Genomic DNA, 72089 nt, shown 5'->3' on the forward strand with positions numbered 1-72089 from the left:
AACATCTATGTTTGTGAAGAGAGGAAGTGTGTTAGAATGACTTGTCCGTAAGACCCATAGTCGGTTTTCTGATTTTGTTGTTGTTGAAATAACCACATTTCATTGAACAACAAGGTACAACAATTACAAACGTGGAAACCATACGAGACATAGGAGTCACGAAGAATTGCGAAAAAATCCTGATAAAGGTAAAAATACTCGCGCCTGTACGTACCTCTTCGCTCGTGACCTCAGGCGATTAGGGTGATCTGCCTCCCGTCGGCGGCCGCCTCCGATCTGGCCGCCTCTATGGCCTTCGGGCCATGGAGGTGGGGCAGATCGCGGCCCTCGTCGGCGGGAGGGCTCCGTTTCCCAGTTTTGGGAGCTTCGTTTCCAGTCTTTAGGGCTTCTGTTTGTAGGGGCGGCGCTCAGGTGGTGGTAGCGGCACCTCGTGCAATAATATTTCCCCGGCTTCAACCCCATCTCGACGGCTACGTCGAGAAGCTTGTGGGTATGGTGTGGTCTTCGAGGATTTCATCTGGCTGTGGGGATCTTCGGATCGTCAAGGAGCTTCATCGGCAGTTCATCCTACTTCTTCGTCTCCGGGACGGATGTGGTCTTTTCGACCCGTTCGGCGACTTCCCGTCTGCAATCAACAACGTCAGGCTAGCTCAGGGAGGAGCGCCAACGGCGGCGCGCCGTCGACACGGTCTGGAGGTTGAAGATGAAGGGCTTCTCAAGGATCTCGTTGTAATTTTCGTTTTTCTTGAACTGCTTTGTACTGTTCGGTGTTTCTTTTAATATCAGTGTCCTATTCGCAAAAAAAAAAAAAGGTAAAAATACTCTATGATCCTTGGAGTTCTTGACGTCTCGCCTAACCATCATCCACCTTCGGTTGCCGCTGCCACCAAAGCGCCACCGAAAATAGAGGGGAGCAGCCACAAGGTCTAGATGTGGAGAAACACCTTCACAGTCGACGCTGCTTATCGAGCTGTTGTACGCAACATGACCAAAGCTTTGTGGCATGTCGGTCGGTTTTTTGATTTGTGTTGCTGCTTCAAAGAAAAACCGATATAGGAAACCGCCTCGAAATTCTGCCTAAACCGAACCGCCCACCCGGCTACTCTACCCCCCTCCCCTCTGTCCCAAATCCGGCCCTCCCATGGCGGCTCTGAACTGAAGTATCTCCATGCCCTAGAGCTGCCGCCGTGCCCTAGCCTACCGTTGCCACCGCCACCGCCACCGCCTCCGACTCCGCCTCACCCCCCACCTCTCACGCGCGTCGCCGCCATCGCCGTTCCCCTTCGCGTCCCGGCTGTGTCCACCCCTTCCGCGGTTTTCGTTCCGATCCGCCCGCGATGGCGAGCGACAAGCAGCTCAGGGACTGGGTCTCCGACAAGCTCATGTCCGTCCAAGGATACTCGACGAGCGTCCTCGTCAAGTACGTCATCGGGCTAGGTACGACCAATTTAACTCTGCCCTGTTCTGCTCCCGCCGGGTTCATTTTTTTTCCTTCTAATCTAATTCTAATTTGGGGTTGCGCGCGCGCGTGCGCTCAGCTAAGGAATGCTCTTCTACTGGCGACCTCGTGGGGAAGCTGGTCGAGTACGGGTTCTCCTCGACCGCGGAGACCCGCAGCTTCGCCGCCGACATCTACGCCAAGGTTCCCCGCAAGGGCAGGGGTATCAGTGTAAGTGTTGATTCACCTCACCTCCGTCGTTGACAAATCCTAGCGTGCTAAGAACGGTCAGTGTGAATGTGTCTATGATGATTAAATCCTATGCTTTCCCTTGATGCTCACAGGATTACCAGAAACAGGAAAGGGAGGCAGCCAAGCTTGTGCAGAAACAGAGCACTTACAAGCTGCTGGCCGATGAGGAGGAGGATGATGTTGACAACCACACTTCGACCACGGCGACTGCGTCCTCCAAGAGTAGGAAGCATTTTAGGAGGAAGGCCGAAGACCAAGACGATGGGAAGGATGATGATGTGAGAGACGGCGTGGTACCCACCCTTTAGTCGTGTTGCTTTCGCATGCGTTGACTCAGTTGATAATGTTGTGTTGCAGGAAACAGTAGCCCACAATTCTGAGAGGAGTGTCCGAAGACGAACAGAAGAGGTGGATGATGAGGACGGCAATGACGCCCTTGACGTATGTTCTTCGTCTAGGAATCTTATTACATTGCACAAAAAAAAAGCGCAAGCATGGATGATCAATTAAAATGTGCTTTTGAATCCATTATAGTGTTTGATGCCTTGTAGGAAGAGCAAGAAATTATCCGAGACCAACAGGAAAGAGCTCAGCTAGAGAAGAACATGAAAGAAAGAGATGCGGCGCACACTCGAAAGGTGATTGTCTTGCAAGCTGATATTCTTTGCCTTTCTATATCCGTTATCACTTACTTTTTTTTTCTGAAATGGCGAAGCCTCTTTTTTTTTTTTCCCTTTTGCGAAATGGACTTAGGGTACCCAAGTTCTTTTAGCCCAATGTGCCCTCTAAAGGTTGGGAAAGTAATTAGTGGGAAGTACCAACCTTAAAGGGCTTACTTAACCAAAAACAAGTTGAACTCCATGCCAATATACATGTATTAACATCTCTTTAGTAGTATTTCCTTGCATCACCTACCTTAATAAATCTAGCACTGAGCATATTCCTGAACTGCCACAAATCTTGTCTTCCAGTTATGTTTTTTTTGAATCTTGTAAGTTCTTTGAGCTGATCTTATTGCATGGTTTCTCATGTATAGTTGATGGAGCGACAGTTATCTAAGGAAGAACAAGGTATACTTACCTGAACATGTGTACTAGTCTGCTTTATCATTACCATTGCAATTTATTAATTTAATATTGTTAACAGAGGAGCTTATCAGAAGAGCAGAAGCAATGGACAAGAATGACACTTCAGATTTAAGGTTATTGCTGTTGCAATTTTTGTTTTTCTATTTTGTCACTGTTGTTTTCTTTTAAATTTCTGTTGACACGGTATATGTAATAAATTAGTTTATTTGCTCATTGTACTGATGAAAAACTTATTCAGTTCACATCGTGTACCATAATCAGTCATTGTTTCAAGAGGAAATTAGAGAAAAAACAAAGCAGAAAGAAAGTAACCATGGTGTATATTTTGCCTTGGTGAAAGAGTTATTAAATATTTGCCCATCTGTCTGCAAGGGGCTAATGGCTTCAGCATTCAGTGAACTTGTTGGATGGCTCATCAAACTGAGCACAATGGACAGTTGGTATTCCATTGTTGTACTATAGCTTTGTGCTATTATTATGTACGCACATCTAAATATTTGGAGAAGTTGTGGATGGAAATAATTATTTTTCTTGACTATAGTAGGGTTTCACCTATGACTGGAGTATCAGAGTAGAAACTAAATACCCTTGTTTGTACTATGTTCGTAGATGTACTGGTGAAGTTTATAGAAAGTTTGGCTTGTTTCTTCTGTTACCGTAATTTTTATTGAATGAATTGATGGTGCACACAGAAGGTGAATTGTTCCTTTCCTTGAAAATTTAATCACATTTATGTGTAGCTGTGTGGTGCTTATGCATGCAAATGACTGCTGTGCTGCTTTGCTTGTCCTTGATGATTATACACTGTTGGGAAAAAGGCTGTTTGTAACTGCTCACCATTTTCTCTTACATAGTTTTAAAGGTTTATCTTGTATTCAAGCAGATGACATCATAGAAAAGACACATAATATAAGGGTAAAATTAATTGTATTTTGCTTGGATTTAGAAGTTTGATGCTTTGAGTTATCTTATTGAATATACGAAAAATCAAGCAATAACATTGAGAAGATCTTTCAGGAGTTATGGATTATTAACATTCCTCTAAAACTAATGTGCAGAAATTATTCGAGGCAGGCGTACTTGCAAAAGCGAAGGGACAAAAAAATTGATGAGATCCGGTAAGTACAAGAGAACTTCTAATGCAAGTATATTGGTGTTCATGATGTTTTCTATAGGGCAAATTGGTACATGCATTAACTTGTCATTGTTTTTGTGCAAAATGCAGGGACGAAATTATTGATCATGAATACATTTTTCAGGACGTGAAACTGACCGAAGCAGAAGAAAATGACTTCAGGTGCTGATTCTAACTGAGTCCAATAAAATCACTCTCTACTGCTAACTTTGTGATGATTAATATAGGCGATGTTTTTTCTCCTTTAGTTAGAAGCACACATGTGTAGAATTTTGCGCACCACATTTGCAAGTAAACCTTGACATTTAATAACTACCATGTGCAGATACAAAAAGAAGATATATGATCTCGTCAAGGAGCATGTTGACAATACAGATGATGTTCCTGAGGTACCCCCCTCCCTCCCCCCCCAAAAAAAAATCACAGAGTAATGGTGATACTGTATTCTTTTGATGTGAATGTCATCAATTCGTCAATTCATGTGAATTTCAGTATAGAATGCCTGAAGCTTATGACATGGGTGAAGGTGTCAATCAAGAAAAGCGGTTCTCTGTAGCAATGCAGCGATACAAGTATGTATTCTGCGATTCCTTCTGTATCATGCTCCTTGTGTAACTTACTCCCGAATTTCTTTAAATATATTGATTTCTGAATTTGCCGGACAAGCAGAGATCCAGAGGGCAAAGATAAAATGAATCCTTTTGCTGAACAGGAAGCATGGGAAGAACATCAAATAGGTAATATCATTTACTTGGATTTCATATCAGTTGTGCTGCATTATCCACAGGCTATCATTATTGGCGTCTTGATGTCTTCCTGACATTATATCTATTTGCTTTGTTTTATACTCCATCCGTTCACAATTACCAAAGTTTGACTAAAAATATAGAAAAAATTATAAATACCTAAAATTTAAAATGGGTACCATTAGGATCATCTTAAAATGTATTTTTATATTATATAAATTTGCAATTATGGGTGTTGATATTTGTTGTTACATCTTTGGTTAAACTTTAGAAAATTTGACTTTGACTAAAGCCAAAACGCAGGGTAAATAAAAACGGAGGGAGTATTTAACAAGAAATTGACTTGTTTCAGGAAAGTCGAAACTGCAGTTTGGATCAAAAGATAAAAAGCAGTCTGGTGATGAATATCAGTAAGTTCTTCTTCCTCTTTTGAATTGTTTATCAGCAGGGTCTTTTCTGTTTCGTTTCTAACATTCCATCTTTCTAGTTAGAGTTGTGTATGTAAGGTAGTTGGTTGAGGTACTTGTTTTTAGCTAAAATTTTGTTTGAACTAGGAGATGGAGAATGCACAAGCCAATATTGTGAAGATTTTTGGTTAACTTTCTTTAACCTCAGTCAGCAGTCAATTCCACGTCATATCCTGAGGTTTTTCTGCTCAGGAACTTTGTTTTAAATAAAAAGATCACCGTAAGGTGGCACTTGGACTGGAGGTTTTTCTGTACTGAGTTGGTAGTCAGTTCAAGCTTGAACTGAATGCTGAAGCTCACACAAAAGTACCCCTCATCCAGACAGGCCCTAGTAATACTTAATATAACCTGAACTAAATGTTCTGATTGTGTTCCACTAATGTGTTCTCTATAGCCTTTGCCTGCACCTTGTTGAACAGTTGAATTATGTATAACCTTGACCACACCTTTGTTCAACAGTTGTTTGTGCTCACATTTCGTTTTCAACTTCTTAGGTATATATTCGATGATGATCAAATTGATTTTGTTAAATCATCGGTCATAGAAGGAACTCAGGTAGTCAGTTAAATATGCACCCTTTCTCTCCTAATTTGATTGTTTAAGATTTTGTTTTACTGAACTTTCGTATTTATAGTTTGAAGACGATTCAGACCAAGAGACCATCGATGCAAAAGATATTTTAAAAAGGGAGCTCCAGGTGTGTGATCAAATTTTGAACTTATCTGTTATTTTGAACATATGCCGCATGCTCTTAATAATAGCTGAATGATAATTATAGTCCCTAACAGTTGTTTTTGTCTTTCATATGGCCTCCTTTTTAAATTAGGATGAGCGGAAAACCCTTCCAATCTATAAATTCAGAGATGAACTGCTCAAGGCTGTTGATGAATATCAGGTTGGCAAACCTTCTGTGATGGTAGTGTCCATTGTGAAATACTTGCGTCAAAATTCAGCAAGCAACTTATCAAGTTTTCCAAGTCCCCTTCCCTTCTTCCCTAAATTTGAACAATATTGATAAAAGAAGTATCTCTTCTCTGTATAAGTATCTGTGTCTGGTCTAATTATGTATATTTGTTGTCTTGTTGAGTTTTTATGGATGTGCTTCTTGTAGGTTATTGTCATAGTGGGAGAAACCGGCTCTGGTAAAACGACGCAAATACCTCAATATCTTCATGAAGCTGGATATACAGCAAGAGGAAAGGTATGACACACGTCCACATTGATATTTCTAATGAATTTGTGTTATTATGACCTACTCCCTCTGTTCGATATTATTCCGCATATTAGGTTTGGTAAAAAAGTTTGACCAATTATATAGCAAAGAATTAATATATACAATATCAAATCCTTATTATTAGAACCATAATAAAGTATACTTTCATCTTATACACATTTGGTATTGCAGGTGTTTATATTTTATCTTATACTTGCTCAAACATTACAAAACTTGACTTTGACCAAACCTAATATGCGGAGTTATATGGAACGGAGGGAGTAGGAAGTTAGTATGCCATAGAGATGTAGTACTTTATGTTAATACAAATGCCGCTTATAGGAATAGTTGGATTTTTGTTTAATGCTTCACAAAAATCTGCAATAGTTTTTCTTCTGTAACATTCTATTGCTATTGTTCTATGAAATGCGACTAGGTTTAGCCTTAATGATGTGGTTGAAGTGAATTTATGGGCTCTTAACTGTAAACTCAAGGTAATTTTTGAAATTGCAGGTTGCTTGTACGCAACCTCGTCGAGTGGCAGCCATGAGTGTTGCAGCAAGGGTGTCTCAAGAGATGGGTGTTAAATTGGGACACGAGGTTAGTTATTTTTGTATAATAGTGTCAAGTTCTGGAATGTTTTTATGCGATGGATCTGCCATCACATTTTACGGAATTCTATGATTATAACCATGTTTAGTACCACCCTACAGGTTGGTTACTCCATAAGGTTCGAGGATTGCACCTCCGAGAAAACAATGATTAAATACATGACCGATGGAATGCTTTTGAGGGAGTTTCTTGGAGAACCAGATTTGGCTGGCTATAGGTAATCGTCGGTTGGTCATGTCCTTTATTTGATTTGTACTATTGAACATACCATTTATATCGATTTATCTGTGGTGTAGTGTTGTCATGGTTGATGAAGCTCATGAGCGTACACTGTCTACTGATATCTTGTTTGGTTTGGTGAAGGTTAGCTGGGTTGTCTTACACTTTTCATATGCTTGTCACCAGACTTGTAGACACCCACTCAGTTGCTCATACACGTAATGCTCTGCGTGCAGGACATTGCAAGGTTTCGTCCAGATCTAAAGTTGCTCATTTCAAGTGCAACCCTGGACGCGGAAAAATTTAGCGACTACTTTGATTCAGCTCCGATTTTCAAGATTCCTGGGAGGCGATACCCTGTTGAAGTTCATTATACAAAAGCTCCAGAAGCAGATTACATTGATGCTGCCATTGTCACAATCTTACAGATACATGTGACACAACCCCCTGGTGATATCCTAGTGTTCCTTACAGGGCAGGAAGAAATTGAAACAGTTGATGAAATCCTTAAACACAAAACTAGGGGCTTAGGCACAAAGATTCCTGAACTAAATATATGCCCTATTTATGCAAATCTGCCTACTGAACTACAAGCGAAGATCTTTGAGACAACCCCTGAGGGTTCTCGGAAAGTGGTCCTGGCCACTAATATAGCAGAAACTTCATTAACCATTGATGGTATAAAATATGTTATTGACCCAGGTTTTTGTAAGATCAAGTCATACAACCCCCGTACAGGCATGGAATCCCTGCTTATCAATCCTATCTCAAAGGCGTCAGCAAACCAGAGGGCAGGAAGGTCTGGACGGACAGGGCCAGGAAAATGTTTCCGTCTGTACACAAGTTATAACTACATGCATGATCTTGAGGATAATACTGTTCCTGAGATTCAAAGAACCAACCTTGCGAATGTGGTACTTACACTTAAGAGTCTTGGTATTCATGACTTGGTTAATTTCGATTTTATGGACCCACCCCCTTCAGAGGCCTTGTTGAAGGCCTTGGAACAACTTTTTGCTCTCAGCGCACTCAACAGTCGTGGGGAGTTGACCAAGACTGGAAGACGAATGGCAGAGTTTCCATTAGATCCTATGCTGTCAAAGTCGATAGTAGCTGCCGAGAAATATAAGTGTTCTGATGAGGTCATCTCCATTGCATCTATGTTGTCGATTGGCAATTCTATATTCTATCGTCCGAAGGACAAACAAGTTCATGCAGATAATGCAAGGTTGAACTTCCACACTGGCAATGTTGGGGACCATATAGCTTTACTCAATGTATTATTCGCTGCCCTTGTAATTGATCAGAATTCATTTTGTTTATTGGATTTAAGCTGTAAAGGGCTAATTTGTTGAGGAACATTTCAGGTCTATAACTCGTGGAAAGAAACAGACTTCTCAACTCAATGGTGTTATGAAAATTATATCCAGGTACGTTCTTGTTCTGTAATTTATAACATGCATTCATGTGATCAAGTTTTAAGTTATTTTATTCTATAGACATCATCATATTAGCATCATTTTTATTTCAAGATATTGCCTTCCTCTAGGTTTTGTTAGGTTTTGGTGACTTCTGTTGCTACTAATTGTGTGTGTAGCACTTGCTCTATCCAATAGAACTTTAGTATCTACTATTGTATGGGTAATGATTGAAAGAGAATACGCATGCTCATAGGGTCGAAGGAGAAATGCTCCGTACATTTTGTACTGCAAAATCATGTTTCGCTTCTACCATGCCCAGTGTTACATACTCTTGAAAGGGTAAACTTCAAGTATTGATGGGGAATCTCATATGTACTGCAAATTGTAGAGCGACGGTATTACAATGATATATAGAGGATTGATGCGCATGAGCATCAGGACGAATGACATTGACTGCAACATACTAACATATGCCTTTGTGTGGTTCTTAACATATGCTATGTTGTTTTAGTAGTGTAGGGCATAAGGCATAGGGTAATGGAGGTGGCATTCTTTATTAATAATTACATCTAATACTTGCCTGGTGTACCTTCAAATTTGACAACACTATAGACAGCTTCTTTATGCACTTTATGCAGTAATCAGAATGACTGTTTCCGCAAAGTTTATGTGAAAAACATGCCCTTTCATAAATCAGGTCCGTAGCATGAAGAGGGCAAGAGATATTCGAGATCAACTGGAGGGACTTCTGGAGAGAGTTGAGATTGAGGTTTGTTCAAACGCCAGTGATTTGGATGCTATTAAAAAGGCTATAACATCAGGTATGACACTTGTGTTGACGATGCAGTTGCTTTAGTGTGGAAGTTGCCTGAGATCTATAATCTGATGAATGAGTACTTGCGTGTTGCAGGTTTCTTCCACCATTCTGCACGTTTGCAGAAGAATGGTTCATATAGAACTGTTAAGAACCCTCAGACTGTCTTTGTCCACCCTAGTTCAGGATTAGCACAGGCAAGCTCACTTGGATTTATACCACTTTCTTTTGCTTACATTCTTGACATTCTATCCATAGTACTCCCTCCGTTTCACGAAACTTGTCTGAGATTTGTCCAAAGTTGGATGTACCTAGATGCTATTTAGTGTCTAGATACATCTGAATTCAGACAAATCTCATACAACCTTCATGGGACCGAGGGAGTAGTACTCATTCAAGTTTTAGTTCTAATGTTGTATATGCTTATTTGCCTAATGCAGCTACTTCCTCGATGGGTAATATATCACGAATTAGTTCTCACGACAAAAGAGTACATGCGCCAGGTATGCACAGTTCATCCAGTTTTAAGGAAGTCCGGAAAGAATTGGTTCTCATGACTGATTCTGAAATGCTGTAAACAATGTAGGTGACGGAACTGAAGCCTGAATGGCTGGTGGAAATTGCTCCGCATTACTACCAATTAAAAGATGTGGATGACGGTAAGTGTGGAACATGATGCTATTTTTGGTTCAAGCTTAGTATGGGAAAGAGATGTATTTTAAACAACATTTCCCTTTTCTCTGCACAGCTGGTTCCAAGAAGCTACCCAAGGGGCAAGGACGAGCTGCGTTGTAGCTAGGACTCACAAAGCATCTGGGTAAATGTTCTCTAATTGGATTCAAAGACTAGCGCATGAGGTTGCTTCTCTCCTCTTCCTGTTAGTGGATTCCGTTTTGTCACTCGCCATATTCCTGATTAAGCGTCAAGATAGCTCGCTCTTGTGTGAAATTTTCTATGTGAAAAATGTGCACACAGTTTTGGTAGCTATACCAGTTAAGTCTGGCTGTAGAGATGTAGTAATAGACAGTTGGACATGACACAGCGTTGATACCGAGTGTCATAAATCTCGCAGAAAAGGTAGGCTGTAGCTGTTTTGGGTTTCTACCCACAGTCCTTGTATCATGCATTGCAGCATTGGTCTACCAGTTACCACTGTAAACATCTGTCTGTGCATCTCAGAATTAAGAGATTCCCAGATATGGAGTTCTTTTCAAGGTTGTTTCCTGCTTCCGATAATTTGGGAGTATAGCTGATGGTAGCAGGGTAGACCATATTTGGAGTTCTTTTCAAGGTTGTTTCCTGCTTCCGATAATTTGGGAGTATAGCTGATGGTAGCAGGGTAGACCATATTCCGGTATTGCCTATACATGTGATCATGTCTGCTACTTGGCTTTGGTGGACTGTTACTTAGATCTGTTATCTTTATTATGGCTGCGATAAATTATGATCTTCAAAAGGTAAATGAAAAGTACAGTTTGTCTTTTCTAAGATTTTTGTTATGCAGTCGTAAGGTTCACGCGGAAGCCAATCTCCCCTCGAGTCTCTGGACTCTGGAGACGACATTATCCAGTCGAGCATGGAGGCTCCAGATTTACGTTACGAGTTACAAGAAAGCCCTCCAATAAAAATGAAGTATTACAAAAAGGTCCTTACGGACGTTTAGAAACACGAATAACACATCTCTGGCCACCGTAGCTCTAAAAAAACACGCCGTCTCTTCTGGGCTCATGACGAAGCCTCATCGTCAACCAACGAGCCCTCATGATAGCTTCAGCGCTTGAAACAGCAAAATAAAAGTAAGATACGACATCCTGTAATCTTAAAGTTTTGTTTTTGCCACACTAGAATTTGCCATTTAACTTTTGCAACTGTAAATTTTGACATGACAAATGCAAAACTAAAACAACAACAAAATGGGCAAAACAAAATAAGTGCCACACTAGAATTTGCCCTTTTTACTTTTGCAACCATAAATTTTGACATGACAAATGCAAAACTAAAACAACAACAAAACGGGCAAAACAAAATAAGTGCCACACTAGAATTTGCCCTTTTTTACTTTTGCAACCATAAATTTTGACATGACAAATGCAAAACTAAAACAACAACAAAACGGGCAAAACAAAATAAGAACTCATCATTTTCATTTAGATTTCGTTCCACATAGGCAAAACTGATACATTATCAGAACTGGCAGGGTAGAAGTAAAATGTCAAAATTTAGAGTGATAAAAGCAAAATAGGTAAAAACTAGTGTGGCTAAAACAAAAAATTTCCCAATTATTTCGGTATTGACCTAGACGCCAGAGAAGGCGCGACCTAGTTAATCAGACCCATGATTTTTTTTGATATATGATCATTTTTCAAACCTTTGACCGGTCAACATTTTAAAAAATACGTGAAGATTTTATTTATTGCATGAACTTTTTTTTTGTAACAAGGAACCCCGACAGCAGCGACGACGAGGACGACGCGCCGGCGCTTCCCCTCACCAGCGGGGACTATGCGGAGGAGGCGACTGTGATTGAGCTCGTCGCCCTCATCATCGCCTAGGAGTGCTCTAGCGCGCGTAGCCGTCCTTCGCTGCGCGTAGAGGCCCCAATGACTATCCCAGGGCCAAATTTTGGTCAAATTAGGCGCACGGCGGAGGATTAGTAGTTAATTTATGGGTTATATCATATATGTAAATTATGTTTGAATGTAGCTCGATCGGAGCATCAAACTCGTTGCATTTCGCATGTTCATCGCCAAAAATTTCCTGCGGCGTTTGATTTCTTTATTTCAGTTCGTATTTTTGGTTTCCATTCTTCGCCTTGACAAAAATCAACGAAAACGTAAAATTCGGGAGACTGAACTCGCCGTTTTTAGCTTCGACAAGTTCAGTCACGGCTAGAGATGCTCTAAGCTTCTCAAAGAAACCGAGTCTATGAAACTCATTCGTTGGGTCGTAAGATTGACGAAGACATCACCATCGAGCAATCCGAATTTTATGAGACATCAAAGTGTTTATGAGAGACATCAAAATATTTAACCTCTGGTTTAAATTCTGCTTGTCATTGCTCTCATAAGCATCCAGCTACAACTACAGCTTGGTCCAATGAAACACCGCTGCGCGAGGCGGCGACCCATCACGATCCACACCAGCTGACGGACGCTCCTTAATTATTTTCTAAATGGGCCACAGTCGACCTGGGCCTTCGGCTGGGAGCTATCGAAAACCCTGGGCCGTCCGTAGCCGAGATCGTGAGCGTCCGATCCACCGAGAGAGCGAGCAAGATGAGCGCGGCGGCGGGCGGCCTGCGGCAGCTGCTGACGGCGGCGGTGACGGCGGGGGCAGCGGAGGCGCGCGCCGCGGTGTTCGGCCACGCGGTCAACCCTTCCGGAAAGCGCGCGGCGACAAAGCTGCTGCGGAAGAAGTTCATCGGCGAGCAGCTCGCGCAGTGGTACCCCTACGACATCAAGCGGGACGACCCCATCGTCATGGCGCGCGAGGAGAAAGAGTAAGCCCCCGCGCACGCCCTGCGCTTCATTCCCCTCTAGTAAATTGGCTGCACCGTATTGGGGTCGCGCTCGCCCACCACGTGTTCGTCGTTATGCTTCATTCCTCGGGGAGGTGACGCTGACGCCTGTTATGTGTTTGCTGATATGCCTCACCGCCTGGTGTGCCGTCAGGTGGTGGCACGGCATTCTTTCCTTGTTTACTAATGTCCATGCATGTGGTTGCCTGAATGCCCTCGCAAATTACTAGCTCGGCGATCCCAGGTAGCAGATGTGTGGTCATTTTTATTGGTGCATACATCATTCTGTCGATGCAGGCTTTGAGCGGATTAACAGCATGTCCATACATCATTTTGTTATTTGTGCGCTGCTTTGATTCTTGACTGTAGTCCATAATCGTGCTTATTGTCATTTGTAGTATTGAGGAAGCCATTTTCAGCAGTAGATTTTTGGATTACTGCTGTGAAGATCATGAATACAAATCTGAATTTTCTGCTCTACGCCTCATTTGTTCAGATCTAAGATGATTAAATCAAGATAGGGATTGTGTTTGGTTACTGTTTTGCATATATCCAGTGTGTACTTGCTATGCATCTCGCCTGAGGGATGTACAGTTTTTACGAGTATTGGTTATTATGAATAGGTAATGTTATCTTTCTGGCTGTCTGGATATGCATATGCTAGAGGATGTTAGGTAATTCTGTTACCTAGCGCCCACGAGTACTTTATGCATCTGCTTCACAAGAGCAGTTCTTGTTAGTCAGAGGTAACTGGAGTGCTGATTATAAGCATGAAAAGGCAAGCCTTACCAGACTCATAGATTTTGTTTGCTAGGTTGTTTGTATTCTTTCCATTTGGCATTTGAGTAACCGCCTTTATTTAGCTAATTATTTCATTGCTCGTTATGTGTATGCTACTTACGCTATTGTTTCTCTGCTGTTACAAGTTATGGTTTTAAGGTGTGTAAAATCTTTCAGATCCTTACCTAATGCTGACTTGGCCACTGAAAGGCCAAGCATTATTTTCTGGCTTTACCAAAACACTGTAGGCATACTGATTATTTACTTACTTTCTATTGCTATCTTTAAAATTATTTCATTGATAACCAACTGTAAGAACTTGAGTTATACTCCCTCCGGTCCTAAATATAAGCCATATAATTTCTGGCACGAAAATTAAGAAATACATATTTAGAAAAAATTACACCATGTTTGGCTAGGGTTAACCGTAAGTAATTGCCGTGAGCTAATAGAGGACTTTGCATAAGATAAGTAAACCTAATCAAATCTCCAAAAATATTGTCCATACAAGTAGGACAACGCAATAAACCTTATATTCTGGATTTTTTCTTAAAAAAATATATGGCTTATATATAGGAACGGAGGGAGTAATAAACATGATATTTTATGAGCAATATATGAGCTAACCAAATTTCATGTCAAATTCCCTGTTTTATTGTGTTTTTGTAAGTTGGTTTTATTGACCATCTTGGCATGTTTCTAACCAGTAGATACATGCTATTCATGTTGCTGGAATTTGCATAACCACGATGGGACCAACAGCATGGGCAAAAACTATATTCCTTGTTAGATATATCACTAAACTTTAGCTAATTACTGTTGTCCATTTTTCGCCACCCCATTTGGTTATTTTGGTTGCCGTGATATCATTCATGCCAACCATAAATGAAAGAAATTCTTACCTTAGGAGTGTGGTGTGAGTTTTAAGTTCTTAACAACGCCATATATTTCTCTGTGCAGGCGTCTTACCAAGCTTGAAATGCTGAAGCGTCGTGGGAAGGGTCCGCCGAAGAAGGGCCAGGGAAGGCGTGCGGTCAAGAGAACCAAGTAGTTGCCTTGCTTCAGTTTCATTTTACTACTTAATGCTGAAATATTCTGCTTGCTACCAAGTGACATTCTGTATTAGGTCAATCGTTTTGCTACTGATTTGGCAATGAGTTTGTTTCCTCTCGCCTGTAAACTGGTTTATTTATGCTGGTACTTGGAATGCACACATCAACTTCTATGATGATAAAATACAGGTTTAGTTTCCCCCCTGGTGTTCAACTGACCAAACAGTAAACTGAGCCCTGGTAAAATCATGGCCGTTGTCGCAAAGATTATGCCGTAACCTGAAAGCCTGGGAATTGGACTGATTTCGCTCAAAATTGTGTGCGGCATGTTTTAACCACTCCATCAATTAATCTCCAATATAAATCACTTTACATGAGCGTAAGGCAAGTTAAAAAAATGAACAACTGAACCTGAAACAATCCTTCATTCCGAGACAGTATCTGCCAGTTTTTTTCCTGTTCTAAATGCAAGAAAGGAGTGTAAGATATATACGTGCAACCAAAGGAATCCCAACAATTTAGCTAGATTTAGTTTTGAGGCTAACAGAGTTATAGCTTGGGTCGATGATCCTCCGGATCATGTGATTTCTGATCTAATCGCTGATGTAACTCTGTTTTGAACTCGGGCAACAAGTTTCAGACGCACTATTTTCCTTACCAGGGTACCGAAGGGGACTGGAAGATTTTTAATGAGGCGGCTTGCTAGCTTAATATATTGTGTTTTACCCTAAAAAAAAGGAATCCCAACAATTACAGTGTAGCCGTGACAAGCATGCCGTCCGGTCCTCTGCTCCATCCCGTCCCGGCGGTAGGCCTGCCTGACCCTCTCGCGGGTCCGCGAACATCGTCCTTGTTCCCAAAAAGGATGGGGTGGAAGACGTCTCCGATTTCCGCCCTATTAACCTCATTCATGGATTCGCCAAGATTGTAGCCAAAAATCTGGCCTCCCGACTCGCCCCTCGCATGAAGGAGATTGTCTCCATTGCCCAAAGTGCCTTCATCAAGTCTAGGAGCATCCACGATAATTTTATGTTCGTCCGGAACTATGCTAGATGGCTTCACAGAAGGAAGAATCCTACTCTTCTCTTCAAACTTTATATCAAGAAGGCCTTCGACTCGGTCCGATTGGGTTACCTCCTTGAGCTTCCCCAACGGCTTGGCTTTCCCCCTCGTTTCCGCAACTGGATCTCCGCCCTCCTTTGCTCTTCTTCACGAGTCCTCCTAAATGGAATCCCCGGAGAGCCTATCTCTCATGGCCACGGGCTTCGCCAAGGAGACCCCCTCTCCCCGCTTTTATTCGACATCGCCATCGATCCGCTACAGCGCATCATTGAGATCGCCACCACCCAAGGGAGGTTGCGCCGCCTTGCCGGCAAAGGAGCTCACTTTCGCAAGTCGCTTTATGCGGACGATGCCGCCATTTTTGTGCCCCCACCTTCAAGAATGATGTTACCAACCTCGCAAACATCCTTACCAATTTTGGCAACGTCACCGGTCTCCACACTAACTTCCATAAGATCTTGGTTGCTCCCATACGTTGCAACGACATAGACCTCAACGATATTACTTCCGACCTTCCAGCCACCATTGCCTCCTTTCCGCTGAAATATCTTGGCATCCCCCTTGCCATAAAGAGAATCAAACGCATTCACCTACAATATATTGAAGACAAGACCGCCGGCCATCTTGCCCCTTGGCAAGGAAAATCTTTCAACATTGCAGGCCGGACCGCGTTGGCCAAATCGGTGCTCACTTCCCAAGCCATCTACCTCCTCACAACTCTCAACGTCCCGACGGAGTTCTTCAAGCTCTCCAAAGGATTATCCGGGCTTGGATTTGGGCGGGTACCGACACGGTGTCTGGCGGCAAATGCAAAGTTAATTGGACTGTTGTTTGCCGCCCCACCAAGCTTGGTGGGCTTGGTGTCCTCAACTCGGAGGTTTTCTCTAGAGCATTGCGCCTTCGTTGGCCATGGTTGGAATGGACTGAGCCGGATAGACCATGGGCTGGGACCGAGATCCCTTGTAATGACGATGACATGGGTTTCTTCTACGCTCTTACGAAGGTCACAATCGGAGATGGGAGGAAGGCTTGTTTTTGGAACTGTCCTTGGGCGGATGGCCTTGCCCCTAAATTTCTTGCGCCCTCCATCTACGCTATCTCTAAGAGGAAGAAATGGCCAGTTCGGAATGCCCTTCTTGGAAATGCTTGGGTTGCCCAAATTGACCTCTCCAACGGCCTCAACACCACCCACATAGAGGAGTTCGTGCGGCTTTGGCGCTTCACTTCTACTTTGCGGCTCAATGATGAGGTCCGCGAATCCATTATATGGAAGGTATCTACTTCGGATTCCTACTTGTAACACCCCAACTTTTGCAACCATGTATAGTTGTCCATAGTGCAAAAAATGAGGGGGGAGCAAAAACTTTTTCTAAGGGCTAATTAAGATGAATTGTCTTGTTCTGCTTGTAATTGAATTGTCTTGATCCGCTTGAAGATGATTTTCCTTGATCTGTTGGTAGATAAATTGTCTTGTTATGCTTGTTGAAAATTGTCTTGAGCTACCTCCAAGAACAAGATCTCTAGTAATAAAACAACTTAGCAACTCACTAAATAAAACACTTGTGTGGCCCTGGATTTTTTTCCTTTCCCTACCAATACATTAAACCCTATGTTTGGTGTTTTCCCATAAGTACCTCAACACACAATTTCTATCCTCCAGAAAAATAGTGAAGCTATGGTCACTCTTGTATTACCTTAACCTCCTCTCTTTAAAAATAATTGAACTTTTTGACCTAAACCAGAAAACCTCTTTTTGTTTTTCCCTATGACTCAAAATCTTAAATCAAAGGACCTTGTCAAAAACCTTTCCTTTTTAAATCTGACTACGATCACCTTTGATCATGGTATCACAAAAGGGTTTCTAAAAGACATTGTTTTATTTTGGCACAAAGTATTTACAAAAAATCTTGTGAAAGCCTTTGAATGTAGTTTTGGTTTCTTAAAATTATAAAGTGGAATGATCCATATTTTCTATTTCCTCTATGGATCATTCTACTCTTCCAAAACCCTCCCTTTTCTTCAAATACTTCAAGTAAGATTTCTTATTTTGGTTTAGCTCAAATAAAGACCATATTCACCACAACAAAATCCTACGACTATTTGACCGGTGATCAAATAATCCATGGCATTGTCTTTGCCTTTAATGCATCTCAGTGATCCATATTTTAAACATCACTACTGCATCTATGCTTGATCTGGGTAATTGATCATTGGCCCAACTTTCCAAAATACATGTAACACTTCACATGCCATCTCTTGCCCTTCTCTTTTCCAAGTAGTTTAACTATGGGACATTGATATGCAAGTACCCCCATGTTAGCTAGATAATATCAAAGGCCCTAATACCTACGTTCTTGATAACATGATCTATGTCCTATTTATTTTCTTTTCCCATCTCTCATCTTTTGTCAATTCCATTTGAGAAGATATTTTTCCTCCTCTACTTGGAAGGTGGTGATTATACCCTTACATGCTTCTATCAAGAATCTCCATGTAGTGATCATAGACCTCACCAAGCCAAAATATCTTGATCAAATTCAACCACCCTCATTTGTATCACCACTACTACTTCTCTCCTTAACATTGCTTTCAAAATCCAACTTGAATGCAATTATCTCCAATTTGGCTCAAGCACTTGAAAATATTTGCTCAACCCCACACAATCACCACCACCACCAACCCAACCCTCTTTTCCTCGCCTCTTATTTTTCTTCAGCCTCTTTTCAACACTTGACATGGGAGCAATTCTTGCGATTTGCATGGAACTATCCCACCTCTCCTCACCATCCCCATCTCTCTCTCTTGCCAAACCCTAGTGATGCGCGTGGTTGACGTGTTGTCTTTCCGTTCGACACGCGTCCGTTGGGAACCCCAAGAGGAAGGTGTGATGCGCACAGCGGCAAGTTTCCCTCAGTAAGAAACCAAGGTTTATCGAACCAGTAGGAGTCAAGAAGCACGTGAAGGTTGATGGCGGCGAGATGTAGTGCGGCGCAACACCAGGGATTCCGGCGCCAACGTGGAACCTGCACAACACAAACCAAGTACTTTGCCCCAACGAAACAGCGAGGTTGTCAATCTCACCGGCTTGCTGTAACAAAGGATTAGATGTATAGTGTGGAAGATGATTGTTTGCAGAAAACAGAGAACGATTGCAAGAGATTGTATTTCAGTATAGAGAATTGGACCGGGGTCCACAGTTCACTAGAGGTGTCTCTCCCATAAGATAAACAACATGTTGGGTGAACAAATTACAGTTGGGCAATTGACAAATAAAGAGGGCATGACCATGCACATACATATTATGATGAGTATTGTGAGATTTAATTGGGCATTACGACAAAGTACATAGACCGCTATCCAGCATGCATCTATGCCTAAAAAGTCCACCTTTAGGTTATCATCCGAACCCCCTCCAGTATTAAGTTGCTAGCAACAGACAATTGCATTAAGTATTGCGCGTAATGTAATCAATAACTACATCCTCGGACATAGCATCAATGTTTTATCCCTAGTGGCAACAGCACATCCATAATCTTAGAGATTTCTGTCACTTCCCCAGATTCACGGAGACATGAACCCACTATCGAGCATAAATACCCCCTCTTGGAGTTAAGAGTAAAAACTTGGCCAGAGCCTCTACTAATAACGGAGAGCATGCAAGATCATAAACAACACATAGATATAAATTGATAATCAACATAACATGGTATTCTCTATTCATCGGATCCCAACAAACACAACATATATAATTACAGATAGATGATCTTGATCATGTTCGGCAGCTCACAAGACCCGACAATTAAGCACAATGAGGAGAAGACAACCATCTAGCTACTGCTATGGACCCATAGTCCAGGGGTAGACTACTCACACATCACTCCGGAGGCGACCATGGCGGCGTAGAGTCCTCCGGGAGATGGATCCCCTCTCCGGCAGGGTGCCGGAGGCGATCTCCTGAATCCCCCGAGATGGGATTGGTGGCGGCGGCGTCTCTGGAAGGTTTTCCGTATCGTGGCTCTCGGTACTGGGGGTTTCGCGACGAAGGCTATTTGTAGGCGGAAGGGTAGGTCAGGGGGCGTCGCTTGGGGCCCTGGATACAGGTCGGCGGGGCAAAGGGTGGGGCCGCGCCTCCTGCCCTCTGGCCACCTCGTGGCCCCACTTCGTTGACTCTTCGGTCTTCTGGAAGCTTCGTGGCAAAATAGGACCCTGGGCGTTGATTTCGTCCAATTCCGAGAATATTTCCTTACTAGGATTTCTGAAACCAAAAACAGCAGAAAACAGCAACTCGCACTTCGGCATCTTGTTAATAGGTTAGTCCCAGAAAATGCACGAATATGACATAAAGTGTGCATAAAACATGTAGATATCATCAATAATGTAGCATGGAACATAAGAAATTATCGATACGTCGGAGACGTATCAGCATCCCCAAGCTTAGTTTCTGCTCGTCCCGAGCAGGTGAACGATAAACAAAGATAATTTCTGGAGTGACATGCCATCATAACCTTGATCATACTATTGTAAGCATATGTAGTGAATGCAGCGATCAAAACAATGTAAATGACATGAGTAAACAAGTGAATCATATAGCAAAGACTTTTCATGAATAGTACTTCAAGACAAGCATCAATAAGTCTTGCATAAGAGTTAACTCATAAAGCAATAATTCATAGTAGAGGTATTGAAGCAACAAAAAGGAAGATGAAGTTTCAGCGGTTGCTTTTAACTTGTATCATGTATATCTCATGGATATTGTCAACATAGAGTAATATAACAAGTGCAATATGCAAATATGTAGGAATCAATGCACAGTTCACACAAGTGTTTGCTTCTTGAGGTGGAGAGAGATAGGTGAACTGACTCAACATAAAAGTAAAAGAAGGGTCCTTCAAAGAGGAAAGCATCGATTGCTATATTTGTGCTAGAGCTTTGATTTTGAAAACAAGAAACAATTTTGTCAACGGTAGTAATAAAGCATATGTGTTATGTAAATTATATCTTACAAGTTGCAAGCCTCATGCATAGTATACTAATAGTGCCTGCACCTTGTCCTAATTAGCTTGGATTACCGGGATTATCACAATGCACATGTTTTAACCAAGTGTCACAAAGGGGTACCTCTATGCCGCCTGTACAAAGGTGTAAGGAGAAAGCTCGCATTGGATTTCTCGCTATTGATTATTCTCAACTTAGACATCCATACCGGGATAACATAGACAACAGATAATGGACTCCTCTTTTATGCATAAGCATGTAGCAACAATTAATTTTCTCATATGAGATTGAGGATATTGTCCAAAACTGAAACTTCCACCATGGATCATGGCTTTAGTTAGCGGCCCAATGTTCTTCTCTAACAACATGCACGCTCTAACCATAAAGGTGGTAAATCTCCCTTACTTCAGACAAGATGAACATGCATAGCAACTCACATGATATTCAACAAAGAGTAGTTGATGGCGTCCCCAGGAACATGGTTATCGCACAACAAGCAACTTAATAAGAGATAAAGTGCATAAGTACATATTCAACACCACAATAGTTTTTAGGCTATTTGTCCCATGAGCTATATATTGTAAGGGTAGAGAAATAGAAATTTTAAAGGTAGCACTCAAGCAATTTACTTTGGAATGGCGGAGAAATACCATGTAGTAGGTAGGTATGGTGGACACAAATGGCATAGTGGTTGGCTCAAGTGTTTTGGATGCATGAGAAGAACTCCCTCTCGATACAAGGTTTAGGCCAGCAAGACTATTTGAAACAAACACAAGGATGAAGCGGTGCAGCAAAACTCACATAAAAGACATATTGTAAACATTATAAGACTCTACACCGTCTTCCTTGTTGTTCAAACTCAATACTAGAAATTATCTAGACTTTAGAGAGACCAATTATGCAAACCAAATTTTAGCATGCTCTATATATTTCTTCATTAACAGGTGCAAAGTATATGATGCAAGAGCTTAAACATGAGCACAAAAATTGCCAAGTATCACATTATCCAAGACATTTTAGCAAATTACTACATGTATCATTTTCCAATTCCAACCATACAATAATTTAACGAAGAAAAAACTTCGCCATGAATACTATGAGTAAAGCCTAAGGACATACTTGTCCATATGCAACAGCGGAGCGTGTCTCTCTGCCACACAAAGAATGCTAGGATCCATTTTATTCAAACAAAACAAAAACAAAAACAAACCGACGCTCCAAGCAAAGCACATAAGATGTGATGGAATAAAAATATAGTTTCAGGGGAGGAACCTGATAATGTTGTCGATGAAGAAGGGGATGCCTTGGGAATCCCCAAGCTTAGACGCTTGAGTCTTCTTGATATATGCAGGGGTGAACCACCGGGGCATCCCCAAGCTTAGAGCTTTCACTCTCCTTGATCATGTTGTATCATCTCCCTCTCTTGATCCTTGAAAACTTCCTCCACACCAAACTCAAAACAACTCATTAGAGAGTTAGTGCACAATCAAAATATACATGTTCAGAGGTGACATAATCATTCTTAACACTTCTGGACATTGCACAAAGCTACTGAAAGTCAATGGAATCGAAATATCCATCGAACATAATAAAACAGGCAATGCGAAATAAAAGGCAGAATCTGTCAAAACAGAACAGTTCGTATTGACGAACTTTATTGAGGCACCAGACTTGCTCAAATGAAAATGCTCAAATTGAATGAAAGTTGCGTACATATCTGAGGATCACTCACGTAAATTGGCATAATTTTCTGAGTTACCTACAGAGAATTTTGCCCAGATTCGTGACAGCAAAGAAATCTGTTTCTGCGCAGTAATCCAAATCTAGTATGAACCTTACTATCAACGACTTTACTTGGCACAACAAAACACTAAACTAAGATAAGGAGAGGTTGCTACAGTAGTAAACAACTTCCAAGACTCAAATATAAAACAAAATACTGTATTAAAAACATGGGTTGTCTCCCATAAGCGCTTTTCTTTAACGCCTTTCAGCTAGGCGCAGAAAGTGTGTATCAAGTGTTATCAAGAGACGAAGTGTCAACATCATAATTTGTTCTAATAATAGAATCATAAGGTAACTTCATTCTCTTTCTAGGGAAGTGTTCCATACCTTTCTTGAGAGGAAATTGATATTTAATATTACCTTCCTTCATATCAATGATAGCACCAACAGTTCGAAGAAAAGGTCTTCCCAATATAATGGGACAAGATGCATTGCATTCAATATCCAAGACAACAAAATCAACGGGGACAAGGTTATTGTTAATGGTAATGCGAACATTATCAACTCTCCCCAAAGGTTTCTTTGTAGAATGATCAGCAAGATTAACATCCAAATAACAATTTTTCAATGGTGGCAAGTCAAGCACATTATAGATTTTCTTAGGCATAACAGAAATACTTGCACCAAGATCACATAAAGCATTACAATCAAAATCATTGACCTTCATCTTAATGATGGGCTCCCAACCATCCTCTAGCTTTCTAGGAATAGAAGCTTCGCGTTCTAATTTCTCTTCTCTAGCTTTTATGAGAGCATTTGTAATATGTTTCGTGAAAGCCAAATTTATAGCACTAGCATTAGGACTCTTAGCAAGTTTTTGTAAGAACTTTATAACTTCAGAGATGTGACAATCATCAAAATTCAAACCATTATAATCTAAAGCAATGGGATCATCATCCCCAATGTTGGAAAAAATTTCAGCAGTTTTATCACAGGCAGTTTCAGCAGTTTTAGCAGTTTCGGGCAGTTTCTCGCGCTTTGCATTAAAAGTGGAAACATTGCTAACACCAATTCTTTTATTATTAGTAGGAGGTGCAGCAACTTGTGTAGCATTAGCATTACTAGTGCTGGTAATAGTCCAAACTTTAGCTATATTATCTTCTTTTTCATTTTCTTCTTTTTCCCACCTAGCACGCAATTCGGCCATCAATCTTATATTCTCATTAATTCTAACTTGGATGGCATTTGCTGTAGTAACAATTTTATTATGATGATTTTCATTAGGCATAACTTTCGATTTCAAAAGATCAACATCAGCAGCAAGACTATCGACTTTAGAAGCAAGTATATCAATTTTCCCAAGCTTTTCTTCAACAGATTTGTTAAAAGCAGTTTGTGTACTAATAAATTCTTTAAGCATGGCTTCAAGTCCAGGGGGTGAATTCCTATTATTGTTGTAAGAATTCCCATAAGAATTACCATAGCCGTTGCCATTATTATAAGGTTATGGCCTATAGTTGTTACTAGAATTGTTCAGGTAAGCATTGTTGTTGAAATTATTATTTTTAATGAAGTTCACATCAACATGTTCTTCTTGAGCAACTAATGAAGCTAACGGAACATTATTAGGATCAACATTAGTCCTATCATTCACAAGCATAGACATAATAGCATCAATCTTATCACTCAAGGAAGAGGTTTCTTCGACAGAATTTACCTTCTTACCTTGTGGAGATCTTTTCGTGTGCCATTCAGAGTAATTAATCATCATATTATCAAGAAGCTTTGTTGCTTCACCAAGAGTGATGGACATAAAGGTACCTCCAGCAGCTGAATCCAATAGGTTCCGCGAAGAAAAATTCAGTCCTGCATAAAAGGTTTGGATGATCATCCAAGTAGTCAGTCCATGGGTTGGGCAATTTTTAACCAAAGATTTCATTCTTTCCCATGCTTGTGCAACATGCTCAGTATCCAATTGTTTAAAATTCATTATGCTACTCCTCAAAGATATAATTTTAGCAGGGGGATAATATCTACCAATAAAAACATCCTTGCATTTAGTCCATGAATCAATACTATTCTTAGGCAGAGATAGCAACCAATCTTTAGCTCTTCCTCTTAATGAGAAAGGGAACAATTTTAATTTTATAATGTCACCATCTACATCTTTATACTTTTGCATTTCACATAGTTCAACAAAATTATTGAGATGGGCAGCATCATCATCAGAACTAACACCAGAAAATTGCTCTCGCATAACAAGATTCAGTAAAGCAGGTTTAATTTCAAAGAATTCTGCTGTAGTAGCAGGTGGAGCAATAGGTGTGCATAAGAAATCATTATTATTTGTGGTTGTGAAGTCACACAACTTAGTATTTTCAGGAGTACCCATTTTAGCAACAGTAAATAAAGCAAACTAGATAAAGTAAATGCGAGTAACTAATTTTTTTGTGTTTTTGATATAGAGTGCAAGACAGTAAATAAAGTAAAACTAGCAACTAATTTTTTTGTATTTTGATTTAGTGCAGCAAACAAAGTAGTAAATAAAACTAAGCAAGACAAAAACAAAGTAAAGAGATTGGGATGTGGAGACTCCCCTTTCAGCGTGTCTTGATCTCCCCGGCAACGGCGCCAGAAATTTGCTTGATGCGTGTGGTTGACGTGTTGTCTTTCCGTTCGACACGCGTCCGTTGGGAACCCCAAGAGGAAGGTGTGATGCGCACAGCGGCAAGTTTCCCTCAGTAAGAAACCAAGGTTTATCGAACCAGTAGGAGTCAAGAAGCACGTGAAGGTTGATGGCGGCGAGATGTAGTGCGGCGCAACACCAGGGATTCCGGCGCCAACGTGGAACCTGCACAACACAAACCAAGTACTTTGCCCCAACGAAACAGCGAGGTTGTCAATCTCACCGGCTTGCTGTAACAAAGGATTAGATGTATAGTGTGGAAGATGATTGTTTGCAGAAAATAGTAGAACAGTATTGCAGTAGATTGTATTTCAGTATAGAGAATTGGACCGGGGTCCACAGTTCACTAGAGCTGTCTCTCCCATAAGATAAACAGCATGTTGGGTGAACAAATTACAGTTGGGCAATTAACAAATAAAGAGGGCATGACCATGCACATACATATTATGATGAGTATTGTGAGATTTAATTTGGCATTACGACAAAGTACATAGACCGCTATCCAACATGCATCTATGCCTAAAAAGTCCACCTTCAGGTTATCATCCGAACCCCCTCCAGTATTAAGTTGCTAGCAACAGACAATTGCATTAAGTATTGCGCGTAATGTAATCAATAACTACATCCTCGGACATAGCATCAATGTTTTATCCCTAGTGGCAACAGCACATCCATAATCTTAGAGATTTCTGTCACTTCCCCAGATTCACGGAGACATGAACCCACTATCGAGCATAAATACCCCCTCTTGGAGTTAAGAGTAAAAACTTGGCCAGAGCCTCTACTAATAACGGAGAGCATGCAAGATCATAAACAACACATAGATATAAATTGATAATCAACATAACATGGTATTCTCTATTCATCGGATCCCAACAAACACAACATATAGAATTACAGATAGATGATCTTGATCATGTTCGGCAGCTCACAAGACCCGACAATTAAGCACAATGAGGAGAAGACAACCATCTAGCTACTGCTATGGACCCATAGTCCAGGGGTAGACTACTCACACATCACTCCGGAGGCGACCATGGCGGCGTAGAGTCCTCCGGGAGATGGATCCCCTCTCCGGCAGGGTGCCGGAGGCGATCTCCTGAATCCCCCGAGATGGGATTAGCGGCGGCGGCGTCTCTGGAAGGTTTTCCGTATCGTGGCTCTCGGTACTGAGGGTTTCGCGACGAAGGCTATTTGTAGGCGGAAGGGTAGGTCAAGGGGCGTCGCGAGGGGCCCAGGAGACAGGTCGGCGCGGCCAAGGGTGGGGCCGCGCCGCCTGCCCTCCTGGCCACCTCGTGGCCCCACTTCGTTGACTCTTCGGTCTTCTGGAAGCTTCGTGGCAAAATAGGACCCTGGGCGTTGATTTCGTCCAATTCCGAGAATATTTCCTTACTAGGATTTCTGAAACCAAAAACAGCAGAAAACAGCAACTGGCACTTCGGCATCTTGTTAATAGGTTAGTTCCAGAAAATGCACGAATATGACATAAAGTGTGCATAAAACATGTAGATATCATCAATAATGTAGCATGGAACATAAGAAACTATCGATACATCGGAGACGTATCACCTAGCTAGGGAACACCTCTCTTTTTATTTCTTCTTCATGGCCGAGCCATGGTGCTCAACCACCACCCAAAGGCCCAGACAACCCTGGCTCGAAACATACCCCTCTACCCCTCCCTGGACCCCTCTCTCTCCCTTTCCCAAGCCCACATCAGCAGCCCAAGCCCCCTACCACCAAAACCCTAGCAAACAGAGACGAGGCGCACGAATTCCTCCCGCTCGATCTCCCCTTTCCCGGCCCTCCCCTCCCTGCTGACGTCCGCCCTAGGACGCCATACCGTCCCCACCCTTCCTATGTCACCGCGGCCCCACCCCACCTACGTCAGCCCTCGCAAGTCCATTGGGCAACGCCACCGTCGGCACCCGCCCGTTGCCCCGCCTCTGCCTATAAAAGGACCTCTCCACGCACTCCTCTCCACTCACACCCCTCCTCTCCACCTCCCAGAGCCTTCCCAGAGCATGCCTAGGCGCTTCCCTAGCCGCTGCTCACCGGAGAATGACACGCCGGCATGGTCACCGTGAGGGTGGCGAGCCGGTGGAGCTCGCCCCGACGCCCTTCTCCCAGCCTCTCTGCCTTACCCTGCTAATCATCATCCGCCCGCCCTAACGCGCCCTTTTCGCTTCCCAGGTCCGCCGGAAGCGGCCGCCGTTGTCGCCGGCCCGAGGGAGACGCCGGAGAGGAAGCCGCCAGAACTCTGCGTCGGAGGAGCTACCACGGGAGGAGAAGGAGCCTCCGAATGATCCCCTACATTGCCTCGACCCGCCACCGCCCCGTCGGATCCCCACTGTCGAGCCGCCTGCCGTCGGTGAGCACTAGCCCCACCTCCTCCTTTTTCTCTGTTGCCTCCGACCCTCTACACGTGTGACTGCATGGGATGAGGGAAACGAAGGCCCTGGGCCGTCCGATCTGGTATCCCACGGTTGCATGGCCCAAGTGGCCACGTCGGCCATGCAGGCCTAGCCCGCCACGGGCCCCTCCATTTTCCTTTTCTTTTTTTCTCTCTCGCCACCTGGAAAATGCCCCTGGGCCGGCCCAAATTCCGTTCCCGCACGGCCCAGAACTTCCCGCCCATTTTCAAATTTTGAAAATTATGTTGTTAGTTCAAAAACCAGTGACACTCTTTCATAAATAACTGCAGATCTACGAACCCAAATCAAATGAAACAAATTGCATTGGATCACAAATTTCACTACCTTTCGAATGCCACTGGTCCATATTTTTAGTATTTTTCTATGAATTATGCCATGTGAATTATGCTCTATGTGTAGTTTAGATTCAAATCTTGTTTTAAAAGTCTAGGTTTAATATTTTTCAATGAAACCAATTTTGTTAGTCCTGTTCTAATTGTATATTTCAACTAAAATTGTTTTAATTCTATTTTTAAGTAATTCTTGTGTTCGTTAATGGAATTGTGTGGTACATAGAATATCAACCCTAAGTTTTTATTTAGTGAAATCATTTTTGTTCCACGAATTTTTGATTTGCCAACTAAAATGTTTGGTTTTACAAAACAAGCCCTCTGCAACTTAAACTTGGTTTATTGTTTTTCTTGAGTATTCAAATGGTGTGGTATATTGTTTGCTTCCTATTTTGTGTAGTATTCTACAACCAAAATAAACTAGGAAAGTGATTTCTGCTTTCCAAAAATATTTAAAAATAAAATATAAATATTTTGTTACAAAACCAATGAAGATGTCTTCTTTGTGATGTTATCTACCAGGGAAAATAAGGTTTAAGCTCTGGTGATAAACAAAGGAACATTTGCTAATTTATGAGGTTCTCATTCTTTTTTAAGTTAAAATATTTTGGCTTTCTTAAAATAAATTTTTTAAAGTTGTTTTTGTAAGGACTATAAGTCCCTAATAACCTCTATATACGCCTATGATTGAGTGGTTAGCTAATCCTTGTTGCATGCTTGATTTGTCTGTGCAATGTGTTGAATGTGTTCTCTTTTTATTCCGCGACGATAGATTCAAACATTGTCGGGTTTGAAGGAGAGGAAGGGTTTGAAGATCTTTGAAGAATACCAGGGACAATTAGCCGTTCAAGGCAAGCCATCTTTTGATATCATGACTCTATCCTATTTGCATTATGCACCATTACACTTATCTTGCCACTTGCATTACTTTGAGTTGATTCTATTCATCTATTTGTTAAACTTGGACTTCCCAAGTTTGATTGGCTCTATTGATACCTAGTTATCACCTCACTAGTTGTAGGATACCCTATGGATACCTAAATACCCCCTTACTTGTTGTATGATGATCAGCATCATACCCCTTGTTGTAGCCTTGTTCATGAGACTTAAACTATAGGTTGAGAACCCCTCGGAAATGCTTATGAAAATGTTTTGAAAACCTTGGGAAGAATTGATCTTGCCCAAGAGTAAGTTTTAAGTGGAAATGTTTTGTTGTACCTTCGAAAATTGATATAAGGACGGTCTGTTGGTGAAAATAAAATGGAGAAAAATGTTTTTAAGAGCACTGCGTATAAGTGTTCGCCAAACCAACTTTTACCCACGCAACCACATTAACCTAAAGTGGCCACGGGCTTAGTCCGTAGTTTGCTTAAGCTGGCGTGAAACACCTCACAACTCTCTAGGAGGGTCACTATGTCCCTTGACGCCGGGTTTCGCCCTGGAGGAGGCAATACACTGTAGTTGCCTACAACCGGATGATTACTGGGGGTCTTCTGCCGTGGCGCCGGAGAGATGCTCAAATAGGAAGGTGTGCTGCTGGGGTGCCGGGAAGGTTAAGCCCACAGGGAAAGACCCATGCCAGGGGAGATAAGCGAAAGACTTTGATTGATTATCCGAGACTCGCATACCCTTGTATGACGAACCGGGATGATCCCAGCGGATTTACCAGTTCTTGTGGGGAAAGTGCGCAACGTATGCAGAGTGTAAATCTATTCGAATAGCAACGTCCGTGGTCATGGATGGTTGGAATGGACATACTTAACATGGGCTAGTTTTGCTTTAGAAATGATTTACAAAGGAAAATAGGAAGTTATTTTCGGTATACCGGAAGGGTACGGAGGAAAGTGGAAAGGTTTTGGGTCATATATATGGCGATGACCAGGGAAAGGAAAACAGGGTTACCCCATCCTAGTGGTTTTAGGTCTTATCTTCTTTTAAAGTATCTTCTTCAATAAAGATATAGAGATGCTATATCCACAAGAGAAATTGTTTCCTCCACACATGCCATATCTATGAGAGAAACTATCTATCACCTTGTGGCCTTATAATAGTGCCATATTACCTTGCTAATGCCAAATATGCATCCCCTTAATCTCTCGTGAGTACAATTCCAAATGTACTCACGGCTTTGTCCCTGGCTATTTACTTGGAGAGACTTGAAAAAATTCGACAAATGAAGAAGGATTGGACGACGTCTATGCGAGCTAGGAACGTTCTCCCAGTCAGTTGCCTGTAGGGTTATGGCAGATGACTTGAACTCTGCGTTGTTGAAGTGTTCTCTGCTACTCTGATGTTAAGTTTGGCCTTTCAAGGCTATTATGTAAATTGGTCATGTGACTTATTTGTAATATACATTCTTATTCCGTTTTGTAATGGATGATGTAACTTTGATATCAGTTCGGTTATGTATCCACGGCGCACTGATCATGGGATCGTGAATTGTATACATAACAGGTATTTCAGACAGCTAGTCCCGGGTCCCCACACTACTCCTCGGCCTCCGCTTACAAGGAACACTTCGTCGGGTCGATGGTCTCTACTATGAATGGAACCATTTGGAAAGTTTGGGCCCCTCCAAAGTGCAAATTCTTCTCTTGGCTCATTCTGCAAAACCGGGTGTGGACGGCGGACCGCTTGCAGAGAGGTGGCTGGCCTAATTGCGGTAATTGCTTGCTTTGCAATAGCGCCCCCGAAACGGCTGCCCATCTTTTGTTCAAATGTAGGTACTCCAGGAGGGTTTGGTCCATGGTCAAGGATTTGCTTGGGCTTCACGATTTCGAGTCTTTGGAATGGGACAACTTCGAGGACGTTAAGACTTGGTGGCTGCATATTGTCCATGCGCACCCCGGTAGAAGGAAAGCTGTTGCCACTCCCGTCATGTTTGTTTCTTGGGAACTTTGGAACGAGCGGAATTCTAGAGTATTCAAGCACACGAGCTCCATGGCTACGGCAACTCTGGACCACATCAGTTTGAAGCTAGATCTTGGTCCTTTGCGGGGGTTAAATTGTTGGGCCATCTTCTGCCAGGAGATTAGTGTTCTTTTGGTTGTTATCCCCTACTAGGGGTTGTTGCCTACGGGCTGTAAAACTGAAACCTTGCTTGTTCTTTGCTATTCTTAATCAATGAATTAAGGAAAATCTTTTTTCCTTTCTTTCAATAAAAGGACGGTCATGCCGTTGAGGAGGCGGACCATGTAGGTGTGGTCATCGTCACCGTGCCACCGCCCTCACACTGCCTGCTCCGGAGCACCTCATGGCTGTCCCTGGCGGAAGCAATGTGATCCTAGGCTAAAACAGTTAGGGCATCTCCAGCGGGGCTGACCCAACCTGGTCTGGGTGTCTGTTCGGTCCGCGCGAACTTGCGGACAGACCGTGCACGCTCCAACGAGGCGACACAATCCGTCTGCCCGCTGCATCCGTTCATCAAATTTGGGGAATGGATGCGTTGGCCCGGACGCTGCATGGACATCGCGCGTGTCCGGCCATCGGCCATTGGGCCTGGTATGTAAGTATCACATAACGCTAGTTAATTGCTCATTAGCAACTGATAGCCATTTTTACAAAAAGGCTCGCATAAACTGAAAATAAACGGCCGCTACACTACGCCGGCCGTACACGTCTACACCTCTCCGCCGGTGACATTGTCCTCGTCCAGCGGCGCTCACGCAGCCCATATGGCTGCTTCTTGGCGGCGTACCCGGCGGTGGTTCTCCCTGCGCTGGGTCTCCCGACGCTGTTCGTCCTCACGGTGGGCCAAGATGGCGTTGAGCTTCGTGGCCCAGTGTCCCCTCCTCTCCTCCTTCTCCGCTGCCCGCGCCGCCTCCTCCGCTGCTGCCTCCGCCGCCTGTCGTGCCCCATCGCGCAACATCGTAGTCGTCGCCTCTGGCTTTGCCTGCATCACTGCAGACGATACCTCGTCGTGCTCCCGGCGGTTGAGGTCTCTTGTGGCGTACCTTCGGTGCGTCTTGCGCACCTGCCAGTCCTCCTCCTCCTCCTCCTCCTCCTTGCCGAGGAGAGACCAAGCCATGTCTAAGGCCGCCGCCTCCGCCACGTGGTCTTCCTTCTCTGCATTGGCGGCTGCGTCGACCGCGGCCGCCTCCGTCGCTGCCGCTGCCGCCTCTTTAGACGTCATCGCGGCACGACGTTGCTCTTGGACGATGATGGTGGCGGCATTGCGTGCCGCACACCCCAAGAGCGTCATGGCCGCCTCATGGCGTTCGGCACGCACGACCGTTGTGGCGGCCTCATTGTCCACCGCTTGCTCTGCCTGCTGCAGCGCCTGCTGCGTCGTAGCCTCGACCACCTCCACCAACGCTTGCTGTGCCACATTGCCTTCGTGCTTGAAGGCGGCCACCAGGTACCTCGCCTGTACGCAGGCCATCTCCGTGGCCATGATCTCGACGTCCTCATCGGACCGACGAGGCCAACTGGAGTGACACATCTCCGTGATGTGGTCCTAGGCGTCGATTGGTGTGCTGGCCAATGCCGCGCTGGTGGCCGACATTTATAGCTTCGTTCTTGGGCGGGAAATGGCCACCGGGCGCGCGAGCTATTTCGACCGCGGCGGGAAACAGGAAAACACGCGCGGGCGGGAACCAAATGGATGCGCGGGAACCATCTACGGCTCTCGCGCGAAGCCGGCGAGGCCATTAGCGTCCCATCGGCATTAGAGGTAGAGCGTCATCGTTGAAAGTGGTCAGGGGAGGGCGATTTGGGTCGGGCCGCTGGATGAACCGCCATCCAAGCAGGGCCGCACGACGGATCGTGTCCACGGGCCGACCCAAATGGACAAAACGGACGGTTTGGGTCGCCAATTTGAGTCGGCCCGCTGAAGATGCCCTTATAGCCTTGCTGGGCTAGGTTACGCATTAGGTAATGCAAAAATTATCGAGTGTGAATTTTTGTAGCCCGAGCTACATGTAGCTTTTTTTGCAAAATTTGAAAATGGGATTATAAAGTTTTAAAACAATCTGAATCTAGATGTAGACAATGATGGGATCGACCAATGTGTAAAATTTGAACTCGAGATACATCACATTCTGGGCTGCACAAAAATGACAAAATCGGACAGATTTTGAGATTTTGAAATTTGACACTGTTTATTAATATTGATATCAGAATTTGTCATTTTCGCACAGCTCCTAATATAAGGTATTTCCAGTAAGAGTTTTCCATGATTGTAGATCATAGTATTATCTACATGTACATTAAATTTCAGAATTTTTTGAAGCTTTAAAATGTTGTTTTCATTTTTTTTCAAAATATGAGCTACACTTGTGGTTTCTGATAAATTATCTTGCTTTTGTGGAATAGGGTATCTCATGAGCTTCCTTGAGTATTATAGCTCTTATCGATCATCAGGTACACATCCTCTTTTAAAAGTATAATGAATCAAAATCTTCCAACTGGAATTCAGATGGTTTCCTCTCTGATATCCGCTTAATTTCTTCCTGGATGAATGAGTCATTCACTTGTTTCCGAATGATCTCATACTTCAAATAAGAATACATCTCATCCATGATTCTCATGGTTGCAATACTTCCTACAACTTCTCTCTGGATTAGCAAGATTTGAGCTTGTTCTAACCCTTTTCTGAGCTCTTTTGGAATCTCCCATTCCGTAGGTTGATTTTCCGTACTCTTTCTACTCAAGGCATCTGCTACCACATCGGCCTTGCCTGGTGTGTAGTTGATTGTCAATTCATAATATTTGATCAATTCCAACCATCTCTTCTGCCACATGTTCAGTTCTTTCTGGGTAAAGAAATATTTAAGACTTTTGTGATCGGTGTGTAGCTCACACTTGGATCCATAGAGAAATTGTATCCAACTCTTCAGAGCATAAACTACTGCCGCCAATTCCAAGTCATGTACTGGATATTTGTGTTCATGTGGCTTCAATTTTCTGGATCCATAAGCTATGACCTTACGGTCCTGCATCAGAACACATCCAAGTCCAATTTTGGAAACTTCGCAGTAAACCATGTATTCTTTGCCTGGTTCTAGAACTGCTAGCACTGGTGTTGTGGTTAACTTCTGCTTGAGCTTCTGAAAACTAGCTTCACGCTCATCAGACCATACAAATGAAGTGTTTTTCTTCAATAACTTGGTCATTGGTCCTGCAATCTTAGAGAATTCTTCAATTAATCTTCGATTGTATCCTGTCATACAAGGAATCCTCTGATCTCCTTAGCATTCTTTGGTGTTTTCCATTCCAAGACTGACTGAACTTTGCTGGGGTTAACTACTAATCCATCCTTACTTATGACATGTCCAAGCAATTCTACATTGTCCAACCAAAATTTGCACTTGCTGAACTTAGCATAAAGCTAATGTTCTCTTAATATCCGCAAAACTATCTTCAAATGCTTGGCATGCTCCTCCTTGTTCTTGAAATATATCAGAATATCATCAATGAAGACTATCACAAATTTGTCCAAGTACTTCATGAAGATCTTGTTCATCAAATTCATGAATTTTTTTGGTGCATTGGTTAATCCAAATGGTACAACCAAGTACTCATGGTGTCCATATCTAGAAACAAAGGTTGTTTTAGGAACATCTTCCTTCTTGATCTTGATTTTATGTACCTTGACCTAAGATCTATCTTTGAAAAGACTCCGGCTCCTTGAACTTGGTCAAACAAATCTTGAATTCTGGGTAATGGATACTTGTTCTTGATGGTCACATTGTTGAGATTTCTGTAATCTCCGCACATCATCTTGCCTCCATCTCTTTTATCCACAAATATGACTGGTGTCCCCCATGGTGATACACTTTCTTGGATGAATCCTTTCTGTTTCAGCTTATATATATGTGCTTTTAGTTACACCAATTCCTTCAGACCCATCTTATATGGTGGTTGAGCAATTGGTGATGTGCCTGGAATCAGATTTATTGTGAATTCTATCTCTCTATCTGACGATATTCCCGGTAATTCCTTAGGAAACACATACTGAAACTCATTTACCATGGAAATCTCTTCTATCTTAACTTCTTTCAAACTGTTCAACTCCAAACCTGTCTCCAACTGAGTGTATTTATCTCCTTGAAATACAATCTGACCTCCGACTGAGTTACGGAGTAATACTGTTTTCTCTCCACTGTTGATCATTGTTCCATTCTCGCTTAACCAATACATCCCTAGGATGACTGATATATCCTTCATGGGAATGATAAAGAGATCTGCAAAATACACGCCATCATAGATTGTAATAACCTATGCCTCTTTAACATGGGTTACTAAGATCATTCCCCCCACATATAAAACAGTTATCGCGTATTCTAGTTTTGAGCATCTAATCCCGTATTGATCAACAAACTGTTGTGTGCAAGGAATGAAGTAGTTGCTCCAATATCAAATAAGACTTTGCCGAGATGAGTAAGGATGCTGAGCGTACCTAGGACTGCTTGATCTAACTCTCCGGCTTGCTCCAAGGTAGTGCAGTTCAACTTTTCATAAAGCCTTCCCAACGCGTCCTCCTCCAGAGTTCTGGCCACTCCAAGCGGCCTTATTTGGACATTCAGGCTTCATATGACCTTCCTCTCCACAACCATAACAGTTGATCTTTGGCTTCTTACACTCGGACTAAATAATGTCCGCGTACACCACAGTTGTGGTAGATGATGTCTCTGCAAGGAGTATTGTTTCCTCGATTAGGGTTGTTTCCTGCTGGTCGGAACCTTGGTTTGAAGCTTCTATCTAGAGTTGGTTTAGCAGTTGGATACTTCCTTGGATCGATGTGAGCCCTCTTCTTCCTCTCTTCTTGGACTTGCCTATATTCGTCCTCGAAGGTGATCGTTGCGTCAATCAGTTCCTGAAACTATGTATTCCTTGCTAACCGTAGTTGCATCTTCATATAAGGATTCATACCCTTCATGAACCTTTTCTCCCTCTTCTCGTCCGAGTTCACCTCCTCTGGTGCATACCTAGACAGGTTGTTAAACTCACGTACATATTTCATAATCGGCGAGTTGTTCTGCTGAAGCTCTTCAAAATCTCGTTTCTTTAACTCCACAACACTCTACGGAACATGAGCATCCCGAAACTTCTTCTTGAATTCCTCCCAGGTGAATACTTTCTCCGGTGGATGTACTGCTATCATATTCTCCCACCAAGATGCAGCTGGTTCTGATAATAGATAGGTAGCATACCTTATATTTTCTTCGTTGTTGCATCCGACGGTCCTCAACTTCCTCTCTGTATCAGTTAACCAATCCTCTGCATCCATGGGTTCTGGGGCTGAAGCAAAAGGTAAAGGTCTTGCATTCTGGAAATCCGATAAAGTCACTCCTCTACCTTCATTGCCCTTATCATTGAGAACCTGAGCAAAAAGTCTTGCATGTTCTTGTTCTGGCCATCCTGGTACCTCCTTTGGTCTTCTTCCATAGCCCTCATGTACTGCTGGAAGTCTGGGTGCATCATAGGATGTGGTGGTGGTGGTGGTGGCATATCTCCAACTCTGGCTGTTGCGTCAGCTTCCTCTTTCTCTTTGGCCTCCCGCTCCCTTCGAGCTTCCTCACTTTTGACTAACGCCATGTTCCCCTAGTCCCGTAACAAAGAGAGATACTCATAATTACACCATGCGAATGTTTTCTGAGCTCAACTCAATGCCCAGAACTAGTCACGCAAAGAAATCAAGAAGCAATCCAAAACAAACATATATCATGTATCTACACTGTATATAACATAACATTAAAACAAATATATTACATGTGGTATGTATAACCACTTATTACGGCTTTAAGCCCAAGCCAACGGAAGCTCACAATACGACCTAGTACAATACCGACTATATTACATTATTCCAATCGAAGATACTACTCATCATCTTCATCGTTGTTCTCCACGTACATACCGGGAATCCACCCGTTGCAACGGCTAGTCTTCCGAACGCAGTCCGGGTAGGTCCTTCCAGTAGGAACATAGTATGAATCGGACGAAGTGCCGAGACTGAGGTCTGTCATCCCAAAGTAGATGGAAAGTGATGCATACTAGTCCTTAGTACGATACACACCTTCTTCCTCTGCTGCCTCATCTGCGACCCACGAAGGATTCCTCTCAACTTGCCCCCTCATCATTATCTTCTTCTTAACTCTAGAACTCTCCCTACCTCAAAGTGAGACTTGATTGGACCCTCCATCTCCGAGTCAATGGCAATTGGGTTCGTCTCCCTTTCACCAAGTCCATAGTGATGTGGAAGATACTGGTTCACAGAGCCTCCTTCTTCCACCGTGTCACACGGAATAGGTTCACTCTCATCTCCGAAGGGTTCTCCGAAACGCCAACCAGTCGAATTCTCGATTGGGGATTCCGGATTGGATGGGTTCCATGAATCATCTCCAATATACCCTGTGTCAAATGAATTCAACACATAGGGATAATGCGGAACACAGTTTGGTGTAGGAGGAACTGGGTTAGATACCTAGTCACTTAGGTCTATGAAACTCCCGATGGTGAAATAAGGTGTGGAGTGATGGCTTTGGTCTCTGAGTTTCCGCATTCGAGTCTAGACTTTTTCAGGGTCCGTGAACTCTTCAAGCATGTGTGTCACCTCTCCAACCATTTTCTTGTGAAGTAGGTACATCATGGTCAACAAGGACTTGCAGCTGTCCATGTGATGTGCTGCTACTTCTGGGTGTTTCTGGGCCATCAACAAGTGGTTTAGAGAAGGATCCTCATCTTCCTCGGCATGTGAATGATGGGAATATTCGGAACACAGAAAATATGTGGTTTGTGCTCTCTAAGCTCCGTGATAGCCTGAAAGATTGCCATGTGATACGCCGTTGTGTGAGGGTTTTTGCTACTCCTTAAGGCATAACTAGGCTCATTCCTAGTTCTTTAGGTAGTTGCACTCCCACTTTGCATTTTCTACGTCTCCATCGTAGTATATGTATTTCATGATAGACAGGGATCCGGGTTTCACACATGAGATCAGACAACATCCCACAGAGGAGATCTGTCAGACTCCCCTCATAGTCACCAAGCCAAGTTGAACTCTTCCTGACCATCCTATTTGGATAAGTATTCGCCATTCCAGTTGTGTACATGAGTAAAATATTATTAGTAATGATGCATCATAATAGTTATAATAAAGAATTATCGCACTAAAAGATATGACCATGTTATCCTCAAGTGAATAAACATCATATTTCTAGAGAATTCTATACTATCCCTACGTGACTCCTACAGGTTAGTTCCCTTCACTAGGTTTTTCCAACCTAAGGTCGCAATATTTGCTCTGATACCAGCTGCGGTGACCCAACATACCACTGCATTTTGTAGTATACAAGTCGTTGATATGATACTTATGAAGGGGCTTCTTCACAAAATATCACATCCCCCAGAGTGGTACAATAGAAACATTGCAACTCAAAAGAACTTCACATTATTATTATTACAAACCATAAGTTCACAACCACTCGGTATTCTCACATGTCTACTGAGAACACCATAAAGACTTAAATTTTTCAAGGTACTCTTACAACTAAAACTACTAAGGTAGACATGATGAGAGCTCATCAACTTATTTAGGTAAGCCACTACGCTGCTCGGCTCTACTATGCCTACGGCATAACTCTACTCCTCCGCCTCCACTTCTTCGGTGTCGTAGATTATCCCATAGTCCACTCCTTCGACACCTCCAGACAGGTCTGGCTCCTCGTAGACCACCTCGTATTCGCCTTTAAGTGCTCCGGTGCGGGTCTCTTCTTCATTTTCATAGTCTAGCAAGGGTTTAGAAAGAAAGTGAGTACAGGGGTACTCAACAAGCTCAAAAGAAAAGGTGTTTGATGCACTAGCTACGACCATTGATCAGAAGATCTCATGTCAATGCATGTTTCACAAATATTTCTTCAAAATGTTTATTTTATTCTGAAAACTATTCCCTCCAATCTTCACAGGTTGACCGGAACTTCACGGAGTTCCTTTTCTGCCGCGTTCGTAGTTCCCTTCCCGGAACAGGGAGTGACAAGCCACAATTTGATACACTATGCAAAGGTGTGTTACTTTTCCTATAAGAGAACTTACACTTATTGCCAACCGGGCGTAGTTTCCCGTCCACACTTCCTTGGTGTGAGGCCCAGTATAAGAACCAAGCCAATCATTGCCTTCTCCGCGACCCCGCATATCCACCCTTTTGTATTCAGAGGGCCCTCAATCGCTTACTAATATAGAGCGTTTGATCCTTGGCCATGATACAATCTATCTTAGATCCTATTGCACAAGACGTCCACCTGGGGCCGGAGAGATTAAAGGTCTCTCAACCTTACCATGGGACCAACAACACCCACACGGCTACGGCAAATAGGCATCCATTGATATGCGAAAGGAAGAAGATACATCTAACTTCTCCAGAGCCATTGTAGATCTTATGGTTAACGTGATATGTACGGCACTAGAATCACTAGACGACATTGGTGATTAGTCCTAGATGAGTAGAACCCTTGCAATGGAACCTCCACCATCAACACATACCATGGTTCCATTGCCCACCACATAGTCATATTCATAATTGGAAAAGTAACATTTCATTTTCAATGAAGGAGTGATAAGTACATTGCTTTGCGAGTAAATTGATAGAAAATAATCAACATGGCATGAGCAAGGGTGAACTTGCGTGGAGACTGCGAGATAGTGCAGTTCGAGGGTTTGGATGGAACCTGCACCTCGGGTTCTGAAAAGAAGCATCATTGTCCGGTAAGGACAATGTTATAAGATTCAAATGATGCATGCTTGGTGGATTTGTTTTGGTTGAATCCCTTTCCCCGAAGTGTTAGTTTTAAATCTAAGATTTATTAAATATTTAAGTTTTATTGGAATATTAAATTCCTTAATAATAATTTATGATAATTGAGTAATTTATCCAATAAGGAATTTCTTTATAAAAAGAAAGACTTGGGATAAAAGAATTGAGCTTTCTAGAAAATATTTGAGTTATTTATAAAAATATTTGAAATTTCCTTGATTTTATTTCCAAGGAAATTATTTTTAATTCATTTCACTTTGAATTTGAAGTTTATTTAAAATCTATTTAACCAAAATTTTATTGTTTATTTTATTTTAGATTTTATTGTGGTTAAGGAATATTTTTAATTTATTATTCATATTTTTCTTGAATTTTTGGAGTTCATTTAGGGTTTATTTGCAATTTTCAAAGTGAAAAGGGTTAAAACTAAATGTGAAAAGACCAAACTACCCCCTCGTCCCACTGGTCAGCCGAACGAGTGGTTGAACCAAACCGGCACGGCCCAATCTGACCGAGTCGATCCACTTTCCCCGTACTCTCTCACGCGAAACCTAACCCTATCTTTCTCGCGACGCTCTGGTGACCCGCATCGCCGCCGCAGTCGTCATCTTGCTCCGACCAACTTCGACCGTCTTTGGCCGCGCTGTTGGTCGTAATCGACACGGCAACGCCGCCGCACACTTCTATCCGTGTCGATCTGAAGCTCACGTCCGCCTCTGCTCGTCATCGACCCTAGCATCGATTTGGGTTTTGTGTCTAAAGGGATTGGCGTCGATTCGCCGTTCCTAGACACGATGGTGAGAATCCACACCTGTTGGTGATAGCGGTGGTGCTCGGTTGGCGCTGGTTTGGCTGCTGTTGGCTCCGCCATGGTTGGCCAGTGCCCCCGTGCCGCCGTTTCGACTCCGATGTTGTTGCTGCTCCAGGTACCCCATCACCTCCTCTTCTACCCCCCTCTGTACTCCTTCTCATCTAGCTCTAGCTACTGGGCATGCTCATGCGATTGCTTGAGCTACGCCTCAGGTGGTGTTGTGCCCTGTACAGTTATGCCTACTGCTGTTGTTCTTGCTGCTATGCCTGCTGTTGCTATTCTTGGTTACTATACCTACTGATGATGTTCTTGCGATGGATAGCTCTAGGACTTGCAGTTACTTCTATCATGTGTATAATCTTGTGGCTTGATCTGATATTCATATGAGCATCAGCTGCTAGAAGTAGCTTGCAAAATTTGTGTCTATGGCTGTTGTTACTCTGTTGTGACTACACCTGCTCCAATTGCTTCCGATGATGCCACTCTTTCTAGTGGTTAACTCACTGGCCTCGTGCCAAAGTATTAGTGTTACTTGATTTAGTTGTTGCAGCTATACCTTCCCATCTATTACTGCTACCATGTACTGGTGATTCCATTGATGCTTCTGGAAGCTTTGTATTACTGATGGAAATGAATATATGAATTCCTGCCTGTTTATGGAATGCCTGATCATTTGATTATTATCATATGTTGTACTGGAGGATTTAATTAGCTTAAGTAAATTGATTTACTTGATGAATTGCTTAAGCAATTATGGTTCACATTGCTGAGATAAATGCATGAATACCAAGATAACATCCATTAAAGTCTGAACCATTTGCGGGTAAGGATGACTAATCCTGTTTGTGCGGCTTAATGGGGATTGATGTGACCTCAGTAGCTTCAGCTACTGCTACTGGTTGCTCACCTTGTTGGATATATCTGCTGGTTCTGGTCAAATAGAGATCCTCAAAGTAGGGTATCATACATATGAATTCCATTGTGATAGTTTTCTGAAGAAAAATGGAAACTTTTGCTGGTTTAATAGCTAGGTGAAGCTATGTGGTGTATGTGGCTGTCAAGGCTTTGTGTTTATCTGGTTCATACTTGGATATGCTTGTATTTCATCCTATTTTGCATATCTGCATCTACTGGGTACTCCATGTTCTTGTTTTCCTCAAATATTGACAGCATCACTTGGTCTATACCAAGTGATGACTAATCCCATTTGAGCATATGCTCATTGCTGTGACTTGAGCATGCATATGATGGATTGGATCCTCTGGATCCTTTCGACGTATCAAGTATACCTTGCTCCATCTGCTAGACAAAGTGTTTATGCTACAGTGATGGTTTGATTGATCTTGTGGTGAAAGCTTATCCTTCTCCTCCTAGCTCCTGATGATCTTCTTCTTTTAATCCAACATTTCTGGTTCTTTGGTTGGTTTGATTTGAATGGGTTGGAAAGGAACATCGTGAGTTGTGATGAACAACTGCTATTGCTGGTTTCTGCTAGCTTGTGTCGATGGATGTGAGTGATTGTTGTATATATTTGCATGTTTGTGATTCACCTTGGCTTGGCACCTCAAGCAGTGAGTCACTTGTGAGCAGTGGAGCATGCACAATTCCAGGGACTTGTCCCTTTGGTGGGCAGGCTTAGCATATCCTATGCTTGGCCTGTTTGTGCTGCTTGGGGCTTGATCCCTTACCTGTTTGTATTGCTGGCTCAATTTGTTTCCTGGTTGTTGTGGATCAGCTCAACCTGGTGACATTTATCCTGGCTATGGTCATTTATTTGATTCCTCAAGTGGCATTGCCACTTGGTATCATTTTCTCTTCTTTTGTTTGTTATTTGTGCAGGAATTCAACATTGAGCAAGGATTCGAGAAGAACATGAAATGATCCGTGAGACTTTAGTCTAGGATAAATTATATACTTGAAATGTTCAGTTGAGAAAAATTTCATTGTAAAATTCTGGAATATTGTAAAGACATTGTAAATGTGTGTAAATATCAATAAAGCTCAAAGTTTCCCTATGAGCTTTATGTAGATGCGATTATCAAATTTTGAATTTGTGTTGTATGTTTCTTTTATGAATTTGAGTTATGAAATATCATTTCAATTGCATTATGGTTTATTGAATTCAATTATGATTCATATATCAAATTTGAAATTCAAATTCAAATTCCTTCCTAAAACCCTAGATTCAAAAGAGATCATGTTGAAATTCATCGCACTCTCGTTACACTAAACTCTAGTTGCAACGAGAGAGAAACCTCGACCCCTTTTAGGTTTTATGCAGTTAAACGCGAAAATTTCTCCCGTTTTGCGATGCAATGCACAACCCTTTGCTAAATCTTCCCCGCGTTTGTCCTAAGTTCTAGGATGTTACACTGCTCCACCACCACATCCTCTTGGATTTGCTCCTCCATCAACTCCAAATCATCTGCAGCATCCCCACACTCCTCTTTCGAGGAGGACCAGCTAGTGTTTGAGGGGTAGGAGCCGCCATCGTGGTCAAGCGGTGGTAGGGACAACTCGGCCTCCGCAACCAGAGATGTCTGCTCAACATTGCGGCGTCGGGGACTGCCACACGAAAGAGAGGCAATGGTCTTCTTACTGGTAGACATATCAAAGCTAGTGTGTTTGCGGGAGTGGTTATGGGTGCCAAGAGGCACGCAGTGGCGTGGAGCTTTATATGGAGGTAGGATACACGGGATATTCATTTTGGCTCACGGGTTCATATGAACCTACTACGTAAAAACACATTTTAAAATATAAAAAAATTAAAACAAAATTGCGGATGTACATCTAGACATTCTATATTCACACACAACTTTTCGAGAAAAAAGAATATTTTTTGTGTCCCGTGCAAAAAAAGACAATTTTTGATGTTCGAAACATGACTATTTACAGGACATTTTTTTGTCTTTTTTATATAGATCACATAAAATGTTCGTTTCCCCCCAAAACTTGTGTGCGAATATAGAATGTCCATATGTACATGCGAAATTTTATCTCAATTTTTTTAACAATTTTAAATTATATTTATTCTATATTTTATATAATAAGTTCATATGCAACTATGTGTCAAAACACAACCTCCTTGGATACACGTCCTATGAAGCCGCCTCGCCACCAACACTTGGCATACTGGAGGAGGCAAAGAGGCTACACACGTTAAAAGGGAGCCCATAAGGCAAATAATTTTAATTTATTGATGTTTAGGATGGGGAGAGAAAATAAAATGTGCGAAATAAAAGGAGCGTCGCAATAATTTACACATGATTTCTATTCACGAAAACATGTGTGATGTTGTGTGTACATGCGGACGGTTACTTCACACAAGAGCGTGTGCAAATTTTCTGTTATGGTCTCAAAAACATTGTTGTGTGCCTTGTACCCGCTCTAGGGCTGTCTGGACCGTGCTCACATGGTCAAAATGATAGGACATCACCGTTGTTCCGCATCACACACCGACACACGGAAAAAAAACTTTTCAATGCGCCACATGTGGGCTTTAAAAGGCCCGATTTGCCCTATTATGTTCGTGTGCGGTGGTTTAGTGATGATATTTTTATACTCTTTCGTGTGCCGCATAGGAACCGTCTAAACATTAGTAGGAAAAGCCTTATAGATGAGATTTTATTTCTGTGGCGCACCGGAGGCGGTGCGCCATAAAAATAGATTATTTTTGTGGCGCACCTTGTGTCCATGCACCACAGAAAATATGTGGATCCCCATCCTGTCAGCCCCAATTTTTCTTTAGCTATTTCTGTGGCGCACTGTTCCTGGTGCGCCACAGAAATAAGACATTTTGTGGCGCACCGCGACCAGTTCGCCACAGAAATTGAACCCTAAACCTGTATATCATCCTCCCCTCCCTCGCCCGTCTCCCCTCCTCCTCCCCTCGGCCGTATCCTCCCTCCTCCCCTCCCCAAATCGACGCCACCCCCTGATACGTCTCCAACGTATCTATAATTTTTTATGTTCCATGCTAGTTTTATGACAATACCTATATATTTTATTCACATTTTATAATGTTTTTATGCATTTTCTGGAACTAACCTATTAACAAGATGCCACAGTGCCAGTTCCTGTTTTCTGCTGTTTTTGATTTCAGAAAAGTGGTTGTACAAATATTCTCGGAATTGGACGAAACAAAAGCCCACGGTCTTATTTTCCATGGAGTGTTCCAGAAGTCCGAAGAGGAGTCGAGGAAGGCCAGCAGGGGGCCCACCCCATAGGGCGGCGCGGCAGTGGGCCCCCCGCGCCAAGATGTGGGGAGGGAGCCCCTGGCTCCCCCGACGCTGTCCCTTTGCCTATTTATTCCTTCATCTCCGAAAACCCTACTACCGAGAGCTAAAATACCATAACATTTCCAGAGACGCCGCTGCCGTCAACCCTTACTCGGGGGTTCAGAAGATCTCCTCCGGCACCCTGCTGGAGAGGGGAATCATTACCGGAGGGCTCTACATCACCATGCCCGCCTCCAGACTGATGCGTGAGTAGTTCATCCTTGGACTACGGGTCCATAGCAGTAGCTAGATGGTTGTCTTCTCCTATTGTGCCATCATGTTTAGATCTTGTGAGCTGCCTATCATGATCAAGATCATCTATTTGTAATGCTACATGTTGTGTTTGTTGGGATCCGATGAATATGGAACACTATGTCAAGTTGATTATTGATCTATCATATATATTGTTTATGATCTTGCATGCTCTCCGTTGCTAGTAGAGGCCCTGTCAAAGTTGATACTTGTAACTCCAAGAGGGGGTATTTATGCTAGATAGTGGGTTCATGCCTCCATTGAATCTGGGACAGTGACAGAAAGTTCTAAGGTGGTGGATGTGCTGTTGCCACTAGGGATAAAATATCAATGCTTTGTCTAAAGATATTTGTATTGTTTACATTACGCACAGTACTTAATGCAATTGTCGGTTGCTTGCAACTTAATACTGGAAGGGGTGCGGATGCTAACCCGAAGGTGGACTTTTTACGCATAGATGCATGCTGGATGGCGGTATATGTTCTTTGTCGTAATGCCGTAAGTAAATCTCATAGTAGTCATCATGATATGTATGTGCATTGTTATGCCCTCTCTATTTGTCAATTGCCCAACTGTAATTTGTTTACCCAACATGTTATTTATCTTATTGGAGAGACACCACTAGTGAACTGTGGACCCCGGTCCATTCTTTTACATCTGAAATACAACCTACTGCAATCATTGTTTTCTTTTGTTTTCTGCAAGCAAACATCATTTTCCACACCATACGTTTAATCTTTTGTTTTCTGCAAGCAAACATCATTTTCCACACCATACGCCGCCCCTTTCGACCGCGCCGGCGGCCTCCACGGATCGTGCCGCCGCCGCCTGCCCCCGCGACGGTCGGCCTCAACTACCGCCGCCTGCCCCCGTGACGGCCTGCCTAGGTGGAGCGCGATGCCGCCTCCTTCCTCCGTGACGGCCGCATGCCTCCACGCTCCACGCATCCCCGCCACCACCTGCAGAACCCGCTTCGGCAAGGGCTAGCGACTTCGCCCTTGGAGCCACCACCTGGACTGGCGCCTTCTCCCTCGGCGCTGCCGCCTGCGTCCACCATCACGCATCCTCCCTCGCCTCCAACCTCAAGTCCCTTCCCCACAGGTGCGTATGGAGCAAATGAACCCAACCTCTCTACTTTGGTCAATACAAACCGATATGTACACGACATGGATTCATCAACACAAAAATGTTGATTGGAAATTGGACATGAGCAAGTTCATCAAACTACAGAAAAAATCATGATGTGTGTAGATGCTCATATGTCACATACATTCTTACATCAGATCGCTCCATGTGCGTAAATGTGCAATCCTACATTTGTTATGCTTCAATGTTGTTGACGTACATTGTATTTGTACTGGCAAAGCATGATAAGATGTGAGCCTCCTTCCAACATGGTGGATTGTTGTCAATGTAGATGGACCATTCGATGGAGAAGTGTAAGGGCATCTCCAGCGGCGCGACGCAAACGGACGCTGAGCGACCGTTTTCGTCCGCCGTGACCGGAAATGCGTCTCGGGCCTGTTCCAGCGGGGCGATGCAAAGTGACCGGGTCGTCCGCGGAGACGCAAACCTGGCCCAAATATGCGCCAGGTTTGCGTCTCCGCGGACGCTCGGCGGTCGCTCCGAGCGTCCGCTCGCGTCCCCACGGGCCCTCATGGCAGCGACCTAGGTTCGATCGGCCTCCAATTCACAACCGCCGGCGACAAACCGCCGCAATGGAGCGCCGAACCTCCGCGGAAGAGCAACCGCCGGCCTCTTTGTTTTACGCGCCGCCGTTAATCCGCGCACATTATAACCCCCGCGTCTACGCTAATTCAAGTTCAACCGCCTCCTTCTTCATCCTCTTTTCTTCTTCAACACCGGCACGTCATGAGCGACTACATGCTGCCGTCCGACTCGGAGAGCGAGAGCAAGTCGCCCGGATTCCTGCATTGGTGGGAATCGCCGGCGACGTCAAGCGATCCGGGCTCCACGTCCAGCTACCCTACTTCCACACCGAGTGAGGACGATGAGGAGAGAGGCGGCAATGGCAGCGAAGGCCAGGAGGAGGACGGAGGCGGCGCTGCCAGCGACGCGGACGACGAGGAGGAGGGCCAGGAGGAGGAGGAGGACTCCGACAGCAAGGCGGACGACAAGGCGGCGGCAAGGAAGAAGTCCAGGGCGCTGGCGCGGGCGGCGCGTTGTCCTCCGTTCACTGACGACGATGACGAAGACGCCATTTCTTCCAGTTTCAAGTCCTCGACGGGTGCGTCGTCCTCCAGTTCCGATGACGAGGTGACAAGCAAGAGGCGGAGGAGTTTCCACGACGACGACGACGCAGGGCCTTCGAACAAGAAGGCCAAAAAATAGTTTTAGTTTATATGTTTTTAAATTTCTTCTTATTTGTATGTTAAATATGTTTGAATCTAGTCGATTGACGTATCCGGTTAATTGTTTAGGCTATAATCTATTCGATTGGACCAACATGACATCATGAGTACATCTTTTTCGCGTTTAAAACTTGATCATTCAACTATAAACTGTAAAGAAGTAGCACAAAAAAAAAGTTGCATGTCCAAAATGCGTCGGACCGCTGGAGGTAGCCCCCGACGCAAACGGACATTTCGCCCCTTGCGGTCAATTTGCCGTCCACGGGGCGATGCAAACGGACGCTCGCGACCACTTTTGAGCGTCCGAAATACGTCGCGCTGCTGGAGATGCCCTAAGTCTATAGTGGAGTGCCCTAGTTTCAATGCGCCCTAGTTTCGACCCCACAGGTACACATGCGATGCGGCGTTCCGTCGAGATGCCAACGGTGGCGAGAGGCTGCTGTGCGTGTCCTGGGCTAGCTAGCTGCATGTGTGCATGTGTAGCTGGCCGAGTATGGCCGTGTTGTTTCTCCTAGAGTGTGTTAGCTAGTGCATGGCCGGGTCAAGTGTTAGTGGCCGATAGTAGTGGCTTTAGTTCGTGCGTGCATAGGTTAGTGGCAGAAGTGGTGCCCCAGCTGTGCGTGCCGTGTACTTAAGCCCATGTACCCATCAAGCACTACAGGAATGGCTCGCTGCGCCCACGGCCGTGGCGTACGCCGACGGCCAAATGTCGGGGCCGTCGGTGTACGTCCGGTCCATGGCAGCGGCGTATGAATACCCTCGGTGTATGAATACTCTCGGCGTAGAGATGGCTACGCCGACGGCCACCCTCGGCGTACGCAAGGCCGTCGGCGTAGCACAAGCATGTGCTCCGGTCCCGCTCTGGCCGTGACGGCTCGGTTACCGCGTCAGCGAGGCGCCGAGGGCCACCCTCGGCATAGGGCATCACCCACCTATGCCGACGGCCACCCTCGGCATACATATTTTTTTTCTTTTTTTCTTCTCTCTCATTTACTTTATATTATGATTGTTTTATTTATGTACTAGTATGAATTATGTAAAAATAGTTACTTTTTTAAAGGCAAAAATGGTAGATGGCATATGTAGATCCCACGAGTGACGCTCTTCGTAGACGGGTGGACGGGAGCCAGTAGGCCCAACATCTGCTATCGATGTACATATGTCCTAAAACAAAGGAAAAAAGTCCATTGCTAACCCTAACTCTAACCCTAACCCTAACTCTAGGGGTAGATTTGCGGGGTCCCCGCCCCCTAGGGTTTCCCTAGATACAAACCACCGGAGCGTCCGAATCGGTGGAAAATCCTGCTACGGCTCATCCGGGGCCTATTTCATTCCAAACCTATGGTTTCCATGTGCATATGTCCTAAACAAAGCAAAGCAAATAAAAAAATCCATTGGTAAACCCTCGCACGGAAAAAGCTATAGGGGTTGATCTGCAGGGTCCCCGCCCTAGGGTTTCCCAAGATACAGATCACCGGAGCGTCGGAATCGCTTGAAAACTTGCATTTGTCTCTAACATATGTGTACAAGTGTGATGTAAGGTTTGTCTAACCTTGCATGTACCCGGCGTTGACGATTTCCGCATACATGGGCCCGCACTTGGTAAAATCCAGGATCTGTATGTGGAAACTCCTGCTACGGCTCATCCGGGGCCTATTTCATTCCAAGCATATGGTTTCCATGTGCATATGTCCTAAACAAAGCAAAGCAAATAAAAAAATCCATTGGTAAACCCTCGCACGGAGAAAGCTATAGGGGTAGATCTGCAGGGTCCCCGCCCTAGGGTTTCCCAAGATACAGATCACCGGAGCGTCGAAATCGCTTGAAAACTTGCATTTGTCCCTAACATATGTGTACAATTGTGATGTAAGGTTTGTCTAACCTTGCATGTACCCGACGTTGACGATTTCCGCATACATGGGCCCGCACTTGGTAAAATCCAGGATCTGTATGTGGAAACTCCTGCTACGGCTCATCCGGGGCCTATTTCATTCCAAACCTATGGTTTCCATGTGCATATGTCCTAAACAAAGCAAAGCAAATAAAAAAATCCATTGGTAAAACCTCGCACGGACAAAGCTATAGGGGTAGATCTGCAGGATCCCCGCCCTAGGGTTTCCCAAGATACAGATCACCGGAGCGTCGGAATTGCTTGAAAACTTGCATTTGTCCCTAACATATGTGTACAAGTGTGATGTAAGGTTTGTCTAACCTTGCATGTACCCGGCGTTGACGATTTCCGCATACATGGGCCCGCACTTGGTAAAATCCAGGATCTGTATGTGGAAACTCCTGCTACGGCTCATCCGGGGCTTATTTCATTCCAAACATATAGTTTCCATGTGCATATGTCCTAAACAAAGCAAAGCAAATAAAAAAATCCATTGGTAAACCCTCGCACGGAGAAAGCTATAGGGGTAGATCTGCAGGGTCCCCGCCCTAGGGTTTCCCAAGATACAGATCACCGGAGCGTCGGAATCGCTTGAAAACTTGCATTTGTCCCTAACATATGTGTACAATTGTGATGTAAGGTTTGTCTAACCTTGCATGTACCCGACGTTGACGATTTTTGCATACATGGGCCCACACTTGGTAAAATCCAGGATCTATATGTGGAAACTCCTGCTACGGCTCATCCGGGGCCTATTTCATTCCAAACCTATGGTTTCCATGTGCATATGTCCTAAACAAAGCAAAGCAAAGCAAATAAAAAAATCCATTGGTAAACCCTCGCACGGAGAAAGCTATAGGGGTAGATCTGCAGGGTCCCCGCCCTAGGGTTCCCAAGATACAGATCACCGGAGCGTCGGAATCGCTTGAAAACTTGCATTTGTCCCTAACATAAGTGTACAATTGTGATGTAAGGCTTGTCTAACCTTGCATGTACCCGGCGTTGATGATTTCCGCATACATGGGCCCGCACTTGGTAAAATCCAGGATCTGTATGTGGAAACTCCTGCTACGGCTCATCCGGGGCCTATTTCATTCCAAACCTATGGTTTCCATGTGCATATGTCCTAAACAAAGCAAAGCAAATAAAAAAATCCATTGGTAAACCCTCGCACGGAGAAAGCTATAGGGGTAGATCTGCAGGGTCCCCGCCCTAGTGTTTCCCAAGATACAGATCACCGGAGCATCGGAATCGCTTGAAAACTTGCATTTGGCCCTAACATATGTGTACAAGTGTGATGTAAGGTTTGTCTAACCTTGCATGTACCCGGCGTTGACGATTTCCGCATACATGGGCCCGCACTTGGTAAAATCCAGGATCTGTATGTGGAAACTCCTGCTATGGCTCATCTGGGGCCTATTTTATTCCAAACCTATGGTTTCCATGTGCATATGTCCTAAACAAAGAAAAGAAAATAAAAAAAATCCATTGGTAAACCCTCGCACGGAAAAAGCTATAGGGGTAGATCTGCAGGGTCCCCGCCCTAGGGTTTCCCAAGATACAGATCACCGGAGCGTCGGAATCGCTGGAAAACTTGCATTTGTCCCTAACATATGTGTACAAGTGTAATGTAAGGTTTGTCTAACCTTGCATGTATCCGGCGTTGATGATTTCCGCATACATGGGCCCGCACTTGGTAAAATCCAGGATCTGTATGTGGAAACTCCTGCTACGGCTCATCCGGGGCCTATTTCATTCCAAACCTATGGTTTCCATGTGCATATGTCCTAAACAAAGCAAAGCAAATAAAAAAATCCATTGGTAAACCCTCGCACTGAAAAAGCTATAGGGGTAGATCTGCAGGGTCCCGCCCTAGGGTTTCCCAAGATACAGATCACCGGAGCGTCGGAATCGCTGGAAAACTTGTATTTGTCCCTAACATATGTGTACAAGTGTGATGTAAGGTTTGTCTAACCTTGCATGTACCCGGCGTTGACGATTTCCGCATACATGGGCCCGGTACGGCCATACCGCATGTCCCGGCGGCCCCGTTTTGCACAGTTGGCAAAGTAAACGGAGCCAAAAATTCGAGCGGAGCCGCGTGGCATCATTTTATGTGTCCTAGTAACCACTGCAAAAGACGGAACCGGGATACGGCAATTATCTTGAAAAACCCTTCACGAATAGGGCTATCACATCCGGAGTTCTATGGCTTTTAGGGGAAATGAGTAGGAAACGGCCCGTTTCACCACATAGTTTGTTAGAACGAGGCCATATTTGGCACGTGCGTGGACCTTAAGATGGGAAGCAAGGCCCCGGTCGCGGATTTCCAATCCGAACCACGGGCGACGGTTTTTCCATTTTCGGGGTGCCAGAAGGGCTTTTTTGTGAAGGAGCTACATGGTGCGCATTTTAGTATTGCGCGGGACCTCCACGCAGCGGTAGGATACCTCCTACGCACCACCTATCATATGCCATATGCGCGCGGTAGCCATCTGGGAATCCCTCCCGCTTCCTGCGGTGTCCCGCCGAATCCGCTGGAAACTGACCGGATTTGAACTGGGGCCGCACTTTCCTTCGCTCAATAAATGGAGGGAGAAATGTTTTTAGGTCGAGGACGCGTCATTTTATGTGCTAAATGTTTTCCGTTTCGCGCGTTGGTGGACGGGTGCATACATGGGCCCGGTACAGCCATACCGCATGCCCCGGCGGCCCCGTTTTGCACAGTTGGCAAAGTAAACGGAGCCAAAAACTCGAGCGGAGCCGCATGGCATCATTTTATGTGTCCTAGTAACCACTGCAAAACACAGAACTGGGATACGGCAATTATCTTGAAAAACCCTTCACGAATAGGGCTATCACGTCCGGAGTTCTATGGCTTTTAGGGGAAATGAATAGGAAACGACCCGTTTCACCACATAGTTTGTCGGAACGAGGCCATATTTGGCACGTGCGTGGGCCTTAGGATGGGAAGCAAGGCCCCGGTCGCGGATTTCCAATCCGAACCACGGGCGACGGTTTTTCCATTTTCGGGGTGCCGGAAGGGCTTTTTTTGTGAAGGAGCTACATGGTGCGCATTTTAGTATTGCGCAGGACCTCCGCGCAGCGGTGGGATACCTCCTACGCACCACTTATCACATGCCATATGCGCACGGTAGCCATCTAGGAATCCCTCCCGCTTCCTGCGGTGTCCCGCCGAATCCGCTGGAAACTGACCGGATTTGAACTGGGGCGACACTTTCCTTCGCTCAATAAATGGAGGGAAAAATATTTTTAGGTCGAGGACGCATCATTTTATGTGCTAAATGTTTTCCGTTTCGTGCGTTGGCGGACGGGTGCATACATGGGCCCGGTACGGCCATACCGCATGTCCCGGCGGCCCCGTTTTGCACAGTTGGCAAAGTAAACGGAGCCAAAAATTCGAGCGGAGCCGCGTGGCGTCATTTTATGTGTCTTAGTAACCACTGCAAAAGACAGAACTGGGATACGGCAATTATCTTGAAAAACCCTTCACGAATAGGGCTATCACGTCCGGAGTTCTATGGCTTTTAGGGGAAATGAGTAGGAAACGGCCCGTTTCACCACATAGTTTGTCGGAACGAGGCCATATTTGGCACGTGTGTGGGCCTTACGATGGCAAGGAAGGCCCCAGTTGCGGATTTCCAATCCGAACCATGGGCGACGGTTTTTCCATTTTCGGGGTGCCGGAAGGGCTTATTTTGTGAAGGAGCTACATGGTGTGCATTTTAGTATTGCGCGGGACCTCCGCTCAGCGGTAGGATACCTCCTACGCACCACCTATCACATGCCATATGCGCGCAGTAGCCATCTGGGAATCCCTCCCGCTTCCTGCGGTGTCCCGCCGAATCCGCTGGAAACTGAACGGATTTGAACTGGAGCGACACTTTCCTTCGCTCAATAAATGGAGGGAAAAATGTTTTTAGGTCTAGGACGCGTCATTTTATGTGCTAAATGTTTTTCGTTTCGCGCGCTGGCGGACGGGTGCATACATGGGCCCGGTACGGCCATACCGCATGCCCCGGCGGCCCCGTTTTGCACAGTTGGCAAAGTAAACGGAGCCAAAAACTCGAGCGGAGCCGCGTGGTGTCATTTTATGTGTCCTAGTAACCACTGCAAAAGACGGAACTGGGATATGGCAATTATCTTGAAAAACCCTTCACGAATAGGGCTATCACGTCCGGAGTTCTATGGCTTTTAGGGGAAATGAGTAGGAAACGGCCCGTTTCACCACATAGTTTGTCGGAACGAGGCCATATTTGGCACGTGCGTGGGCCTTAGGATGGGAAGCAAGGCCCCGGTCGCGGATTTCCAATCCGAACCACGGGCGACGGTTTTTCCATTTTCGGGGTGCCGGAAGGGATTTTTTGTGAAGGAGCTACATGGTGCGCATTTTAGTATTGCGCGGGACCTCTGCGCAGCGGTAGGATACCTCCTACGCACCACCTATCACATGCCATATGCGCGCGGTAGCCATCTGGGAATCCCTCCCGCTTCCTGCGGTGTCCCGCCGAATCCGCTGGAAACTGGCCGGATTTGAACTGGGGCGACACTTTCCTTCGCTCAATAAATGGAGGGAAAACTGTTTTTAGGTCTAGGACACGTCATTTTATGTGCTAAATGTTTTCCGTTTCGCGCGTTGGCGGACGGGTGCATACATGGGCCCGGTACGGCCATACCGCATGCCCCGGCGGCCCCGTTTTGCACAGTTGGCAAAGTAAACGGAGCCAAAAACTCGAGCGGAGCCGCATGGCGTCATTTTATGTGTCCTAGTAACCACTGCAAAAGACGGAACTGGGATACGGCAATTATCTTGAAAAACCCTTCACGAATAGGGCTATCACGTCCGGAGTTATATGACTTTTAGGGGAAATGAGTAGGAAACAGCCCGTTTCACCACATAGTTTGTCGGAACGAGGCCATATTTGGCACTTGCGTGGGCCTTAGGATGGGAAGCAAGACCCCGGTCGCGGATTTCCAATCCGAACCACGGGCGACGGTTTTTCCATTTTTGGGGTGCCGGAAGGGCTTTTTTTTGTGAAGGAGCTACATGGTGCGCATTTTAGTATTGCGCGGGACCTCCGCGCAGCGGTAGGATACCTCCTACGCACCACCTATCACATGCCATATGCGCGCGGTAGCCATCTGGGAATCCCTCACGCTTCCTGCGGTGTCCCGCCGAATCCGCTGGAAACTGACCGGATTTGAACTGGGGCCAGACTTTCCTTCGCTCAATAAATGGAGGGGAAAATGTTTTTAGGTGTAGGACGCATCATTTTATGTGCTAAATGTTTTCTGTCTCGCGCGTTGGCGGACAGGTGCACGCGTGCGCCCGGTACGGCCATACCGCATGCCCCGGCGGCCCCGTTTTGCACAGTTGGCAAAGTAAACGGAGCCAAAAATTCGAGCGGAGGCACTTGGCGTCATTTTATGTGTCCTAGTAACCACTGCAAAAGACGGAATTGGAATACGGCAATTATACGGCCATACCACATGTCCCGCGCGCCCGGTATGGCCATACCGCATGTTCTGCGCGCCCGGTTAAAGGGGTAGATCTACGGGGCTTCGAGGTTAGGGTTTCATGTACCAGAGGGAATCTTTAGGTAAGATGATATAATTATTTTTACTATTTGTACCTATGGAGGCACCGCCGATGGAGGTCGGTCAAAGGGGTAGACCGCCCGATCGAAAGGGTAGATCGCGCACTCAATTTAATGTCGACGTGGTATAAAAGGTAATCTGGACCTAATATAATATATACTAGTATATTATAGTTAACTTAGAAGAAACAACGAAAGAAAAAACAAAAAAAATAAAAAAATACTAGCTAAGCCGAGGGTGCCCCTCGGCGTATGAGGGAATCTGGCTAAGCCGAGGGTGCCCCTCGGCGTAGCTAGGGATCTGGGAACACCTGGTCGGCCACCTGCCCGCCGCTCGCACGCGTTTTCCCCAACCCGCTCAGAATTTCCCCCAATCCCGCTCAGAATTTTCCCCAAGTCCCGCCGCCGCCTCCTGCCCGACACCGTCGCCTCCTGCCCGACGCCGCCGCCACCTGCTGCTCGCGCCGACGTCGCCGCCACCTGCCACTCATGCCGACGCCGCCACCTACCGCTCGTGCCGCGCTCCTCCTCCTCACCGCCGCCACCTGCCGCTCATCGCCGCCCTCCTCCCGTCCCGATCCTCCTCGCCCCACCCCCCTCCTCCCGCCGCCGCCACCTGCCGCTCGTCGCCGCCCTCCTCCCGTCCCCATCCTCCCTGCCCTCCTCCCGTCCCCATCCTCTCTGACCTCCTCCCATCCCCATCTTCCTCGCCCCGCCGCCCTCCTCCCGTCGCTGCCCTCCTCCTCGCCCTGGCCTCCTCCTCGCCCCGGCCATCCTCCCGTCGCCGCCCTCCTCCTCCTCAGCACCCCTCCCAGTACCCGGGTATGGTAAGCAACTTAGCCTTTTTTTCATTTTTGTATTCCTTTAATTGTTGTAATAGAAATTGAAGTAGAAACAAATAGAACTGCAAATGTGTAGTTGAAATTTGGAAAGAAATAGAACTGCAAATTGAAATTTGGAAACAAATAGAACTGCAAATTGTTGTAACAGGGACATTTGGAAAGAAATAGAAATGTGTAGTTGAAATTGAAATGCTATGTTTAATAATGGAAATAGAAATGCAAATGTGAATTTCTTCTAATAATATGGATTTGTAATAGGCCATGCCGTGACCGCCTCGTCGTGAGCACCCCGGCGTGACGATCCCGGATCTTGGCGCGCTTCTCGACGGTCGCCGACATCGACACTCGGTTGTTCGACTAATTCCTCTACAGCCGAGGGTGAGCAAAATTTCCAACTTCTTCTCCGCATTTTATTTATGTCACCAGATTCATTTTACAAGTCAAATTGCGTAACCTAGGTGTCACTTCCCGTCCTCAAGAGTTACGCGGATAAATATGCATTAGTGGTCGGCATATTTTCAACCGTAACGCTTGCGCATTTACGGGACAGTCGGCGGATCCGTAGTTGGGTACGTTCTCCATGCTCTGCTCCGGTCCGAGTCAGGATTTCGGCAACACCTCACCGTTGTTCTCCGGATGCACATCCTCTTGCCTTTTGGCGAGACGTGTATCGGGAGAGCAGCGGGGAGGTGCTGCCGAAATTTTGACTCGGACCGGGGTAGAGCATGGAGAACGTACTCAATCTACGGATCCGGCGGCTGCTAGGAGCCCACCTAGTAGAGATGTAGGTTGATGCATTCGTTTTGCCTGGTAAAAAAATTAAAATATGATGCATTTATTTTCCTATTTGATATAAATGCTATGCTTGTGGTTTGGCTTCCAATAGAGCAGAGGATGGCTGATAATGGATGGATGTACACCGGCCGTGTTAGTGCGACTAATAAACAGATGAGTGGATAAGAAAGACTTGGCATTTGGTGAAGGAGTTGGCGCGTGGTACAAAACAGAAGGTTCAGGCACTTTGCCCGTGCAATCGTTGCTTGAAGCATCACCGTCGTGGAAAGGATGACATGTTTAAACACCTTCTGCAATATGGGTATATGCCTCATTACGTCACGCAGATCGACTTTGATGAGCATGAACGTGACAGAGGTGAGGTGATGCGACAACGGCTTAATGGCAATGAGTACGATGGGGTTAGAGACTTTCTAGATGATCTTGACGAGGCCCACATGCCAGAGTCGCCACCTTCGCGGGAGGAACCGCCAGAGCCGGAGGAACCTCCAGAACCGGGGGAACCAGAGCCAGCCGCGAAGGCCTTCTATGATATGATAGCCGCTGCTAAGACGCCTCTGTACGATGGCGCCGTGATTTCTCAGCTCGATGCCATCTCCCAATGTCTAGCCGACAAGACCCGGTACAACACCACCCGTGATGGCTTCGAAGCAAGTCTGAAAACAACTGGGAACATGTTGCCCAAGGGGTATTGTCTGCCTAAAAGCCTGCACGAGACGAGGCAACTCATGTCGGCGCTCAACATGGATTATCAAAGGATAGACTGTTGTCCAAAAGGCTGCGTTCTCTTCTGGAAACCGTTTGCGGAGGACAAGTACTGTCCCATTTGTAAGGCCTCTAGGTATGAAGAGGTAACGGGAAAGGATGGTCAGGTGAGGCAATCAAAGATCGCAAAGTCGATTCTTCGGTATCTCCCATTCATAAAAAGAATCCAGCGGCTTTACTTGACTGAGGAGACCGCCAAACAGATGACGTGGCACAAGATGGGGACTCAAATAAAGGACAATCAGGGATGGACGAAGATGGGACATCCATCTGATGGCAATGGATGGAAGAACTTTGATAGAAAATACCCCCATAGGGCAGCAGATGCTCGGAATGTCAGAATTGCGATAGCTACAGATGGCTTCAATCCATATGGTATGTCGAATGCCAATTACAGTTGTTGGCCCATGTTTGTAATTCCGCTCAATCTCCCTCCCGGAGTCCTAATGACGAGAAAGACCATGTTTCTGTCGCTGATCATTCCAGGGCCCCATTACCCGGGGAAGAACTTGAGTGTCTACATGCAGCCGATTGTGGATGATTTGAACCACTCTTGGCACCACGGGACATTGACGTACGACCGAGCATCGAAGACAAACTTCTGCATGAAAGTTTGGTTGCAGTATACCATGCATGACATGCCCGGGTACGCCCTAACATGCGGATGGTGTACAGCTGGTAAATGGCCATGCCCAGTGTGCAGGCATCGACTTGAGTGGCCATGCCCAGTGCTACTCCCGGTACTTCTCCCGGTACTTCTCCCGGTGGTTCTTCCGCAGCTTCTACTGCAGCAGCGCGTCGGCCCGGGCCGGTGTTTAGCGGCGACGAGCTCCTCTAGCTCTCCCATAGTAGCTACTTATGTATCCGCACTATTATGTATCCGCACTATGACACTATGACACTTGTAGCTATGTTATGAGACTACGACTATGTATCCGCAACTATGTTATGAGACTTGAACTTCGTGTTATGTCTATTTGCACTTACTTTAGTTCGTGTGAATTATTTGTGATTTAATGTGCTGCTAATCCTGGGAAACAACCAAACCAGCAAAAAAAAAGGAAAAAATGGTCAGTGCTACGCCGACGGGATCACCCTCGGCGTAGAGAGCAACAGGGTCGCCCAGGCTGCAACACTTGTGCCCTCCTACGCCGACGGCCAGGCGCTCGGCGTAGAGTGTGCCAGGGGAGCGTCCAGGATGCACCACGTGGCCTCCTACGCCGACGGCCGCACCCTCGGCGTAGCGTGCGCCACGGCTCGCCAGGGCCCGCCGCGTGGTGGAGTACGCCGACGGCCGCACCCTCGGCGTAGCGGTAACGGCCGTCAGATCGACGTCGCCCGTTAGCGTGCTACGCCGAGGGCTAGTACGCCGACGGGTGGGCCTCGCCCTCGGCCCTCGCCGTCTACGCCGACGGTCTCCTCTACGCCGAGGGCCACGCGGCTTCTGCCGAGGCGGACCTTCCCCGAGGAGCTATGCTGAGGGTCCCCGTCGGCGTACCGTACGCCGAGAGCGAGGCGGTGGTACGCCGAGGGCCGCCGGCCGTTGGCACCTCGTGCAATTCCTGTAGTGAAGTTTATTTCAGAGATTAAGAAGAGAAAAGACGAGGGCTGTGTGATTCAGCCAAAGCCAAAGATATACTTGTCTCTGTGTATTTCTCGTGAGAGCTACGTGAGGTAGCAGAGAGAGGCCAAGGAGTTGAGCGATCAGCTCCTACATTATGGCCGTACACGCTTAGGTGGAGCTTACATGCTCATGACTACTAGTACATGCAGAACTAAAAGAACTAATGCAGATACAAATCAAGATTACAAGCCAACAATTTGAATAGATTTTCAGTACCTGTGATATAAATGCTAGCTGTTTGTATGATTGACGGTTTAAATGCAAACATCAGTGGTATAAAAAGGCTTCTCATCGGAAAGCAATTGTGAGTTTGTGAGGAGTAGGGCATGCCTGTTTGTGCCATGGAGCAATTGTGAGGGTGGTGAACCGCTCCTGCTCCTCACCCAAAGCAAGTAGGTGTGATTAGTTGAAAGAAGGGAAAACAATGGGAACCAGGAAGCTACAATGAGTTATGAGAATTAGTTTTATTGCTACTGCTAGAAAATAAAATGAAATGCTGTTGCTGCCGCTCTGTCTATCATGCTCACTGGTTGCTCAAAATGAATGCAGTTTATATGCTCATGCTCACTGGTTTGGTTGCTATATATGTGTATATGGTGTACATGGTTCTCTGGAAAAGAGCATATAGAAATAAAATGGGCATTCTCTGGTTATAAATGGTTCGTTTATAAATGATTTGGTCTTTAATTTTATTTGTATTTGCCAATGATTGGAATGTTTGGTCGATCACTACACTCTGGGGTGGGGTGAGTGAACCTGGTGTGATGGCACAAATATCAATCTGTTATGCATTCTACTTGGCTTCACTTACTCCATCCCTGAATGTTAATATTTGTTTCGACCAACAAAGTATGAGTCATATGCTATCTAGTTGATACCACTTGACTCTTTCTTCCATTTTAGTGCCGATGATTAGAATGCTTGGTCACCTATACACTCCGGGGTGGTGCAAGCGAGCCTGGTGTGATGGCACAAATATCAATCTCTTGTGCATCCTACCTAGCCTCGCTTACACCATCCCGGTATATTAATATTTGTTTCGACCAACAAAGTATGAGGCATTCCATTTAGTTCATACTAGCTACTTGTCTCTTAATTGAGTTTGCACTTCTTAATTGCATTGGCCGATGATTAGAATGTTTGGTCACTTCACTTTGGGGTGGGGCCAGTGAACCTAGTGTGATGGCACAAATATCAATCTCTTGTGTATCCTACTTGGCTTCGCTGACCCCATCCAGGAATGTTAATATTATTTCGACCAACAAAGTATGAGGCATATGCTATCTAGTTGATACTTGACTCGTATTTGAGTTGGACTTATTTGTTTATTTTGGTCTTTCTTCCATTTTAGTGCCGATGATTAAATTTTGTGGTCACTACACTTGGGGACGGTGCCAATGAGCCTGGTGTGATGGCACAAATATCAATCTCTTGTGCATCGGACTTGGCCTCACTGACACCGTCCCTAAATGTTAATATTTGTTTCGACCAACAAAATATGAGGCATCACCACAAACTATTCACCGATGATTAAAATGCTTGGTCACTCTTACACTCTAGGGTGGAGCCAGTGAGCCTGGTGTGATGACACAAATATCAATCTCTTGTGCATCCTACCTGGCCCCACTGACTCCATCCCGGAATGTTAATATTTGTTTCGACCACCAAAGCATGAGGCATGCTATTTAGTTGATACTACATGGCTCGTATTTGAGTTGGACTTCGAGATAGGGCCGATGATTAGAATGTTTGGTCACCGTACACTCTGGGGTGGCGTAAGTGAGCCTGGTAAGATAGCACAAATATCAATCTCTTGTGCATCGGACTTGGCCTCACATACGCCATCACTGAATGTTAATATTTGTTTTGACAAATAATGTATGAGGAATTTATTTATTATATCCTAGTTGGCTCTTATTTGTGTTTGCCTTCTTCATTCATTTTGGTCTTTCTTCCATTTCATTCACTACATCTCGGGGGGCGGTGCAAGCGAGCCTGGCGGGTGAGATCGTGGAGGGATCAGAGGAGGAACCGGATGAAGACCCCGATGCAAGCAAGCCTGGCGGGAGAAAGGAGGGAGTAGAGGAGGAACCAGATGAAGACCACTTTGTATCTCGAGATGGTGAACTTTGTATGAATTAAGAGTTGTATGTAAAAAAAAATTGACACTTGCCACTATATGTGTATCTCGATCGGGCTCTAAGTAATGTGATGATGATGTTTATATTATATTTGTGCAATGTATATGCTATTCATATTATATCTGCATATTTCTGTATATAATCTGTATAATATATGTATATTGATGTATATAATCTGTATGTGTATAGTAGGCTTCAAAATCGTGTATAATACGAGAAAATTCTGTGGCGCACCAATTTCTGTGGCGCATCGTGGCATAGGTGCGCCACAGAATGTCTTAATTTGTGGCGCATGAGAAGGTGCGCCACAGAATCCTTATTTTAGTGGCAAAGATTTTGTGGCGCACTGGCCATGCGCCACAGAATATGTATATTGGTGCGCCACAGATGAGCCATTCTCTACTAGTGAAACCACAGGCAGACGTCGATTTTTTTGAGAAGTAAGCGATCTGCGTGCGACAAGGCCTTAAGAGCATCTCCACCGGCGCCCCCGATAGCGGCCCGATAGTTTTTTGGGGGCCGGGAGCGAAAATGGGCTCACACCGGCGCGCCCCATACGGCGCCGGCGATTTTTTGAGCCCAATAGAAGCGCCGGCAACCCCGTACCGGCCCCTTCGCCAAGGGCGCGAATCGGGCGCGCCGGCGCCTCGCGATGCTGAAAATTTTAGGCCTGGCATCTGCCTGTCAGTGACGCAAGGGCACCGCGCGGGATATTTTACCGCCACGACGCCGCGTGGGAAATTCTCCCGCCGCGACACCGCGCGGGAGGTTTCCCGCCTCGGCGGCGGTCTATATTATCCCTCCTCCCCTGCCTCATAGTGCAAAAACCCTACACAAATAGCACAATGTTCGATTCTTGGGACGAGACGGCCGTAGAAGTCGTGGAGGCGGACCCGCATGTCGCAGAGTACGAGGCGTGGGAGGAGGCGACGCTAGCGGCGACCGTAGATGCCTATGTTGCGGACGAGCGGCAGGACCAGGAGGCGGAGCGGCAGCTGCGGGTGATCGAGGAGGCGCGACGGCGGCGGGTGGCGTGGCAGGAGGTGGCGCGGCAACGAGAGGAGGCGGAGCGGCGGCAGCGGGAGGAGGCGGAGCGGCTAGAGTTCCTGGAGGCGCGGCGGCGGGAGGAGCTGACCCAGCGCCGGTGGGAGGTGCGCCAGCAGAGGGGGTGGGAGGAGCTTGTCTACGGCGGTTGTAGCGGGAGGAGACGCAGATTCAAAAGGAAGTCTGCGAGCGGCGGCGTTTGGCGGAGCTGCAACTCCGCCTACAGAGGCAGGAGTTGGATCACCGGCGGCGGCGGGAGGACCTGGAGCGGCAGCTGCGTCAGGAGGCGGTGGCTGCGGATAGAGCCGCCTACTTAACGTTCATGGCGGAGAGAGCAGGGGATCATCGACGGAGGAGCACCGTAGAGAGCAGGGGAGAGACCACCGGAGAGAGCAGCGGGCGATCGTCCACCTCCATAGAGCCAAGTGGCCAGTAGGTAGTAGGCTAGAGGTGAAGCAGGTTTCATATGTCATCCGGGGTTGAGGAGTGAATAATGTTTTACTCAGATTTGCCCAAAAATATTGTTCATTCCTCGATCATGAATGACATTAAAATGAAACTTTAAGCATAATATGTAGTTTGTGTAAAAAAATCTTCTATCTGGGCCGCCTGTTTGGGGGGGGGGGGGGGGGGGGGCGGGTTGGGAACAACTCCCCCAAATAGAGGATGCAGTGCCAGCGTCTCCCAAACGGAGGTGCCGGTATCCCTGCCGGCGCCTATTTGGGAGCTACCGGTGGAGATGCTCTAGTATGGCCGTTCTGTATTATTGTGAGACCCAAACAAATGTTACACGTGATATGTATTTGTTTTTTCTTCATCAAAAGTTTTATTCCACCAACGAGTACGACTTAACTACATAAATAAATCTTAATTTAATACTGCCATACAAAGGCATGCAAATAACAAAAAAAACTTGAAACATGGTGTGCATGCTTCCCTGGCTAACCGAGTCGGTGGCCCATGCATGCAAAGGCTACAAGCTCCAATACATGCATGTGCTTATTGCGTACCCAGACCTCGTCCTATCGTCTCCCCGCGCATGAAGATTACCACAGCGCCTTCGCGTTCCAGCTCTTGAATGAGCTGATGAGTCTTCTGATTTGATGGAGCAATGAATCCGTACATACCTCTCTGAGGAACCGATGAGCTTGGTGCATGAGACGAGGCAGCGCTGACGGCAGGAGCTGTTGTGGTAACGTCGGCGGCAACGGGATCAGCCGGAAGCATCAAGCTTGTTGCATGAGACGTGGCGGCAGGAACCGGCTCGGCAACTACGTCGGCAGCGTGTTCAGCCTGGCGACTTGGTGCATTAGACGTGGCAGTATCGGCGGCAGGAGCTGGAGTAGCAGCTTCGGCCACAGTGCGCTCAGCCGGAGGTGTCGACTCGTTCGGTCTAGCCAAGGAGTTTGTCCTAGCGCCTTTGTTCACATCTTTTTTGCCCACACAAGGACGTGAGCAATGCTGCCTCCCATTCCCTGGGCGTGTACCACGCATGGTCTGTTCTACTTCTGCATTGACCATATCCTCTCTGCGTTTGAACATACCCCATAGGTAGTGTTTCCCTTGAAAGGCTGCAAAGGACAACATGTAAGTGACTGAATCCACAAGCATATGGTAGAATGCAAAGAAAGGCTTAGGGAAAGAGGGACTAATTTCAAAAACCTACTTTGATGCCGCTCCGGTAGCAAAATAGAAGGAAATATCAACATCTCGGCTTCATCGACATAAGCTCGTAGGATCAAATTTTTGTCCATGACTTCCTTGACTAGCTTATCGAAACCCTCATTTGGCCTGGAAAATCTTGAGAATATAAGATTCCCATGGAGTGAAAAAAAATATAGAGTTGATGGCGCAAACTTAGATGTCAGGCAATTACCTCATTTCTTGTGGAAAGAAATACAGGCCAATGTTGTCCTCAGTTGGCCTTGATACCCTAAAGCACTTGGGTTCAGCATCCAACCTAGGAATCTTTGCTACTTCAACCATGTTTTGCAAAGATCTCGAGCATTCCCATACTTTTTCGCAAGATTTAGCCAACAAATGTGCTTCTAATGGGACATAACCCTCACCTCCTATCTTCAACATTCCACTGATGAAATAATAGAAATAATGGTTAGAAAGGTGATTTAATTAAGTTATTCTTAAATGGGTAAGGGCATCTATTGTAGTACCTCCAAATGGGTTCATCAATGGGCAGCGATCCATATAACTCCACAATAGCAGTTTGTGCTATCAATCCACCTATACCATCTTCAGCGCCAGCAGTATTATGATTATCACCAATAATAAGATTATGTTCATCGCCACTAATATCACCTTCATCTTCATCTTCATCACATATATATCTTCTCCTCGCTGACTTAACAATCTTAATATCCTCTTCATCCTCATCTACAATACCTATAAATCTTCCTCTCACCAACTTAACAGTCTTAGTTCCTTCAGTACCATTACCATGTTCTCCCTGTCGTTTTCTCTTACTCTTACAATTGTCTTTGTCGTTCTGATGATCCTCTACTAACGGGCCTCCACTCTGCTTTTTTGTATCATTGCTCAAGAATGGTGTCTCTATTCTCCCATGAGCATCTGAGTTGTCTCGGTGATCTTCCGTTTCTAAGATACCCTTACTCTTAAAAGGGTTTTTGTGTTCCCTCACCTTAAATTGTTGTTTCTCATGATGTTCATCCACCATATGAACTTTGCTTTCCATGGCATTCTCTTTGATTGATACTTTGTTTGAAACCAATGGTGCTTCAATCGAAGACGTCGAACCTCTGGAAGATGCATCCACTTTCCTAGATTGGAGCGGTTTCTTTGAAACTTTATTTGTGTCACTTGAGTTGTTCTTCAAAGCTTGGGGGGCAATTTTCTCCACAACTTCTGAAGAAAAGTCAACCATCAAATTAGAGGTCATAGACTTTTCTAAGAGCACAGACTTTGGTGAAACTACCACTCTTTTACTCTTGCCAACTGGAACAATACTTTCATTTGATATCACGAAGTTTTCTCCTAACGGGCATTTCCGCGAATTTATGACCACACCATTATCACCTCCTTGATTCACATAGACCGGTTCTGAAGATCGATTGATCTTGCCATTATATGCAAAACCTATATTTTCAACATCGTCACCTCTGCTAGCACTGGTGTTTCTATAGGGCGCACTTACTGGCATATATGTCTGCCTAAGCTGGACTTCCTTGCGAATCTTCATCATGCGTGGACCAGGCACCTTCTTCTTTAAAAAAGAGTGTTGCCTCGGGCCAAAAGAGGTAGTAGGCCTTTGGTACTTCATATTTTTGAAATGTAACAATTCAAAATATGTAGAAATTCCTACAAGTTAACAAAAGCAATTTATTTTTATATGAAAAAACAATGAATTAAATCAATTTATTTCTATAGGAAATCAATGATACTCCCTCCATTCCTAGATATAAGCCACATAGTTTTTTTAAAAATCAATAATATAAATATGTAGAAATTCCTACAAGTTGACAAAACCAATTTATTTGTATATGAAAAAACAATGATATTGAACCAATTTATTTATATAGGAAATCATTTATACTCCCTCCATTCCTAGATATAAGCCACATAGTTTTTTTAATCCATAATATAAATATGTAGAAATTCCTACAAGTTGACAAAACCAATTTATTTTTATATGAAAAAACAATGATATTGAACCAATTTATTTATTTAGGAAATCATTGATACTCCCTCCATTCCTAGATATAAGCCACATAGTTTTTGAAAAAATCCATAATATATGGTGTATTGTGTTGCACCACTTGTCTAGACACTTTTTAGGGATTTGTTATCATTTTTTCTATCTTATTTGAAGTCCTTTTTTTCTCACATCAATTTTCAAGGTCTAATCCCATCCAAACCAAGTATAATTTTTTCTACATGTGTTTTCTATAATTTTAATGCCAAAAACTATACAACTTATATCTAGGAAAGGGGGGAGAACTGAGCAAGAAATCTCAAACAAAAAAAACAAAATACAAGAAAACTTGTAGTGTCATCCTTTTATGCACAAATTATAAATACAAAAGGCAATGTTGTACTCCCTCCTTCCCAAAATATTTTACATATAAATTTTAGTTAAAGTTAAACGAATTAAAGTTTAACCAATTATATATATATATACATATATATATATGTATATATATATATATAATACACGAAAAGGTATCAATATCTATAATAACGAACCTATATAATGAGGACCGGTATTAAGTATATGTACATGGTGTATGCATTAGATATTGCAATGATCAATATTTGTCTTTATACATGATCAAACTCTAGGGCGTATGTCCTGCAAAGATTGATTTTTGGTTGTATTTACACTAATTTTTCAGGCATGCTATAAGTGAAAATCATAATCAGGAAAAAATATATAAATAGTAAAACATGATTTGTTTCTTTAGACGTACTAAAACTCGTTTTGCTGTTGCAGAGCTATATTGCGTAGAATTTAATTTATAATGTTCCAAGAAAACAAGATTAGGCATATTTCTCTTAAGTTGGACAAAAGCGGGGTTAGGCTCATAGCCAAGAACTAAATTATATATTATGTGTTCAGATGTACTGTGCTAGTGCAAAGTTTCTTCTATCTTTAATTAATTAAGTCTACTTTCCTTACAATAACTTCGAAAGGACGTGGAAATATTTGGTTTACAAAAGCAGACAAACTGAGAGGCCTATTATTTTGCTCACTAGACGCATGTACGACATCTGGCAAGACAACGAACTAAGGTCTGTGATTCCATGCAACTTAGGAAACCAATATACAACCGATCTGGTTGCCACGGTGCGCACATATACTTGTCACCTGTCACCAATCTAGCCCAGCCCCAGTAATTGTCACATGTAAATTGCGGCTGCACTAACCAAAACGGGACGAGCTAATCGGCTAACAAATCCTACAGAAGAAGCTAGCAATCACACACTGAGAGATGCATAGAGCCATGGCTAAATCGACTAACAGATCCTCAATCAACCGTGAACATAAATACAGATGACAACAGCTGGCGGAAATTTATATCATACAAAAAAGGAGAGGAAGCTAGCATGTATACCTTACGGCCAGCGGAAGAAGAAAAGGATCGGCGGCGGCGGCGGCTGGCGTCAATCAAATCCTCACGATCTTACTCGCCGGGAGCAGCGATACTATACGGCAGGTTGAGGAAGAAAACGCCGCGAGATCCAAAACCGGCGAGAGGCGTAACGCGCAGCTAAGACGAGTAGACGAGGCTGGCTAGGGTGTGCGGGCTGAAACCCTTTGGGGCGTCGGTGGTGCTCTATTTATTGTCGATCGGGAAGTCGTGGGGTGACCGGAGTCCAAGAGCCCAACGGCCTGGGGAAACGTATGGAAGTTGATTCATCCGTTTCGATTCCCGACGGGACTCTTGGTCGTTTTGGTTTATTTTCGCGATATCGGCGGGGTACAAATCGTAACGGCACCGGATTGCAGGGAAACGTGGGGACAACGACGTGTATACCGATCGATCGGTAATTGGGGCGCCAGCTGCACGTTCTTCCTTTCAACGTGCCTACTTTTTTTTTTTGTTTCTAAAAATCAAATCACCACTTTTTTTTTCGCATCCTAATCTCCCTCATCTCCTGTGATGAGCCTCACGAACAGAGCAGAAGCCGGCAAAGCTCTCCTAGCTCGTCCGTTCACAAAAGACCTCACCTTGGCCTTTTTGTTGTGGCCGCTTCGGCGTTGACGGCGAAGAGGCCAGCCATGTTCTGCTAGAAAAGCCTCAACAAAAAAAGCCGTGGAGCTAGAGCATCGTCAACACATGATGTAAAATATGGCACCACCAAATTTAGATTACAGGGCGCTGAACTAAAACTATAGAGCGCCACTTTCTGGTTTTAAGTACAACTTTTTAGGGCAGCAAATTTTCGGTAGCAATTCCAGACGATGTAAAATATGGCACATCAAACCAAAATCAGGTGAGCGCGACCTCCACCGCTGCTGCGTTGGTCGAGTCGACCTCGACCTGGACCTCTACCCCAGTTGTGCTGATCGATGCGGCCGAGGCGTTGGTCGATTTGATTTGGTTGTGCACCTCCCGTTCTACCTAGGATTCGCAGGCTCCAACGTGGGTCCGGCCAATGCCAGTACGCGGGTCTAGCTCCGCCTGTCCACATCTCCTTTTGCACCACCAGATGGGCCTCGACGAGTTGATGCGTCGTGCATCCCGAGCGTCCCCGCCACTTTCAAGAGAGAGAGGACGGTGCTACCACCGCCACTTGATTTGTTGCCTCGGCCGTACGAGAGGGACGGGAATGGTGGAGGAGGGATGGAGTCGCTGCCCGGTTCCAAGATTTTGTTGGTAGACAGCAGGGAAGGAGCACTCGCGCCGAGGAGTTTTCAGACGGCGGTTGAGCTTAGCGTTGTGCCTCAAAATGTTTTACGGGAGCATGTTGGTGATGTATGTTCGCAACACCAAATATCTTAGGGAGCGTTTAGGGCATATGTTGGACACTCGGGTTCTCAAAAATGCCTTGGTACCATGAAATCGTGAAGTTGTTCTTTTTAAAGAAGACGAGGGAAAAATAGGGATGTTGGAGAACCTAGGCACTATTAGGGACATTTGATTCATAGGATTTGTGTGTGATTTAGATCCTATTGATTTTTTTCTACACTATTTGTTTGATTTTTAGGAACATATTCTATAGGAATTAATCATATAGAAATCTTGTTGTGCAAATCATATAAAAACAAAACATTAGATCATACCTCATGCAAAATTTCTTTGATACAATTAAAGAGAACTCATCTTTTCATAGGATTCAACTAGCCGTGACATCTTAATCTATACTTTTCTCATTCCTATGATTTTCCTACCCTATAAATCATTGGAGCCATTAGCAGGTTGTTGGAAGATGTATGCTCGCCATTAAAGATGAGACGTGGCATGAGGATATTGGTCGTGGCTAGGAGGAACTTGTTATTCGTCGTGTTAACATAAAGACCATATGAAAATGAGAGTGGCTAAACGAGGCTAGAAACATGTAGCTATTTTAAAAAAAACATTCAAAACTAATAATTTAAAGTTCTTTTATTTTTTTGTACAAGTAGCTAATGATGTATACTAAAACGTGTAAAATCTCAATATGGACTATTTTATATATTCAAGGCTATACAAAAAGGATTAAATCTAAGAAATTATGTAGTGCTGAAACATGCACTATTTACTGTAAAAAAAACATTCAGATTTTGTCATTTTTGTGTAGCCTAATACAAAGTGATTTGCATTGAGATTTTATAGGCATCTAGTACACATTATTGGCTACCTCCAGAATTTAGTTTCATTTAAGAAAAGTTGAAATATGATTATGACTATTTGAAAATAAATGGGTACATGTAGTTCCGCCTCCATTTTAAATTTCTGATAGGAGAACCCACTTGCATGATTAGTTTTGTTACGTGTGTTGAATATGACCCAAAATCATATGTACTTCTTGTATTTTAGATGGAGTCCTAAAGGATTATGGTATACCAAACGTGCTAGACAGAACATCTACAACTTTGTTTCGTGTTCACCAAGAAAGAGAGTTGTTTGCCCCTATGTATAGTTTCAGGTAGTCATAGAATAGATTGTGAGGGTTCCACCATATTGATAACATGTCGAGGATTTGTAATCTCATGTATTGTAATACTCCTCTCAATTGCAGTAATACCTCGTCGTGCGTTCTGTGATTTTCCCGTTTGGATTTTCCACATAAAAATATGTGTTTTTATTTTTCATTTGATCTACTTTTGCTACACGATTTTGTAACAAGTGAAATCGGAGCGCAAGGTTTCAAGATCACACTGCCCTGGGAGACTTCCCTCTGTGCTCCTAGGGCAGCACCGCATAGTTTGAATCAACAAACACAGACTCGCGGCATCGCACCGCTTTTGCGGGTAGTGAGATTGGATCCATAAGATGTGACATATTTTTTGGTCAGCATTCCATGAGCCACTTCTGGCGATAGTCAACTCGTCAATTCACAGCTCATTGACACCGACAAGAATTTCGCCACACCGATCTGCCAAAGATAGACGATCTTTCCATTGCTGCCGTTTCTATACACGCTCCGCCATGGAGATAGATTTCATCTCGGTATCGAGTCTGACAGGAACTGCTGCCTCAATCCACTGAGTATTTTATTCGGAATTGTTCATCTCTGATCGATCTGAAGCACATGTGTGTGAAATTACTCATAGTGCAAGTAACTTTAGCAGTAACTTAGGGTCCAACTCAGCAAGTTTGCTTATGTAACACTAAGTTAATGAAGAAAAAGAAGAATAGTTACTGTAATATCACAATTTTTAAGACACAATGAGTATACAAGCTAATTAAAAAATTCATCTATAATGTTACCTTGACATTACTAAAGGTAGTAACTTCAACTAATGTCATGCACGTGACACAACTATGGACTATGACTGAAGCCTACTAAATTGATCAACTCTGCCGGATCAAGTACTGAGGAAAATCAACAGGGGAAACTCCTGATCTACTACTTCTTCACGTGAAGACAGTCAGCTATTAAAAGTTCAGATTTGCTTTCGGTTTGACTCAAATTATTACGTCCACGTCCGAGCCATACGAGGTGATATCTGTTTTTAATTTTCTGCTCCGCAAATTAATTCCATAAGGAGTTTTCCTCTTGGACTCGTACTACTTTGTGCCACAAGTTTTTCTACTCATGGCTATGTTGAAGTTCGATCTTTCGTTGTTGGATCGTGACACAAGATTTTTCCTTATGGCAAGTCAAGATGCAGGTGTTGTCGGCGCAAGCCGATCATGAGGATGCTCTGGATAGGTTTCAGAGATAAACATAACGTTGATTAGACTTATAAGGAGAAAAGAAAGGATCTCGCGCGACCTATATTCGATGATTTGCCACTAATATGATCATCGCTTTTGATAGTTTTTAGGTCAAGGTAGAGTTTGGTGAACTGCAACATGGCGGCAGATATTATATATGCAAATTCCAGATGTTATATTGCTGCAATTACATGAAAAACACAATTCAGGTATCAGGAAAAAAAGATAGAGGAGGTGATTATCAAGCCGGCCTGTTGGTAGCCAACATATACTCTTTGCCCTCCAGAGTTTTTGTTGTTATGCATGTGAAGGTTTTGCTTTGATACTCAAGTTCGCGATGAGAACATTTGAGGTGCAAGAAGGAGATTTGTTTTCTGCTAGATACTACAATATTTAGTGTTGTTAAGTTTCAATGCAATTCAGTTGTTTGTGCTTTTTAAGAGGGGTCTATTAATTGTAGAGTCGAGGCTCCTTCGCATGTTAAGGTTCTTTCATTAGGCAGTTGTTCTATATGGACAACTTTTGATCATGTCATGGATTTTTCATTAGCCATTACAAGTCAGTATTTTTCGGTGCGTGTGATGCCCTTCGTATCAGATGCTATTGCATTAGTAATTTTTTTGCCGAGGTTTGTGCTCTCTTGTTTGTAGCATGTTCATATTTCATGAGATGGGTCATTCACAATGCTACGTGCACCAATATGTTGCACTATGAGCTATGCACTCGCTCAGGCATCACAAGAGATATGATGATTTATGTCACTCGCATCCCTTCAAATACTCTTTCCAAAAAATACAATAAAGGCTTTAATCTAGACAAAATATGGTAATTTGTACGGATATCTCGGGATTATCCTATCCAAACCTAGAAAAGTAAAGATTATTAGATATTTTCCGGGATTCACGATAATCCCCTCCAATCCTCGTAAATACACTAGTGATAAACAAGACATAATACAGACATGCATGCATATAAACTATGACTGTATACATACTTTAGTGAATATTGCTTTTTGTTGCCTTTCTTAACCCCCTTCAGCCTCAAGCAAATGTTGCTTCGAACAATACTACATGGTGTTGATAAGT

General features: G+C 44.3%; 3 protein-coding genes across 5 annotated transcripts; 2 read left to right on the plus strand and 1 right to left on the minus strand.

Annotated features, from left to right (window-relative positions):
• Positions 1 to 1091: 1091 nt before the first annotated feature.
• On the plus strand, positions 1092 to 10309 carry LOC127296795 (pre-mRNA-splicing factor ATP-dependent RNA helicase DEAH1). Of its 3 annotated transcripts, XM_051327018.2 has the most exons (27): positions 1094 to 1437; positions 1539 to 1669; positions 1783 to 1968; positions 2048 to 2131; positions 2242 to 2328; positions 2727 to 2760; positions 2837 to 2891; positions 3837 to 3896; positions 4004 to 4075; positions 4239 to 4302; positions 4406 to 4485; positions 4583 to 4650; positions 5012 to 5069; positions 5621 to 5681; positions 5761 to 5823; positions 5953 to 6021; positions 6238 to 6327; positions 6853 to 6939; positions 7053 to 7168; positions 7248 to 7314; positions 7407 to 8447; positions 8538 to 8600; positions 9289 to 9412; positions 9502 to 9602; positions 9846 to 9908; positions 9992 to 10064; positions 10154 to 10309. In XM_051327018.2, exons 1-27 carry the CDS (start codon positions 1338 to 1340, stop codon positions 10198 to 10200), a joined length of 3144 nt encoding a protein of 1047 aa, XP_051182978.1. In that variant the 5' UTR covers positions 1094 to 1337; the 3' UTR covers positions 10201 to 10309. The 3 variants fall into 3 exon arrangements, with proteins under 3 accessions (XP_051182984.1, XP_051182978.1, XP_051182992.1); XM_051327032.1 differs by lacking the exons at positions 1094 to 1437; positions 1539 to 1669; positions 1783 to 1968 and having other exon boundaries at positions 2225 to 2328; XM_051327024.2 differs by lacking the exons at positions 9502 to 9602; positions 9846 to 9908; positions 9992 to 10064; positions 10154 to 10309 and having other exon boundaries at positions 1092 to 1437; positions 9230 to 9357.
• Positions 10310 to 12605: 2296 nt separating this feature from the next.
• LOC127296813 (uncharacterized) lies at positions 12606 to 14953 on the plus strand. Its single transcript, XM_051327043.1, has 2 exons — positions 12606 to 12904; positions 14663 to 14953. The coding sequence occupies exons 1-2, from the start codon at positions 12681 to 12683 to the stop codon at positions 14751 to 14753; spliced, it is 315 nt and encodes a 104-aa protein (XP_051183003.1). The 5' UTR covers positions 12606 to 12680; the 3' UTR covers positions 14754 to 14953.
• A 48078-nt stretch (positions 14954 to 63031) lies between these two features.
• LOC127332112 (uncharacterized) lies at positions 63032 to 65469 on the minus strand. Its single transcript, XM_051358370.2, has 5 exons — positions 64336 to 65469; positions 64041 to 64253; positions 63831 to 63955; positions 63292 to 63735; positions 63032 to 63042 (listed from the first exon to the last, which is right to left on the minus strand). The coding sequence occupies exons 1-5, from the start codon at positions 65457 to 65459 to the stop codon at positions 63032 to 63034; spliced, it is 1917 nt and encodes a 638-aa protein (XP_051214330.2). The 5' UTR covers positions 65460 to 65469.
• Between the last annotated feature and the right edge of the window lie 6620 nt (positions 65470 to 72089).

Source organism: Lolium perenne, chromosome 1 (genome assembly GCF_019359855.2).
Source record: "Lolium perenne isolate Kyuss_39 chromosome 1, Kyuss_2.0, whole genome shotgun sequence".
NCBI lineage: Eukaryota > Viridiplantae > Streptophyta > Magnoliopsida > Poales > Poaceae > Lolium > Lolium perenne.

Coding starts and splice junctions, on each gene's coding strand:
- LOC127296795 (XM_051327018.2), top strand. CDS start 1,338: ATGGCGAGCGACAAGCAGCTCAGGGACTGGGTCTCCGACAAGCTCATG. Junction 2,132..2,241: donor ACGGCAATGACGCCCTTGAC/GTATGTTCTTCG, acceptor GATGCCTTGTAG/GAAGAGCAAGAAATTATCCG. Junction 6,940..7,052: donor GTGTTAAATTGGGACACGAG/GTTAGTTATTTT, acceptor ACCACCCTACAG/GTTGGTTACTCCATAAGGTT.
- LOC127332112 (XM_051358370.2), bottom strand. CDS start 65,459: ATGAAGTACCAAAGGCCTACTACCTCTTTTGGCCCGAGGCAACACTCT. Junction 64,254..64,335: donor ATTGATGAACCCATTTGGAG/GTACTACAATAG, acceptor TTATTTCATCAG/TGGAATGTTGAAGATAGGAG. Junction 63,736..63,830: donor GCTACCGGAGCGGCATCAAA/GTAGGTTTTTGA, acceptor TGTCCTTTGCAG/CCTTTCAAGGGAAACACTAC.
- LOC127296813 (XM_051327043.1), top strand. CDS start 12,681: ATGAGCGCGGCGGCGGGCGGCCTGCGGCAGCTGCTGACGGCGGCGGTG. Junction 12,905..14,662: donor ATGGCGCGCGAGGAGAAAGA/GTAAGCCCCCGC, acceptor TTCTCTGTGCAG/GCGTCTTACCAAGCTTGAAA.